This window comes from Amborella trichopoda, chromosome 8 (assembly GCF_054954075.1).
Source record: "Amborella trichopoda isolate Santa Cruz 75 chromosome 8, AtrichopodaSantaCruz75HAP2 v2.0, whole genome shotgun sequence".
Lineage (NCBI taxonomy): Eukaryota > Viridiplantae > Streptophyta > Magnoliopsida > Amborellales > Amborellaceae > Amborella > Amborella trichopoda.
This window is the reverse complement of record NC_142343.1, coordinates 39852996-39913978: the sequence shown is the minus strand read 5'-3', so window position 1 is coordinate 39913978 and position 60983 is coordinate 39852996. Positions and strand designations below refer to the sequence as shown.

Below are 60983 nucleotides of genomic sequence, written 5' to 3'. Positions count from 1 at the left end.
GATGTAAAACTTAAACGAATGGGTTTATTAATAAGATTATTGTCAAATTTTGATGGTGATCATTTAAAATCCTACTCACATAGATGTGGGAAAGTCTCATAGTATCATTACTCTTAATAATATATCGTATTTATGTTATTCATATATGAGCGAGCCTACCCCATCTCTCTAAAATAACCAGTTGACTGGCCTCCACCAATTTTTCTGCCTCCTCTGGTTTTCTCTCTTCAAAAGCGAGTGATTTTTTATCTGCTCTGCGCAAAAGAAGCAAGGCGCATGCGCGCAACCTCCTGCTTCCCTTGTATATTTTTAAGAGAGAGAAGACCTCTATTGAGAGAGAGAGAGAGAGAGAGAGAGAGCCGTTGAGATTCGGAGAGTCTCCCGTTGAGGGAGAGGAGGGAGGGAGAAAAATTTCGACAGAGAAAGGAGATGAGTGGACAAGAGAGTGGCACGCAAAAGGAAATTTTGGTAGAGAAACTAAAACCCACAAAATTCAATTAGGAGTTGAATTTTTAAGGATTCAGATATTTCGCGGTTATTCGGATACCATAAGATATGGTTTGAACCCTTTATATAAATTTACATAATATACCCCTTTCACACGCCCCTTCAAAAAATTTGTACTCAAACCCTTCCATGCCCCTCATAAATAATGCAATGGACCAAACATGCAAGAAAAATCGAATGCTTCAGCTTGTTGATCCTCTTACATGAAATGATACATCATACAATACACTTCATTTTGTAAGATATACATCACCATCATAACCTTTTTCCAATTAATTGGGATCGGTTTAATTTTCTAAGATATACATGTTTCACTATATTGGTCTGCGACGAGGATAAAAATTACCCTCCAAAATTTACTTGCAACACAGGTTAACAGAGATTTGAAGTAAAAAATATGCTCAAGCAGGACGAGGATGTTACATCAGAAGGTATGTCCACATACATGCACCCACGTACATATGCACACATGCGCACACACAACAACCATAATATATAGTTGTGCATGAAGAAAGTTCCCATAAACTAATTTTTCAAATTCCAACCTTCAAAATGGTGAGTTTTTGTGCATCCATTTCTTCAAGTAAAAAAATCCATTGCAAATTGAAATAAAGAATTGCACATAAAATAACAATGCACATAAGGAGTAAAATTTGAATTTCGAGTCCAACAAATACCTTTTTACCAAATTGCCATTGAATACAACCTCACCTCTCGAAAGAACACCACTCCTTGCACAAATGACCAGTTTGCCAGTAGACACATCAGAGCCCGATAAGCTGTAAATCCCTATCTGTGAATTCCCACGCCGAAGCAAGCACACACGAAGCCAATCACCCAATTCAGCTGCGAATGCTTATATTTGTATGGAAATTACAAGCTTAAGCAGCCAGCTTGTATGGTACCTGAAAATTATAACTAATATCAGAAGCCTAGAATGGGTTTCAACTCGCATCTCAGATCATACGCTAGGACTTGGATTCAACACTTGCTGAAGCGTAACAGACAATACTACTAGAATTAGATAAACTGCACATATCCCAGAAGCGAGGTTTTTACCTTGTATCAACGCTGATTACCAATCTTTTCCCTTCCCCAGAAAAACAAATACAGGGAGAAAAAATAGGGTGGGTGGCAAGAAAAACCCAACAACTACAAAGAAATCTATTTTTATCCAATCTTTAATGCTTGTCGCAACTGTGCAAGTACTGTAGGATGGAGCCTGCCAACGGCTTCATTGAATGAAGCATCACCATGAAGAGCAGCACACGCTTGAAGGTTCTCTCTGAGTATGTTCTCTAGAGATAGCTGCTTGATTGGGTCTGAACACTTGATCTGGCTCCAAAAGAAAAGTTACCAATCAACTAAAACTCTAGAGTAGTTAGACAATCAATGGGATGGACCCTATTTGAACTCATATTAAGCAGAACATATCCAGATATTACTAAACAAATGAACACAGTTTGTTGACTCACTTTATATATGCTTGGACATCATATACGGTCCAAGCATGAGTTAGGGGAGCATTAGCACGAAGGTAACAGGGAAAAACACACTAGCTCAGCCAGATACTGATTTAATTGTCAAAATAAACCATATATCCATCTGATAGAAAGTCAAAGTTGATGACAGTAATAGCTCAATAAAACAGCATGCAAAGGATATGAAATCATCGCAAATCTAATGCATGAAAAGAGACTAAACATCAACATACTTGTCTTCTTCTTAACTCTTTTGTTGTAGCACCCATGAATGAGTTGCCTTCCATGTGAAACCCAGAAGAATTTGTCTCATCAGAACTGGCATTCATTCATAAAAAAAGACAGATAAGTTCAAGTCATGAATATAAGGAGGTTCTAATCTTAGCAATTTGATTTTGGTTACCAGTCAAGTACTTGAGAACTTTCTGGACATCAGCTGAATTAATCAACATGGTAAAACAAAGTAAAATAAGGGAAAAGACACTATGGCCCAAAGGACTTGTCATTAGAGAGAAGCTTTCAAGAAATACATCATTAACAGGAACGATCGACAGCAATCAGCCAAAGTGGGGACCCACCAAAAGCACCCTAATGGATGGTCCCAGCCTCTCCATTACCATGTATCGTTTCTATGACAAGACTCTGATTTTCCCATAGTCCATATGCTCATCATAGTACACATTTTTCATAAATAAGAGTGAAAGCTTGCTTAGAAATGTCACCTGGAGTCATCTTTGCCATTTTCTTCAGTCCCACCGGCAATAACGCTTGCACATAAACTGCAAGAAAATACAAGAGGTTCCTCAAAACAGAGCAATTGAAGGCAATAATGTTGATATGAAACTTCATGAACTGAATTCCACGCCATACCTAAGTATCAAATCAACTTTGTCAAGAAGTTGAGGTTCTCTCAAAGTTAAAAGAATAGAAAGGGCCAATGCATATGTCTTCTTTTGAAGAATTGCCACATTATCAACCTGCAGGAGCCATACAAAATTGCATATTAAAATGAGACTGAATGCTCATGAAAGAGAAGCCCTGAATAAATCCAGCAAATTGATGACCAGGTGCCCAAGAAAATGCATGTTCTGTACACCTCCTCAGAAGACATCAAAGCTGCCATTAAATGTCTTGGGCAGCAACATTTTTACAAGTAGCATCATATAGAATTTTCCATTCTCAATCAGGCAAAAAGCATCATTTGATCTTGGTTCAATTCTCATCTCCTAGTTATTTTACACTTACTAACATCCGTAAAAACTATAAATTCCAACTTATAACATCTGATCTGATATGATGATTTTTGCAAAAGTTATAATGTCGCAATCTTGGTGCATTAGTTTCAAAATTTTCCGTTTTTCTTTAAATTTAGTACCAAATAATAATCCACCTATAACATCACATTAAAAAAGTGAGCAACAATGTTCATGATTCCTGAATTTACCTCAACTATAGACATAGCAGATCTTAGTTACCAGCATAAAAATTAAGATCTATAAAGAAATCACACAGCATGATTGGACCTTCTCCGGTAACCAATTTCTTTATGAAGTCCCAATCACATAATATGATCTAAAATAACTGGCTCCACCAAATCCATAAGATAGGTCTATAAATCATCAAATACAATAAAGCATTGACAACTGATCACTCGGAGAAAGATCGATTAAATAATCAACAACCGATCTTTCTCCAAGGAGTAGAATTCACAAGGAGATATCTGTAGGGTTCTTGGCAACACTCAAACTGTGGAATCAGGTTACCAGGATCCCAACCAAGATCATTTGCTCAATTGGTTAGATGCGAAGTAGGCAAATACAACAAACAACTCGACTGCGGAAAAACAAAATCACACTAACACAAGATTTATGTGGTTCGCCCTAAAGGAGCTACTTCCACAGCCTCGGAAAGTTGAAATCCCCCGTCTTGATGAATTGAAATTTGGGTTATAAGTATATAACTTCTCTTCATCCATCGGCAAAACATTGTCTCCTCTTCTTGACCCGCTCTCCCACCCAGACAACACGGCCATTCAATCTCCTCATTTCCCATCACCAGACTGCTACCAGAAAAAGATCCTTGCAAGCAACCAAGAGACTCCCTCAAAATCCCTTTTTTGACATGATTTGCTCGAGGACACATGGCTCATTTCGGTTAATCCCATAATGACCTAAAATTCATCAGAATCCATTTTTCCGCATGAATCCAGAACTTTCAAAGAGAAACCCGTGCAATCCCATTTCCATAAATTTCAACTAGCAATAATAATCCAAAAACAAACCCAGAAACAAGAAACATGCCTATGACGGCTATATTTTCCCTTGGAGACCACCTGCCCTTCATGATTGCCTTTCTATGGGTTGGGAACTTCACATCACTTCTGTTGATGCATTCATCCAAATAACAGGCATTTGATGGGCTGCATTCACATGACCAGATGGTTAAGGGAAAAATAGGGCCTCCATGTTCGTACATTTGATGGCAGAACATACTTAGGGATTAAAACTTAATTCCCCTTTCTTCCTGGCCATTGGTTCCTCAAATAGGGGAGTTCCATATATTCATATTCTCTCACATAGCATACCTGTTACCAGTACAAGGATAGTACAGCTGGAAACCAACAGTTAAGTTCATTTAGTTACAGAAGTTAGGACAAAAAAACTAAAGGAATTTCTCTCTTACTCAGTTATTTGCCATATCATATGCCACGAGCAATATATAACTCAAAGCAAACTATCATGATCAATTACATTAGAATCACTACTCTAAAATACATACTTGTCTCTGCAGCAATAGTACCAAAGGTGAAGTATCAAATGTGTGTTTAGTGTAGACCCGTCTGTCCCAATTTGTCATAAATAAAGACCACATTTTCCTTATACTAGATACAGAATTTTCCTACATTGATGTAAACGAGAATATCTGAACACTGTGACTGGAAAGATGAAAACCAAACTATGCACTGGTAACTTAAAACAGAAATAAGAACAGAACAGTAGCCACAACAATGACTGCTTCTACAGCAGAAGCATGCTGGTACCCAGAACTGCAGAGGAGCATCCATATCATTATTAATATTATTATTCGAATCTCTTACAACTTTAGACGCATTACCTGAACAGCGAGTAGAAGATCACCCTTAGAATCATCATATTATGTAATTTTGACATCATGAGCACACTAAAGAAATGTGGTAATCACATCGTGAAAATAAAGGGAATAAGCTATGTTTGCTGCATGCATGCTTACTCTCAGGCAATCGCATATATTAAGAAGTTATGTTTAGTGATGAAATTTCTTTTCCTCCTATTAAGGTACCTCTAAGAACAAGAGCAGTTAGTCTTTTTATCATAATCTAATATGCGTAAAAACAAGCAGCCTCAGAAGCTGAACCAATAACAATACCCTACTTTATTGTCTTCCTTACAATTTCATTCTTCAGAATAATTTTAGGTGCATAGAAGAAGATTAAGCTCAAAGAATCAATAATTCACAAAGTAAATACAATAGTAAAGAATAAAACAACAATAAGTAGGGAAGCTGACACAGAAGCAGTAATGCTCACATAAGACCCTGGAGCATTTAAAATCAAGGGCGAGAAAATGAATAGAATAAATTCAAAACCAGTTAAAAATCCCTATTGCTACATCTAATGTTGTGCATACCTTATCAAGCCACACATCGACTAAGTAAAGAAGTATACTTCGCTCAACTTTAACCCCTCCTTGCTGAAGCATCACCAAAAGAGACGCTTCTGAAATCAAGTGTGCAAAGTAGCTGGTGTTCAATACAACAAGCCTCGCTAGAATGGCTCCTGAATGTGCTCGTATTGCTGTTTTAGAAGGATCCTGATCCTCCCCTCCACTCAAACATATTACAACCATTTTCTGGCAAAAAAACGTAAGAAATAGAGTGAGCTGATAGGTATATTGGGGTCAAGGAATTTAAATAATCATTAACTCAATATGAAAAGATGTAATAATGCAAGAGATGATCACTGAAGAATATGTACCTGGAGAACTCTATCAATTAGAGGTGATGCATCCCTTGGAAAGCACTGCAAATGCATCGTAAGTGATTAAATACAAACTTCCTTGTTGATCCCCATAGAATATCTGAGTCATTAAATCATACTTGAATATGTAAATAAGTACATTAGAAGCAGCTATTAAAAATCTGGCACTTCACAAAAATACAACAACAAAAACTACCAACTGTTAGAAGATATCAGAACAATTTGAAGTTCAATGGCCTGTTTAAACCAAACACAGAACTTTATGAGAAGGGACTGGATACGTAAAAATGAAGCATTCATGGGAAAAATAGAAACTACTTATTATTCTTTCAGTCCACTCTGAAACCCAAACCGACTTTTTCAAAAGACCCGGGCTTTCTAGACAACATATATAATTTGTACGCTTTCTAGACACATTTTATTTGTATGCCTGTGGTCATTTACAATAGCGAGTTTTGAGTCTCCAGTTCTTCCCTTGAGAGAGAGAAAGAAGGCCCAGGTTTTGTAGAGCGAGAAAGGGCTTTTGGGTGTGCTCTATGGTTATTCTATGTAGAGTTTAAACAGGGAAAACTTTGGTTCTGCCCTGTAGAGAAGGACAGGCTTTTGTAACTCGTTTTTTAAAAGCCTTTTTTCTCTCTTCTCCCTCCTCTCTCTTGGGTTCTTTGAGCCTCTTCTACTCATTTCATTAGAGTATACCTTGAGCTTTTCTCCACTGTCTCTCAGGATCTGTTGCCACACGAGAAATGGAGAACTTGGAGAGAGACAGAGGTCTGCCAATGTAGTGAGAGATGAAGGTAGGCAGCACGTGTCCCGAGTAAACAAAAGATTGGCATATCTGTCATACGCCAATTCCAACTTGTTTTGTGGAATAGGCATGTGACGGATATGAGGGGTTTTCTGGATCATAAGCTAGTTATGGACTACCAAAAATCAACCGAACACCCATCAAAAGCTGATGTGCAAAACCTGTTGATAAGCCAAACATAGGATGCATATTCCAGGCAATAGCAGGACATGTCACTCTCTAAGCTAGGGCAGTTCAAAATGATTGTAGATGTCTTAGAAATAAAAGATAAGCAAGACGGCAGCGGGAGCTCCTAAAATAGCTGCAGGCCACTAGATAAGCATATTATAAATATCAATGCACCCTACACCTTTATAAACTCCATGAATTCCATACGGGCTCTATGAAAGGGGGTCTCAAGAACAAAGAATTTGCATCCCCCTACAAAATCTCCATCTAGAATATTCATCACCATCAAATAATATTATGCAGAAAAACTCTCATACAAGAATATGAACAAAATCAAATAGTCAATAAATATTCCTGCTGAAATAACCCTAAGAGTCAGTGTACAAACTTTGATGCCATTGGATATCCTGAGCAAATAGGTACAAAGGAATCTTAGTACTAACTTCATGTTAGCATTATATAAGCATGAACACGAACTGCCAACTGTAAAATATGGGAAGCTTGAATTGCAAATAATTAACCCATTCATACTTCAGAGAGGAACAAACATGACTAAGTGAAGATTGCACAATCACCTTAGAAAACGGCCAAGATATGCTAGTAGTTAAGGAGAAATAAAACATATGTTTTTTCACATTCAAAATTATTAACTGATAAGAGCCTGTAGGTTGCATCAGAAGAAGCTACACAACAGAACAAGGTAATGGCGATCACTAGAAGACACAAGAGCTAAAAATGGTGAATGAAAGGAACTTGATTACTTCAAAAAGAAAAAAGACATCTTGTTACTGAGATGGTTCCAAATAAATGCATTCATGAAGTAAAGAACCAATTCAAGGGCATGCCATGGGCCCTTGCCAACAGAGATGGTTCACAATTCCAAGATGCACGAGTTCGAAAACAAAAAACTCATTTATCAAAAGACATGCATGTCAATGCAGGAGCATATGTAGTCTCCTACATAATGAATATATTAGTATATAGGAGTTTGTGCATGGTTATTTTAGTCATTTTCATCCCCATATGTTGTTTATAAGGTAGAAGTCCCTTCATTTCATTAATCAATCAGTCAATGAGAATCAGTCATTTTTCAGCCCCCTAGTAGGGTGTCTCATATCGTAACATGTTATTGGCTAGGCTTATCATAGCATGTCTCGACCATCTATTATCAATAAATTTTTATTGAAATTAGTCAATCTTTGGACTCAGTGTTCTGTGGGAAATCAATCCAAGATACCTAATCAACAACTTGTCTCAGTTACCAGTTTGAGACTTAGGTTTGGGAACCTTAATTTGGCAATTCCAGTAAATCTACGCATCAGAATTCAATCAAATTTAATAGGGACATCCATAACATCAACCTCCATTAATGTATCGAATTGTCCCCCTTAGCACAGAAGAAAGGCACATGAAATGTCTGGTCTAGTGATAGTGAGATAAATAAGCCCACCAACCGTCAAGATGGTATGAGATTTCAAAATTCTCCAATAGAGGTTGACAATTTGATATTCAGCTTAGCAGCAGCCTCTAGAACTTTGTTATGAATCAATTGTGCTCTTTCAACAAGATTCTATAATTATGCCAAGTCACAGTATTCCTGGGCAAAGACCTCTACATCTCAAGTCCCAAGAAGTAAGACAATTAACACAAATCCCTCATTTGAACTGAAACTAAGGAATTTGTTTAAAAAACATAGACATCTGAGAACAATCAATTATTAATATTAACAAAAACGAAAATAAAGTGCTATTACATAATGTATAAACCCCCTTTGAAGCACATCTGAAAAACTCTCACGGAACTTGTTTAAGGCCATATATAGCTTTTTCCACATGACAGACAAGATAGAAACCAGAGGTTCTGAAATAAATATCCTCATTTAGATTACAGTTCAAATAGGCATTCTTAACGTCCAACTGAAATAAGATACCACCAACTACACAATGCAACCAAAAATAGGACTTGCAACATGGGCAAATGTCTCCTCGTACTACATACCACATTCTTATACATATCCCTCATCACAAGTCTGGCATTACCATCAGACAAGGTTTTGACATATTTAATCCATTTGCGCCCAATGGGAGCCACTCCAATAGGGATTAAAAACCATATCTTCCACTCTGTTCACAGGATTCTATTTTTCTAGCATTGCATCTCTGCAACAGATATTGAGTGCTTGTATGTGAACAGCTTGAAAATGCAAGTGAGAGTTCTAATAATAGCAAGACGATAAGAAACAGAGTTGCGAAACCATATCAAACCGGAGGTTGAGAAATTTAACTAGAATTCAGAACAACCGACTTGGAGTAGCAATAGAAACCTGATGTTGTTTCTCAGTATTCTTGACAGGATCATATGTAGAGAGTCTGTCTCTGAAACTTTCATCACTTAAAGCATTCTGGTGGACAAATAAAACTTTTTTTTGGGTGAAGTGGACAAACAAAACTCTATTGCATCCAGCATAGGATATAAGGGGTTTCAACCAGACTCAGAAGGTGTGTGAGGCTCTGATATAGAGGTAGATAAGTTGACAACTAAGGTTTGGCAACCCTTCACTCGCTAAAGTTAAAACCACCTTCAAAGACAAAAACCATGCCTGGAAATGTATGATTTATCAAATTTTAGATTATAGCAATGATGACCCTTTTGAGTAGTGCCATACCCTAGAAAAACACTGAATAGATCAAGCATTCATGGAGATCTTCCAGGTCCCACTCCATACAGACAAAATTGAAAGCCAGAACAGCTTCGGCCCACAAGCCTCCTGAAATATTAAGTAATACATGAGTGGGCTCTATAACACATTCTGCAACCCCATTCTGTTCTAGGGTATGTTTAACATGTGCATTCATGGAGATCTTCCAGGTCCCACTCCATACAGACAAAATTGAGAGCAGTTTGTTCAATAGCATGGATCTTCTCAAATGTCAGTAAATAATCAAATTGCTGAATATGTTTGTGCCGCACTGGGTAGAGGGTTGTTTTTGTCGTCCACTTCTAAACTTCATTTGGAAGCCCCATTAGACTCTGGCATATCTAGATACTTGGTTTTTAATATCCACATATTGTAGACTCTGACATATCTAGATACTTGGTTTCTGATATCCAGATAATGTATTTTCTCGGGAGACTCACTTGTCACTTGGCGGAGCAAGAGATATATGTCGTCTATAAGTGTACATTTGATGTGGAATAATAGAGTTCTCCCTTTACGAAGGGAACCGTAGGGATGTATCATTATGATCTGGATTGCATCCTTAAGTCCAATCGGCTATAATTGATCCCAGCATTTTCCTGAATCTATCTAGTATAATATAGATAGATATCTATGTGAGCCCAGCCCGCTTAGCTCAGACGTTAGAGCATCACATTTGTAATGCGATGGTCATCGGTTCGATTTCAATAGCCGGCTTTTCCCTATTTGTTCAATTTCCTTCCATAATTTACCTTTTCTTTAGATAAAGAAAGACTGATGCTATGATCTTTGCCTCTAATGAGGTTTTATGGCTACATATTGTTGTTGGCTGACCTGGGGGTGTATTTCTCTTTTCCTACTCTTTATAGCAATAATGCTAATGTTATGAAGATTGCTAACAACCTAGTATTCCATGATGAGATGGAGCATATGAGGCTTGATTGTATCTCTCCATTTGAGGAGACTTGTTCTTGGTGTTTTTTCTTTGCCATATATACCTTCATAGGATTGGATTGTAGCTTTATTTATGTTTATCAGATGACAAGATGACTAATTAGTGGTCAAATTGTCACTAACTACTGTGGATATGTACCAATACATTACATGGATAGAAAATACATACCACATACATCCCCCCAATGAAAGCCCGTCCCATCCCTCTCTTTCAAACTTAGCGAGAAAAATGGTATATTTGAACATAGGTGTTTGGGCATGAGTATTCCAGCCTTCTGATCCCAACTATAGCGTTCATAAAGGATGAGCCACTTTATTGTACTATTCAACCAGTCAATGAAAATCAATCAAATTCTACCTTTCAGATAGGATTTCTCATATTCTAATAATGCATTGGGAATATATTTATGTAAATCAAGTACAACTAAATGTTAAGTAACAATAAGATCATCTATCATGTAAATTAGAATGGTCTCTCTTTGTAATTCAATCATAACAGCAGCTAGTAAGTCAAGTTCACGTTATTTTCAAAGAAAAAGAAAAAGTCAACTCACGTGGTAGGATGTCAAATTGAAATATATCACAGGAAACAAAACCCTTATTCCAATAAATAAATTAACAGGGAATAAAAAGCAATAATGAGAAAAGAGAGATGTGCATGATGCTCAACAGGAAACCCTCCAGAAGACGGATAAAACCCTAATGAAAAATACATGAATACATTAGAAAAGAAGCGCAAATGATGGAAAAACATGTAAAGAAAATCATCGTATATTTGATTGACTAAATAACCTTATATTGCATCCATTTCAACTACATTTAAAAATCATAACAGAAAAGAATGACGCAAAAACAAAAAGAGGATTTACCTGGACAAGAAGTTCAATGATAGGTAGTGTTGAAAGCAGTCCTTTGTCATTCACATTTCCAACAATACCATCAAGGAGTTTAGCCAAGATTGAAGCATGTTGGTTTAGGAAATCAGACCCACCTAAAATGATGTAGCACTCAATAATATTAAGGCCAACCTGAAATGAGATATTTATATAAGACAAGCTCAATTTTGCAAAAGGAACATGAGATTTTATATGCAGTTTAGTAATTTCATAAAAAGGTCATCAAGTGCTCAATTTTCTTAAGAAAATCTATCTCTACTAGCCATGAAAAGTATCCCAACAGCATGAACTTCCCAAGCATCATTCACCAAAAAAAAGACTAAAGCATTGAAAAAAAAGGAGCATGAAGACAGTGTGAGAAAAAAATGAAATGCAATTTCCTTCGCAAAGATAAAGTCATGCATGAAAAATGCAAAGAGAAGCCTCCCGCACTCATTTTACGAGCCTCAACATAATGAGAGATGATCCCACTATTTGTCTCTGTCTGGGTCAAGTATCAAACAATATACGTAAGATCTCTAAGTCGCCTAGGCCCTTCTAACCATCCCAATGGTATATAGGTCCCACACTTAAGATGGGAAGAAACCATACAATCACGCATTTGTTTTGTAGACTGCCATCAGGGAAATAGTAATTATGATCAACCCAACATTTGACAATGGAATTCATCTGACATGTTTTTGCCACTCACTACTGTTTCCCCGTGTAAAACAAGTAACCAAACATGAGAGCACTATACATGAGCTGGAACGACAAGGTTTGTTCTCTCTCTAGTCCCTTACATTGAGAATAGCATGATGATCAGCCTCTCCCAGATTCTAAAATGAAAAGTTCCAATTTCCTCTTTGTAAACATGGTTAGCCTCTAAAGAAGCTGCATTTTTTAGAAAAGAAGAGTATAAATTCTCATTGGAAATCAATGAAACAGAAGTCAATGTGCTCAAAGGAAGTGTGTATAGTCCTAGACTATAAAACTGTTCAAGGTTAGGAGCAAGATCCCCAAAAGGGTGTGATCTAGATTCCAAAAGCTCAGGAGCAATATCCCTAACATTTAGGGACCTTGATCCCTAACATATGCATTGTATGAACAATGCTCCCAACCATATGGATTTTTTAGCCTTTCACGATCCCCCTCCTCCCTATTCGCTCCAAAACCCAACATGGACATGACCATTTCAGCACTTGTTTAAACAGAGCCAAAATATGCTATATTGTTACTTTCTAACAATGAACGCCATAAGCTAGGACCACATGCTAACAAACTGAAAGGTGTGGCTGTGTAGAATTCGAGAGTATAAATTGAAAAATTTTATTTGTTTACTTTATTAGTAGTTGGAATTTCTATTTCTACTTACAATTGCCACAATATAATGAAGAAATAGAAGTTAAAACATGCTACAATCTAGGATCTTTGAAATAGAAAATTTTTCAGAAAAACTTTATTGAAAAACGAACTCGAACCTACTACTTTAGAAACATATAGTAATCAGGACTCTAACAATATCTAAAGAATATTTAGGTAATCTACGAGGTGAGAGAGAAATAATTTGAGCCATCCATCCTTGAGATGAGCCACCATGATTTAGGAAGAATTTTAGGAACCTAATCCCATGAATATTTTGACCCATATTCACTTCTAGACTTCTAATTTGCTTAGGACTCTACAAATAATATTTTATTAAGCGTTTTGGTCAAACTAAGAGTCCTGGTCCAAGTATGTCTCCTTATTCAATTAGAATTCTATAAATAATAAAAATGTATTTTAAATTCAATTAGGGGTATCTTGCTATGTGCGTGTGTAGGACGTGTGGCCCTTGCAGGCCCTACTTGCCACCCTATGTGCCCTACCGATGTGTGGGAGCTGGGCCCATAGCCCCCCTACATGGATTCCGCATAAAACTCAAGCCCCTACTAAATTGTAAAATATCAATTTTGTCCTTCTAGGTTTTTCACATTAGAAAAAAATTATATAATCATAATTGAAGCTAAAAATATTTGAGGTGGTAAAAATATAAGTGACTGTCAAGGCACTCCACCATGCAAGGATCCATAATGGTAGTGCCAAAAACTGCACACAAGAGACCACGAGCTCTTCTAGACCACAAACCATCCTTGGGCATCTCTCTGATCTCAACAAGAGATAACCTACTACAAACTCTCAATGGTAGTGCCCATGCCCAAGGCCAAGGGTTTTTGGATATGACCCAGGCCATAGACCACCTAACCTTGGGTTAGTCACCCAATTATACACACCCATTGAAGTATACCATTCACTGTATTTATTATTATTCACATGCTCTCACAGGCTATAAAGGCCAATAACTCCAAAGAGACTACGGCTAGGCGTCCCTTTCTCTCTCCTTTTTTGAGTGGTGCATGCGAGCCCAATGACCTTATGGGGGTGGTGTGCCACATAGAGAGGAGAGAGAGAGCTAGAGAGAAAGAGAAGGAGAAAGGGAGGGCTGAAGTGTGTAGAGAACAGTTTTAATTTTAGGGTTTTTAATGTTTTAGGAATTCTAGGATTTTGATATTTTTTTAATTTATTTCACGAGTACTATGTGAATAGTACTATTCACGTGTACTAGTCATGGGTACTGTTCACAAGGGCAAAATTGTAATTACGAATTTTAAGTTTAAGTTAGGATATATGGGTCAATGTTTTATCTGTTGGAACACTTTTTGTACTTGAAACATTAATTATAACATATAAAAGGTATGTGGGACCTTGAGGGGGTAATTCCACATGATTTTAAAAAATTGAAAGAGAGAAAAGCTTAGGCTTTTAAAAACCTAGCTATGGGTATGCAGAAGAAACCCTAGGTTTCTTCAAATTGTGCTTGTGTTTGGTTTTTTTCTTGCTGATTTTACTGTTCCCTCGAATTCCCCGGCATCAAAACCCCAACACAAACTGTCAAACACATATTTATGGGACACTGTGACACTTAGATGGAGTACAGATGTTATGAACCTATGAGGAATAGACAATACAGCTCTTGCAAGGGAGAAAATTATCTTTCTTGAACATGTGTTATTTACAATCTTAGCACATCTCTCCATCATCAGATAGGGCTCACATGTTTCTTGACTTTTTCTATTTCTTATCTACATCTTCTGATACTAACCATATGCAGCCACTCACACCTACTCCAGAAAGTAAAGAGGTATCCCATCTATGGAACCTTTTAATCCTTCATCAGTGTCAAATCCTACCGTTGTCCCATTTGTGGTACCTCTAACCTTCATTAGTTTCAAATCCTCCCCAAGTATCTACTATATGAACATGGCTTCCGATATAGTTGTATGGCATTCATCTCATAGTTCTCATCCCCCAGATTGTCTCAGCTACTCACGTAATTCATGTGTAGCTTTCTTGGATATTGCTCCCATTCCTATGTCTTATCAACAGGCAGCTGAGCACTCATGCTAGAGGTGGGCTATGCACGAGGAACTAATACAACATAGACACCTAGGATCTTGTATTGCCAAAGGAAGCATCCAAAGTTGCATGCAAATGTGATGTAAACGGTTGGAGCGCAACACCTTCCAATGGCCCTAACGTTTTGCTTGTGCATCATACTCTATTAGTATTACTGCTTTTGAAACATGGATTTCAGAGTTCTATGGTGCTAAGACCTACTTCCCAGGTTTTTTCCCAGCAAGTTTAGCCAGAAAACAGCTCTAAAGATCTGAATACTAAGCCTAAGTTTTTGGTGCAAGTTTATTGGTAGTTTTGTCTTTTTGCTAATGGCAGAATAACTTTCTTTGTCACGGGTAAAACTGTCATTGCGAGATAGAGTTTCTTAGGGTTTTGGACTATAAATAGGTAACAATAAGAAAAACGTAAACAGTTATTGAGATTTCCTTAACACTGCTATTTCTAGTACAACCGCAGGCAGGCAACAAAGCTTGACAGCAGGTTGCTTAAATTGTGTGACCTTTTGGATACTTCTCTCACCTCTATAAGTAGTCATGTCAAGCAAAATCAAGTAAATTTTATTTGCGTTTTCACAATCTTTGCACTACTGCTCAGAGATGGCATGCATCAATAATGAAAAAAAGAAAACCCACATACCAAACATTTAGAGTCCTTGGCCTCCTAGCATGTATACATACTGCTAATGTATTTCCCATAGTATATGCGTGCTATGGTCAGTGGGGAAGGCTCTCTACTTTCATCATTGATTAAGAATGGCACTTGAGGGACTCTAGGATTACAAGTAGAAATTCATAGGCTTAAGAAGGCATCCATAGAACCCTATCTATCATAGATGAACAATCCCAAAAGAGTAGTGTGCAGTGAAGGGGTTGAAGAGATCAGCCTGACTCCCTCTCAAGATCGATACTTCTCCCTCAGTGTCCACAAAGTAACTCGAGAGCATGGAATTAGAAACAATATCCTACAGGTCATATGGAAAAACTTGATTCCTCCCAGGGCATTATGGTTCTTTTGGTTGGCATACCAAAATAGGCTTATCACAAACGATAGAGTCCAAAAGCTGGGTCTTCAAGTAGACAACATATGCTACATGTGCAAATCTGAAAGTGAGTCATGAAAACCTATTCACTACTTGTAATTTTTTCCATCACATTCACCAAGTAGTGTTGTGGAGATTCAATACTACACATGCTACATGTACAAATCTGAAAGTGAGAATCATGACCACCTATTCACTGCTTCCAATTTTTTTTTGAGAGAAGGTTAACTGTTCACTGCTTGCAATTTTGCCCATCACATTCACCAAATAGGTTTGTGGAGATTCAATACTCGCTCGATGGTTGCTTCATGCACCCAAGACCTCAAAGCCAATTGGCTCAAAAAGTAATTTTCTATCAAGTTCCTTGATAAAATGTGGAGGGTAGCTCTCCTTATCATCATGTGGGTAACTTCACAAGAAAGGAACCAGAGGGCGAAAGAAAATCGAAATCAATTCATTCAAGTGGTGATGAGATAAATAACTTGGAAAATAAAAAATAGCATTACGAATATACCACTCCAAAGGACTGAGAGCAAGATATTTATCTATGAGAGATATGAACTTTCTTCCACACATCGAGAGCTCAGAGTGAGTGTTGTAGTGCTGATACCTGTACATAGAAAGCTCTTAAGAGCTATTGACTTTTATTGTGTGTGTATACAAGCATAGTCATTTATCATATTAATGCAAAGGGTAAAGTACCCACTCAAACCCCCACCAACTTAGCAAAAAAAAAAAAATGCTTGTGTTTGCTACGATTTTATAAATTTTACTAGATTGTTTTTTCTTTTTTTTCTGAAGAAGATTTTACTAGGTTGATGTTCCAGAGAATTTACTAATTCAGAAAAGATAGTTTCACCACAAATCTTCTCATCAACTTTCCATCTATTTCACCCAATTCAAAATCCCAAGTAGCACTATCTGTTGAGTATTGCTTAGACACAGCATTTAAGGCTCTGCTACAAGCTAGTACAACTAGATTTTACCTGTATTCAAGAATGTGGAATGTCGATGACAAATGATAATAACCAAACACCAACAACCTGTGCAGGTCAAAAGTACGTTTCCATGCATCACCTCTAATGCAAATTGAAATTTTAGTGACAAAAGCATACAAAACTAAAAACTTATATACGACATCACTGTATAAGTAGGCATAGCAACAAATTCATGTATGTAAGGCGACATTCAGTATATAGATACAATATTAATCCAATGAAAGTGGCAGCCAAAAAAAATTATCAATTTTGGGACAATGTAAAGAACTCCAAAGGAAATGGCAATACTCACTGTTAAAAAACTCAGGCAACAAACTGGGACACACCCGAGTTACTCTTATTTGACAGGCTGCTGAGTCAGGAACACTCCCAACTTCAGGTATTTATAATACAATTATTGTTAATGTAATTAATTTATAAAAGATTCAGTCTTTGACTAAATCAACTTGATTGATTTTGTGTAGATATTTTTATGATTTTAAATCTTTTTTATTTTTTTATCATTTTTCCTGAGAATTTTTCTGAGAATACAATATTTAACCAGCTGTCTATTTTTATGATTTTGAATCTTTTTTATTTTTTTATCATTTTTCCTGAGAATTTTCTGAGAATACGATATTTAACCAGCTGTCTATTTTTTCTATCTTTTCAAAACCTCTTTCTCATCTTTTATATACTTTTTATGTGTTGGTCGTTTTTAATTTATTCCTCCTTTTTTTGCCGAATTTTCCCATTCTTTTTTAATCTTTTTGGCTGTTTGGGCGGCTCGGTGTGGATTCAGGCAAATCGACTTGACTTCGCCTGAGTCACTCAGACTACCAGGGGCCCGAGCTTGGCATCCAAGCCGTGGTCTGTTTCATTGAACCCATTAGTCATTTTTAAAAACATTTTTGGACGGAGGTATATTTTTAGCATGGCCAACAATGTCAAAAAGATCGCATAACTGACAAATCACAATGCCGCAGAGGAAAAGTTAAATCACAGTCCACTCAGAATTACAATTTTACAATTTCAGGGTATGCAAAGTAAGAGGTCAGCAATTCTATTAAGGTATTTTAAAAAAAATACAAAACTATGCTAGATGGGTCAAATAATTATGGCACAGGAAGAGCTAACCTGTAAATGATCAAAATTTCTCTCCATAATTGAAAATAGATGGGGGAAAAATTTTAATAGTTCTGGCACCATCGAAGGGGCATGCGAGAGTGTGGCTTCCCAAAGCTGCACAATTGCCAACACTTTCATGTCACATGAAATATATATTAACAAAGAGTATACAGCTTAATAGGATAAATAACTTACGACAATACTATCTTCCAAGAGATTTAGCTCGTCTGGGTTGTTTATATCGATGCCCCGTTGCAAGATAGGAAATAGTATAGAATAGCACATAGGTGACTGCGGACCAAGCGCGACTACAAAATTTCTTAGGGCAAGAAGAACTTGGATCTGTAGCAGACTTTCACCAGAAGATTCCTCCCATACCTAATCAAAACCATGAAAATTAGTGCACTAAAGAGAGGCATTTTGTGGTGGTATTTTTTAAGTAATTGGTTAATCTGCATGTCACCAAATTGTCAAGCATTGAAATCATTGAGACAAGTAAAGGGTCTAAGAAACACGATCAAAGAAACTATCCAATTTATTTACATTCTAGCATTTATCAAGTGCTCTGTGACCACTGAGAATAATGTGCGATTGCAAAAGCATCACATTTGATAAAGTGCCTACTGGACTGCTAACACATTCATCTAATGCAGGTTATTATTTTTCTGGTGACTTCTAAGAAAGAAAATGATCCAATAGCTAGAATGCATATGAAAAACCGATCTAAGGAAATTGATAAGAATACAAGTATTTTTCATATAAACTGCACAATGAACATAAGCTCAGTTTCTGTATAGCATACATATAAAACTATCACAGGATAAATATGTCCTAGATGGTAAAGCAACAAATGGCATGACCAGAGCATGCATCCTATAACTCGGGTTTTCTATAAAAGAAAGGATTTAAAGCAATGCATCCATGGTGTTGGACACCTCCTGCTATATAAGAGAACACAATAGACTCACTTCTGTCATGTAATTTGATGTGCTCCTTCCATTAGATTAATTCTAAGTTAAATTCTAGGGAATTATATATCAGGAACTATGAAGTTGGGCCCCCAACGTATCCATCTGACAATTAGTACTGAGAGAGGAGCTGCTATCCTGATCCCAGTCCTATGTTCAGCATATGTCACCTTCATTTCTGACGAACCAAAGCCAGGGAACCCATAAACGACAACACAACTACCTGCATTGATATTTGATGACACGACAAGAGATGGAACATACCATGAGATGCAACATGCTCTCTGGATCTGCTGTACCACTAAACTACAAACAACTTCAAGCACTACGAAGCCCTTCCCCTGCCCCTCCTCCCCCCCCCCCTTCCCCAAAAAAAAAGAAAAAAAGAAGAGAAAAAAAGAAACACTCTAGCACTACAAAATAAGGTCCAGTTTTCTATAGATTTGCTGCAAGCCTAACGCCCTCAAACACAAAATTCTAGGAAAAAGGTAAGATTGTTCCTTTCATCCAAAGCTACCTCAACTGCCGCCAAAAGGTATTTGTACAGACCAAAGCAAATACCCATGTAGATCACTGAATTTCCAACAGTCCAAAGCCTCCAGTAAGAACTCAGGGAATATTGAACTTACCACCCGAAAGCTACATTAAAGCACCCCACAGAAGGTTGCAGATGCTGGGCTTTATTAAGTGCAAGGTTTGAATGAAAGCAGCCCTTGACGATACCATCCATCAGCAGTAGGGGAATGAATCCCATTGTTCCTAATGTACAATGAACTGGAAATCCCTCAAGGTAAATGTGTAACTAAAAGAGACAACAACAGAAAGTCCCTTATTATGCACACCAAAAATTCATAGAAATAGGCTTCCCCTAAAACTGAAGCATCAACAGAAATTAGAACATATTATTCATTTAATTCTCTCCCTGCAAAATTACTTGATAGACAAATAAGCCATCTGTCCTGAATAGGATAATAAAATGGAAACCGGTAACCAGTACTATAACTGAAAAATCTTTCTTATGGCAATCAACATCTATATTATTAGCCATGAGACATACTCAATCTCTCATATTGCGGAAAGAAATAAGAGAATCACCAAGAAATATGTAGAATCCAATTTGGAGTGTTTAGAATGTAGGGACATTTGTAATTTTTGTATCGCTTTTGTAATATACACATGGACAATGGCAATCTCTCCAATTGCGATACTCTTTAGAATATAAAGAGATTGGCATGAGAAATGCAACAACTTCCTCTTGTTTCTCCTTTAACAAGATAATCACAAATAAGATTTGAGTATTGCAGGAGCATTGAAGTCCACAAAGCTTCCAATCAGAAGTAGAAGATTCGCGCAGACATGGTTGCACTGCAGAACTTTCTGCAGACCTATAGGATAGCACCCCCACCAATTCAAGAAAACTAATAAGGAAAAAGCCTATCTGACTGAAACTTTATAGCAGCAACATACTCATACATCTAAGAGGTTCTAGATTCTACAACAATTCGTAAAGACCACTGGTGGAGATTCAAATTTGCACTAAGGTGTTGAAATCAGGGGCCCAAAATCTGGTACTTGAGCTCACATTCAAATTCAGTTGTTTCCAACTTGGGATTATACATTGGAGAGGTCCCTTTAAACCCATCTTGTCAATTACCCATGCAGTTCTTTCCCATTTTGTCATTCTCCCGAGATGAAAAAAATACCGTGCGATTGTTCCAAGAACTCAGAACTGTCCTGTAATTCAAGAACCAGGGCTTGGGTCTTATTGCAACCATTCACAGAGCTGGACAAATGAAACCGAAAGAAATCTTAGTTTACTCAGGAAGAATAGGACAAACAAGTTCATAAAATGTCTTCACCTTAATAAGATGGTCCTCCCACATATTCCAAGGAAAACAGTCATGTCCTCAGAACCAAAAATAGGTAGAACATCACACAGGAATACCAATCACAACCATTTATGATAATAATTGCTAGAGAACCAACCAAAATTCATCAGTAGATATCAATGCACACAAATGCAAACCAAGATGAGAATAAACTGAAAGAATCACACAAACAAGAAGAGGTAGCAAAATTACCCTCTCAAAAAATCCAACCAGTTTGTTAGCAAATTGTATGATTTGTCCTCCCAGACGTTCAATCATTATGGAGATGAGATTTAGAACTTGGACCTGAAAATACGACAAGAAAAAGCAAACCAAAGGGATTCAGAATGATGTGAATGTTAAAGCTATGGTTTTTTTTTTCTACCCTTGTTAACACTTTGTAGTTCATTCATTCTATGAAACTATATCAGAATTGAATACGTGTACCCACAATTGGCTATCCCTTCACAAAGTTCTTTTTGCCTAAAAATATTACAGCTATGTTATACCTTATAGTGGCTCAAAATCAGACCCTCTATGTGTGTGTGTGTGCGCGCGTGTGCATGCCCCTAAATTTGTACTGAGAAGGCTACATTCTAATTTCTGGACAGTATTGGGTTTTGTAGCCTTTAAAGGCCTAGAAAACTTGTAAAAAGGATGCTTCATAGTCGAATATGCACTTCAGTGGAAGTGTGTGCGTTGACTAACTATGGGTTGGGCAGTTTTGACCTTGGTTATGTCCAAAACCCTTACCCCTAGGCATGTGGCACTACTGAGAAAGGTTTGCAATGGGTCATCCCTTGTTGAGGTTGGAGAGATGCCCAGGGATGATGTTTGTAGGTCAGGAATGTTTTGCAATCTCTTATGTGCCGTTTTAAGCCTATGAGAGCAATGGCAAAAGCTTCAACAAACTTCTACACGGCATGTATACATGATAGCCGCATTACTGGGAAACAACTCTACAAAGGAATACGTGTATACATGTATAAAGAGCCCCCTCTGCGTTGTGGTGACAAGTGCTAGACTTGCTCTTAAAGGAGGGAACTGAAATCTACATTCCAACATCATGGTTCCACTATTTATTCACCAACTTTGACAAGCCAATCATGAGCCCCTACATTGAGACTGTAGGTCATAGGCCTTTGTTGTGTTGGATAAGAAAACGGTAGTGGATCGTGATTCTTAGGTCAAGTGAAGTGCCCTTATTGTCGTTCATTTTGACTCATTGGTTCCAGTCCAATTCCAAAATATTCTAGTTTGATATTACAAATGTTTTTATGATTTTTATTAATTTTTTAGAATTTTAAAATTTTATTTCTGTTGTAAATTCAATTAAAAATGTATTTTTTATATTTTCAGAACTAGGAAGGGCACATGGGGGGACCAAGGATCCAATCCCACATGTGTGTGACACCCATTAGTGGGACGTGTGCCTTGTGGGGCCCACATATAGTCCATACAGTGGCACGCCCACATTTTTGTTTTTATGAGCCACTTTCAGTTAAAAGTTTATAAGTTGGGGAATCTTTTAAAATTGAATAGATTTGTTCCCTATTCAAGTCGAAGTTTTGTTTTTGGACCAAAATAAAATGATTATCTTTGATTTTCTATAGATTTTGGGAGATCTAGATAATATTAAAAGTGATTATAATTCAAATTTAAATAGATATTGGACTTGGATGAAAGTATAAGTGGATAAGATACTAAATTTTCACCCAAAATCATGATGGCCGATTTGTGTGATGAATGGCTTTGTGGGATGAATGGCTCAGATTTAATCTCTCTCGCTCCACAGATTTCCTAATAACCTAATGGTCAAGCTAAGTAAATAAGATGAGGCGTACCTAGAAGAAATTATATTCCAAGTGGGAGAAAGATTTCTTTCTATTTAAATACTATTTGAATCTCTCACACATCATGAGAGACCTCTAAATCTCTCACACCAAGAAACAAATGTCTCTGTCATTCCTCCACGCCCCAATATTTCTCTATCTCTCAAATTTTAAATCACATCTCTTTCTCCCCTTTGCTCCATAGGGTCACACAAAACAAGGTGACACTTTTGAAACCCTGGGTAAGAACTTTGCCATTTTTTTAAAGGAAAGGAGAGGTACAACCAACCAAGAGAGAAATAAGCCATCAAGCCTAGCCCTAATTTGATCCTATAGGGTTCCTACAAACCCCAAATAGGTTCCTATGCTCTCTAAAGTCCTCGATTGAAAGATATTGCATGAAAGGCTTCCCTATCTCAGAAATTTAAGCAATACCTAAAGGATCAAAAGCGTGTTATCAGTCAGGGATTCAGGTATGCGGCATATCGAGCCCTGTGAGGATACCTCCATGCATCATCTAGTAAGTCTTCCCAATTGATTTAATTATTTTTCAATTATATTTATATTTTTTGTCAATTTCCATAAACATATTTTGTATATAAAATTATAGTAGAAGATTGGTTATTACTCCCGGATGGTGTTTATTTGTTTTGGCAGTAAAAGAAAAGATCTTAACAAAGACTTAATACAACACTGAATCAAATGACACAAAGCATTCATTTAACTAAAGTTACTGGATTGGGGCTTCAGCCTCTGAACTGGCCAAACCTCACCAGAGTCTCCCTTCTAGAACGGCATTATCACATTTCTTGACATCTGAATGCTTGGAACATGAACATCAATAAGAAGACTCTAGTTGACTGAACAAGCTAGTTGCACTAAAACATTATGTAGCTCGCAGGTCATGGAGAACAAGCTAGTTAGACTCAAACTATCTTGTAACTCATTTCACTTGAATTAAACATATCTATCCATGACATCACCTATGTAAAGTCTAAAAAGAAACTGACGCATGTTTCCACTATTTCCAGAGAAAGTGATTTGAGAAACTGACCTTTGAATCAAACTCCTGGACTTCTTCAATTAATTTAAAACATAGCTCCAAACAAGTAGGGAGGAAGTCAGCAAAGTCCTGTTCTGAAAAATTGGCATCCTCAATAAGATAGAACAAAGATCGAGCTGCTGAAAGCTGCAACAAAGAAGATGATTTCCATCAGTCAATACCAGAACAGATATTTATCAATCTTTAAAATAGAAGAAACATACAGGATGAAATGCTAAGCATTGAAGGAAACTGAAATACCCAGCATACTCGTAGATAAAAAAGCTACCGTACCCTAACTGCCAGATCACTGTCCTGGAGCAATCTGACCACAGCGCCATACACTGATCTTCTAATATCACCTTTGATCTATCAAACAATCATTTCCGGAGAGCACAGCATCAGATAACAGTGAAACAAACTCAGAACAAACATGAGAAATAAATCATGAAAGAAATTAAAATGCATAAATGTACAGACATCTTATATGGTCCCTAGAGACACACAAGCTCACAGGCAACATTTTTGTGTCCACAAGTAGTTTGAGAAAGAGAAGGAACTGATCTCCCAGGCAAACGATTGCATTTCCTCCTATAAACTACATAACAGCAAATAATGGTTTCTTTTATGAAAAGTAATGTTAAAACACGAAAGCAAAAACACAAAATGCCGAGAATGGCACCTACATTAGCACAAAGAATCAAAATCTCATGTGATATTCCAAATTATATGTAAGCCAGCATATCAGCCATTCAGCCACAATCAATAGTGACTGTCCTGAAGTCTGTTGGGAATGTGTGGTGTGGCATCCTTCATCTAGGAGACTTAGAAATTTCAAATCAACATTTGGCTTGTTCCTTTAGATTTTCCAATCTCTTTCTATCTCTCAGCGTTAGGGTCATTAGAAGGATTTGGAGGTGGAATAATATTGGTTCCTTCTTTGGAAAGTCTCTTGCAAGAGCTCCCCAAGGTGACTCAAGGTCAAGATGGCTAGATGCTTTGGTATGGGTTCCTCCCCTTGCACTCAAATTGGAGGTATTTGGTTTGTTCACATCTCTCCATAAAGTTATAAATGGTAATCACCTCCAGCATCAAGGTGTTCAATTTCCCAACTTTAGCTCTATATTGAGGCAGATGATGCAGTGGACCATCTGCATCAAAGTTCCTGTTCCAGTTTTGTTAGGAGCTTCTTGTTCAAGTTGTCCAGGACCCATTGGGTGGAGCAACGTTGAGTGGCAGCTTTAATGAGTGGTACCTTCCAGATTGTACACCTTGAGATCATATGATAAGGAGGATGTGCCCTCTAGTGAGTTTTGGGATTTTTCTTGAACACGCATCATGATTTTCGGAGGTTCATCCACTAATAGGGCTTCAGCCATTGAATATATCCAAGAATCCATGATTTTTTGGGGTTTCAACAACCAGGATTTTTTGAAGCATCCGTGTTACAGATCCATGTAACCAATAGACTCCAAGTGAGTCTTTTGGAATCTTAAAGATATTCCAGACCCATGCCCAAAGAGAGCCATCTCCCATGTTTTCCCAAAGGAATTCAGCACCTTGGGAGTTGGGTGATATTTGGAGGGACTACACCACGCTTCTTTGCTGTGCAACCAGATGGATGCAGAAGCCTGCTATTCTCACTGGGCTATGGACTTTTCATCAGTGGATTCCAAACCACTTTTGGCGGAAGGGAATTCCCTCAAGTCATCAGGTAATCTATGGGGAACTGCACAATCGTGGAGGTTGGCAAATATTCTTGACAAGGCCACAGCCATTGTCAAGGGGGTCATTTCCTTTCCAAGGGGGCAATTTCCTTTCAATACACACTTCAAAAGAACAACTTGTGGTTATGGAAAGATGTTCAAAGATATTTCTTGATAATTGGAAGGTCTCTTTGGCTCCCATGAGATTCCAAGATCTTATCCATTACTCAGAGTAGACTTTTATGTCTTGATTCTCTCCTAATACACCCTTTCCCCCTCTCTCCTTTATCAATCTCTCTTAATCACCCCTCAAAACCCCCCGCGGCCCCTTGGCGGGGAGGACATCCTTTCATATTATCCCATTTTGCCTAGCTGTCTAGCATTTTTGTAGCTCTTGTTTTTATGTGGTACAAATATCTACTTGCCTGCACTACATTGTGTTTAATGAAATGCTAATTACCAAAAAACAAAAATACAAAAAAAAATCTAAAGAGAACATCGCAGAGATCAGATCGCTGTGGAGGCAGTCAAGGGCAAGTATTATTGAAGATCGGTACAAAAGGAAACCCAAAATTGCAGAAAAAAAACAAATGCCTCAGGTGCCTGGAGATCATCAAGGACATGGTTGAGAAAATTAAGTCTACGGACCACATAACGTAATGGCAAGATATGTTGATTTTGGGAGACAGGTGGCACAGAGAAGGGAACCAACATACGATTTAGAAGATTGTACCCAAGTTACTAACTGGATCATTGATCTTATTTATTCGACAATTGTTCACATTAGAAGGAAAACAACATACCCAGTCTTTGTCCTTTTGCAGGACGGCAGTTGAAAGATATGTCGGATTTCATTAAATACAAATATAATTGGGAAGAATGGGCAGGCATGTTAATGCATTATGCATCATAGAGCAAGAGTAAGAAAGGCAAAACATTGTGGTGATTGGCAATCAAAGTCACTATGTAACTCTCATCGCAAGGGAAGAACAATCAGAGTTTTGGAGAATGAGGATAGCGGTATAGAGACATTGATCCATATTTTATAAAATCTCCCAAGCTAGGTGGTGATCCCACTCTGGAATATTGCTCCAGCACTTGTGAAAGGGATCTTCAAGGGATCTCAATCCCCATCCCCACTTTAAAGACCAAGATAACGACTAAACTAGTGATTTTCCTTATTTATAGCCAACTAGGAATGCAACTATACATTTAATATAATTCCATTGCTCCCCGGCCATAAATAAAGAGATCCTTACGTTAAAGATTATATATAGTCCCAGACTATATATACTCTTTAAGGTTGGAAGAAAGATCCCAAAAAAGTATAGCATTGTAATGCTTCCCAACCATAGGGATCTTCTAGTCTTTTGACAATTCAAAGCTCCTGATCTAGCTCTCGCTCCCGATCCCAACAACCATGCATTGATCAATGCCCTGAGTTGGGATCGAACACCATACACTTGAAATAAGGATGTGAATATTGAAGCCCTCAAGACATCTTAACAACTATCGTACCTGAACAAAGGAAAGAGCCCCAGATGTTTGTGGAATTGTTGCCACCATTGTTGATGTCACTAAGTTAAACTTTTACAGGGTAACCAAAGGAAACCAGGAACCCATTGGTTACAATAGGATCATCAAAATACAAATGGAACTCTACTAAAGAACATCACAAGACCTTTAGACATTGCTAATGTATTACAGCCAAGAGCATGCCGCACTCAATGGACTGAGCACATAAACCACAAAGTTTCATGGGCCAGTCAATACAATGTACATGCCATAGTTACCGGGACCTCCTAAGAAGGGGGTCGCTCCAACTCTGGAAGCTCGATCCTGCGCTCTAGGAGGGATCTCGATTCCTTTTTTTTTAATTTAGGGTTCTCGATCTTCAACATTGGAGATTTAGATCCCTGATTAATGGGATCCAAATCCCTCTCATCCACATCATGGGTCCATAGGTAGGTAGGATCGAGCCTCCACCAATATGGAATCGAGTTTCTTTTACCTTGGTACCGAAGAATAAGATCACTAGTGCATTTCGAGTCTCATGCATTGATCAACCCCGTCTTCCACCACCCATCCTCTCTTTAACTCCCTAGCCTATAATCTCTCTCTCTCTCTCTCTCTCTCTCTCTCTCTCTCTATATATATATATATATATATATATATATATATATATATAGATAACACATGTATATATACCCACACATGTTTATATATATAAACAAGAGTATACTTCTTTAAAATAATGCCCACAAAGGTGAGAAGCTTGAAGTTTGAAGTTTGAACTTGTTGGTCACAAAATAAACACCATAACATACAAGTTGCTGCAATATTACGTTATGGAACTCGTAGATGAACGAAAGCAGCTAAAGTTACACCATGTCCTACCCTAGATCCTTTTTATTTCACTTATTGGAAGATCTATAAGCTTTATACAATTGATATTTGTCTCGAATGCCCTCTCATTGACCATATCCACCATTACAGAGACCTTTGCAAGTCGACCCTTTCTTTTCCATGGAAAGCGTTTGAACACTTGCATGCCCAATCGCATGTAAGTGAAAGGATCCACACGTGAGAACACAAGGACAAAACATGTCCATCAAACACCAGAGCTTCTTTCATGCCTGAGGACTGAAATTCAAATCCTAATTTTGGGTTTTCAGTTTCACTTTTCACTTATGGAACACACTCCCTTGAAAACAAAAAAAAAATTTGAAAATATTTTAAAAACATGATTCTTTCTATTTAATGATACTTTGGTTTTGAATTCAGAAAAAAAATTGATTATATCAATCACTGGACTTCGTTCCGGAGCTAGAGTTGGGGGGCCTCAATTCTAAGCTGGATGGACCTTGATCCCATATCTTTATCACTCAATCATGGACAAATTTGGTTTGCTACCTTCATATTCGGATCAATGGTCCATTTAATCCAGAGTGTAATGATCTCGATCCCTACCCCACGAATCTTCTTGCATCTCCTGATCCCATGGTGCCAATCCAGATTTGGGATCTAGCCTCGCACCCCCTCCTAGTAACTATGGTCTATAGCATTAAATTCTATAAAGATGGCCCAACAAATATCTTTCTATGAGATGGAGTGTGGGAAGAATAGTATCAGAAATGGATGAGCTTTTCTGTAACTTTATAGATATCATTTTCTAGCTTCCCAAGATTTTAATCATATTTCAATGGAAGTTAACATGGTGACAAATAAACTAGTTCCCATAGAAGCTTACAAAATAAAAATAATCAATATTGCCACCCAAAAAGAGAACCAAAAAACAAAAAAGACTAGTTCACATGGTCATACTAGGGATAGCCCTGGCTCTTGGGACTCAGTGCCACCTTGGGTCTTAGCTATCATCCTTCACATTTTGTTTTCCGTCATTAATAATTAGTGCTTATAAAATAAACTTCACAGAAAACTACAATAAAGAATGAACTGCTGACGAATGACTGATAGATCATGAAAGAAGTAATTAGTTTTTTAATACACTGCAGACGAATGAATAATAGACCATGAAAGAAGTAATTAGTTTTTTAATACCGATGTTTTTTATTCTAAGTGAGATGTTAACAGTGATGTTGTAGGATGTCCATAATCAAAATATGAACACAAGTCCAATCATAATTAACAAATGCATATGGTTTTCAATTGTCTTTTTTCTCAGTTGTATTATTCTGACTTCATTCTTTTCCATATATTTCCCCTATCAGCCCATATCTTAATGTTTTCCTTATTTTTCATACAATAGAATTGAAACATTGATGTATGAAAACCATGAAACTGCTCAATACTTCAAAAGTAATCCAAAAGCAATTTATGTCACAAAAAGTTCCCTTAAAAAAAAAAAAGAAAGGAAAAACATGGCCTGATTGTTTGTTTCCGATAGGCCTCTTTAACTACAAAAAACTGATCAAATTGGTACCTGATTACCATCTACCCCTCAAAATCATGTGAAAAGTAAAGTGGGCATTACAAATACTCCCCAATTTTACATTTGACAAGCACTCACACATAAGTTAAACTAACACGATATGAATCACACATATCCTTCATTTAGAGCCCATGCTATCGGCCCCAAAATGAGTTCTCCCAGATTCTGCATGATGGACGTTTAATGTTTAAACAGAGCAGAAGGCAGCAACAACTGCTATGAAATAAATCTCGCTAAGCACAATGACTTCATCTGATGGCCTAAAAGATAGATTGATACAATACTGACAAACCAAATATCCAATTAATTTTTTCTTCTCTGATGCAAATCGCATTAAGGGGCTGGTCCATATTTTTGAATTAGAAGTAAGGATGTTTTTGGATTTCATCACTGGTTAAGTTGGACAGGTGGGATTCTCTTAATTGTTAGGTAACCTTCTTATAATTCTTCATTAAGGGATTATTTTCGGTTTTGATTTAAAGTCAAGGGTAGGATAGTGCTGTAGGGTTCCCATGTAGTCAACAAGTTAATCAAAAAATCAATGATGTAGAGTTCCTATGCATGGGAATTTGGTTGCACGAATGGGAGGTACAACACAGGAACTTGGTTGCATGCAAGCTGATTATAATGTATGTGGGAATATAGGGGTAGTTTAGTCGTTTTTGCATTTTGTTAGGGATACCTTGGTCATTGTGGGCCAGCAAGCGGGTTCATATACATTGTACAATGCTGTAACAGATGTAGTTATCGTTGATGATATTTTGATTAATGAAATGAAGTAGAATTCTTATCTTCCTTCTTGGTGCAGAGAGAGGAAGAGAGAGATTAACAATTTGCGAGTTGGAAGGCCTCTATTAGGTGTAGTATCCAGATATAGGGCTGGAAAGACCCTTATTCATTTTCCTTTCTTGACCGTAATCAAGGAAGTTTTCCTCTTGTTGATTAACCAATGTGATCGACTGATTGTTGTTGCTAAATCGGTCTCGGATCTCTCCTCTCCAGGTGCTAGTTTTGCACTGTTCTCTCTTTCAAACCAGCAAATTGTGATACAAAAGATACCAACAGGAAAACACTGGCTTTGCCTGACTATGGTTTCTTATTATCAATGCTTTAACGATTCTCTGCAAATGTTTATGTTTATCATGTACAGGTCATCAAACAGCCCACACTAAGACAAACTATACAACATGGAAAAAAAGATAACAATCATGATTCATGTTGCAGAAATCAATTGGGAAATCGAAAAGAACTTAAAATATATACACAACCTCAGAAACCCATTGCCCCAATATCAGTGCAACTCGCCGATGGATAATCCGTCGATTAGGATGGTCATTAGAAAGCTCAAGAGATAGAGCTCCATCAAACCTATATAACAATACATTGGAGCAAGAAATATATGGTTCAATTATGTTGTCATTTTATCGGTTAAAGAGATCAGACGTATCATAAATCAGACGTATCATAAATTTTGTATATGTTGCAAAATAAAAAACAGTTAATCATAAAAAGAAAAGGTTCAGTTATATCGATTCGGGAAATAAGGAAATGTCCAAGGGAAACAAATACTGTTACAGATGCTGGAAACCACCAAACACTTTCATTAATGCCATAAGCAAAAAAAAAATATTCCATCTCTTACCTAGCAGTATAAAAGTAAATAAAACATCAAGGATCAAGGTAACTGAGCATGATTTGGAAGGGTAACATCATTGCAAAAAAATTTATAACAATGATCTGCAAAAGCATTGTTTACTTGGTTCTAGTTCATCATCATCATCAGAGCCTTTTACCAATTATTTGGGGTTGGCTACTACTTGGTTTTAGTTACATCATCAAAATAGCGACAACAGGGAGCAGCTGAGGCATCAAAAAGATACATATCAAGTATCAGGCATTAACGTTTGATCTCGAGTATCACGTATGAATGTTGAGTCAAGGAATTGGCCCCTTTGACTTCTCACAAAGTTCATCGATGATGACACTTGCCTGCAGATCTTCTTTTTCCAATGCTTTTTTACAATGAATCCCCACTCACCCACAGGAAAGCAAAATTTAACAGTTTTGAGGACAAATGGATCCTTTAATGAAAACTAGAAAAAGATAAATATACTAGGTTTATCTACAACTGCAAGAAAGGATTTCAGGAGAAATATATATTTCAAATGTCTGAAACATGGTGGAGTGGGATTCGTGTAGCTGACCCCAAATAGTTGGGAACAGGCTCCGATGATGATGAAATGTCTGAGATATGAACACTGACCCTCGATATGTTCTACCTATCACGATACAAGATCTTCATTAATGTAAATGGAAGTGTTTCTAACTGTTACTAAATTTTGGGATATGATTCCTCAATCATGAGAGACATTTGTTCCCTAGCCGTTGATAATCACTATGCACAAAGATTAATGGAACCACCTACTCAGAAAGCACAAACAAGAGACATCAGCAAATTAGTCAGGAAGTTTTGGCGTACAAATAAACAGGATTCTCTGCATTAGGGAGCATCCACCTAAAGCTCTCAACTGAATCTCCTTTCATATACCAATATAAAAAAGAAAAGAAAAATCTCCTCGCATAAAATGTTGATTCGTAAGAAATTTAAGTGCAACATACAAAACACAGATTTTTGAGGTCCAAGAGGATTTTCTAGCACACAGGAACAGAAGAATAATATCTAGCACCCTAAGATTAACATTCGCACTTTTACTGCAGAAATAATAGTCCAACTAAAACAAGACCACTGTGCACATTTCAGGTCCGTTTTGGTTTAGATATACCTTTCATTAAAATAGGTTTACCTTTCACAGAAATAAACTTATTGCTCTCCATATCCCAGTGAATGCCGTTTCTCCACAAAAGACATGCAGGCCCCTCCCTCCCACCCCCCAACTCCACCACCACCCTAAATAATATTAATGCTCTTCATAAACGATCCCTGTAATCTGTTTCTCCACAAAAGACATTCGGGCCCCTCCCACCCTCCTCCATTCACGGCCACCATGCCATCACCACCCCTCCAACCTCCTCACGCATAAACGTGCACATACATTAACAGATTAACACTCATGGATGTACCAACACAAATTCAAAGCAAAGGGTATGCCACCCTGTCATGTTTTTGGGAAGAGACCTCAAGGATCAAACCCTTAACCTCCCACTTAGAATCTGGGGTTGTCTACCACAAGTCCAAAGCATAAGGAACAAATTACCTTCACATATTCATAAAAACAACGTTGTATCTATAACGTTGTATCTCATCCATACAAGCTCAATAAAGATAAATAGAAGCAGATGAGGGCATAAGGAATGACAGCATGATGGAGGAGTGATTGCCAACTGGAATCCACAGCTGCACTTGCAGATGCACGGATAAGGCTTGAACCAAGAACCATGGATGAATGACATTCTTTTGCACAAATATCACATATAACTCAAATCAAAATTCCTCAACAAAACAATATTTTGCACTCTTTCCACCACATAGGAATGTTCATGGACAATATAGTCACAAGATGAAGACTCTAGCAGAGGAAAAGACAAGCAAACCTGGGGTTAAGTGTGAAAGTCTTAAGGACCTCAATGGCTAAAAGCACAAGCGCAAATCTACGCTTAAGACCAGCCAAGAAAAAGAAAGCGAATTCGACAACACTTTAACAGAATCATGTGGTAAAAGGGGATAGATAAAATAAAGGGGAACTGACAAACTACCCTCCAACCTGCCCCCCTTCTCCCCAACTGCCTCTTTCTTTTCCCAAGGAATCCCTTCCATACATTCAAAAGGAGGATTCCAATCTTTTTTTCCATTTTGCCCCTCCCAATTTATCATCATCATCCAAGCCTTATTCCAATTATTGGAGGTCGGCTACAGGAATCATGTCCCTCCATTCTTCTCTTCAAGGGCCTTACCCTCAATAAGACCAAAAGTCACCATATATTTTCTTACAACTTCTATCCATGTCCTTTTGGGCCTTCCCCTTGTCCTTTAAAAGCCTTCCACTTGAACCAAATCACACATCCTAACCGTTGTGGAATTAGGTCTACATTGCACCTACCCTACGCACCTAAGTCAACTTTCCCTCATCTTATTGCCTATTGAAGCCACACCTAAGTTCCCTTCCAAATTCCATCCTTTCTTGTCTTGTCACTCATATATCTCAAACATTGTATTTTTTGATACACTCATCCTATGGATATGTTGTTTCTTGACTACCCAACGCTCAATCCCATAAAGCAGATTGGTCTTACAGCCGTCCTGCAGAACTTCCCCTTCAGTCTCAATGGTATGTGGCAATCACATAAAATTCCGGATGCACATCTCCAATTTGCTCATCCAGCTTTAATTCTATGCGCGACATCTTCCTCAATCTCTCCATTCTCCTGGATTTTGACTGCCCCTACTAATTTATACTTGAAAAAAAAAAAAAATATCTGGTCTCTTTCCCCATTCTCTTTAACCATTGAGCCTATCGCTTCCTCCCCCAATTCCCTTGTCCAAAATACGCGGAAACTCAAACAGCTAAAATAAGCGAGAAATCAACCTGCTACATTGATTAGTTGTCTACAATCTTCAAAAAAAAGCAAAGTTGGTTTGATGACATATCAAGGAAAATCAGATTGGTCCCAATTTGAATCAATTCTTGTTGGTGAAATATGGCCCTGAAATTGGTTCTTGCTAACATCTAACATCTTCAATGACTCCTGAAAACGACCTAACACTAGAATTTGAGAAAAATTACAAAATAGGTTTAAAAGCACCACTGACTTCAGGCCTCAGAAATCATACTGCTTCTCTATAGGAGAGAAACCCATAGGCCCAATGGTTAGGATTTCTGATTCATGCCTAAGAATTCAGAAATCCTGAGATGAATTCCATTACCTGCAAGATTTACTGCTTTAAGCTTTGTAAAAGAAGATTAGAAATTTGGCGGGATTTCCCCAACCAGGCTATTAGACAAAAGATCAAGAGAGACCAGAGATTCAAAATTTGAATGCTTCTTTAACATGGCTCAGTCTAAGAATTTCCAGGAATGACCGAGAGCTCTACCTTGCAGGAATATTGTCTCAGAAATTTTTCAAAAAAAAAAAAAGCATTCCAAAAAATCGCTTCGATAATATATTGAGATTCAAGAGAGTACCAACCAAACCCATAAATCGAAGGAAAACCCATCTCTAGAATTATTACTCAGATCCAAGGATTCAAGCTTTTTTATTTACCAATGGTGTTCTCGAGCAAAATACTAGAGACAATAGGGCCAAAGACCTCTAATTTGAGAACATTCTCCTTTCGAGCACCACCTAAAACTCATTTCATAAACAAAAAGGTGCAGCAAAGTTGTATTGCCGTCGAGGACCTCGTTTTTCGTAGGAGATCCAAGATGATGGCCCCACCTTAGTTGGTGTCCAGAGAGATAGAGAGCCCCAAAGCCATGGTGACCATAATTTCTCAACCCAGGTGACGATTCGGCTTCAAATTCCCAATTCCGCGATACCATCAAGAAGCCTGCATGGAACTCGTTTCCTTGAAGTCAGGAATCTCGATTCCACAGTTTAGAAACCTCGTTTCCACATTTTGTTAATATCAATTCCAACATTTATTGAATCTCAATTCCATATTTGTTGAATCTTGATTTAACATTTTTTGAATCTCGAATCCATTTTTGTGGAATCCAAATTCCATGGTAATAAGTTTTATTACATGTAATTCCGTACTCTCTTCCAATGTTAAAATCTCTATTCTGCTTGTGATGTTTAGACTTATAGCATTGTTCCACTAAAGCTACAACACAAAAAAAAAATATTTTATTCTCTCTCATTAAAGGTACGCACTTCATTTTTTTTCATCACATCAAGTAAATGGTTTATTTTGAAAATAAGGTCAAGGATTCTTTCGCAATTGCTTTTCTAATAATGCTAGAACTCGGTAGCTATGTTTTAAGATAATTGGGAAAGAGATATGGGCTTGATTTGGATTAAATTTCTAATAGTGCTAGAACTGGCAGCTATGTTTTAAAGATAATTGGAAAAGAGATTTGGGTTCGATTCTGATTGCAACACAGAGCAGCACAATGGCATAAACAAATTCCCATTTTGAACTATAAATATGAAATCAAAATCTCAGTTTCAAGCATACATCAGAAAATATTTGTATATTTTGTAAACACCATCACAAATTCCCTAGTAGGCTATAGTGCCTGCGAATTGCACTGAACCCATATCTAGTATTACAGCCACTCGACCTAACTCTAATACCATGATTCAGGTTCAATACATCGATTACAATACCAGGGGAACCCTTGTTCAGGTCTTTATGACCTTGAGGATCTCGATTCCAATACAGGGGAACCAAGGTGAAGCATAATAAGTTGATCCCAATACCAAGGGATTACTGTAGAACCTTGAACCTTTTCCCCTATGAAACAAGTCTCCTGATGCAGTTCTAAGTTGTTAGGTACACAATCCCAAAGATGTAGGAATCTGGATTCCAATTGGACTGAAACTTGATCCCATAGAGGTAGGAATCTTGATTCCACGTGGGTTTGAAACTCAACTCCAAACTGGTATGAAATCTTGACTCCAATTGGTCTGAAACTCAAGTCCAAAGAGGTAGGAAACAATTCCATTTGGGTGGAAACTCGATTCCATAGAAGTAGGAATCTCGAAACCATTTAGTCAAAACTCAATTCTGTTAGAGTAGGAATCTCATTTCCTGCAATTCCCCATGTATGGACAGCTATTCCCATAACAGGAATCTTCCAGCCACCCACCATTCCGTGATTTTGATTCCTAAATTGATTAGGAATCTCAAGAATTTCCAACAATTATGCCCAAAACCATAGAAAACTTCCCTAAAAGGCAAAACATGGAAACCCGCTTCAGAGAGATGTTCAAAGAGTCAGTAAAAGATTCAAAATAGACAAACTCAATTAGACAGAGGTTCAAAGCAGGTAATAAGTACAGAGAAATATAAATCTTTTCCAGCATCCGAGAACCACACATTTCTACATGTTTATACATCAAACTGTCTCAAACAAAAGAGTCATTGTCGGTGAAACAGATACAGAGTATGGTGCACAGACCCATGTCTCTGTAAGCTAAGAGAGAGTAAAAGAGGTGTATCTTTTCTGAAAGACAAAATTTAGAAAGGAAAATTTTAGAACCCCCTTTGATTGTAGTGACAGGGGTCTGTGGGAGGCAAGACGCAGTAGGGGTGAGGTGTCCTTACTATGTGAGTAGTGGTGTTAAAAAAATAAAGGAAAGTTTAGATAACCCAAATAACAAGTGCAGACACTCAGCCCAACTCAATATCAGCTCTTTGCATCCCAAGCTAGCAAATCTCCCTAGGATGTTGTGGTTGCCAAGTGTCCCATAAAGCAATATATTTTCCAATATAATGGACTTTATAAACAATTTATGCATGATATTCTTAGGATCTCTGTTCACTTCACAGTGTATGGATCCATAAGTTCATTTTCAGCAAAATTCATGAAAGCTAATTATGGCAACCTGTTTCAACTAGAGGGAACAGAGAGAGAGAATGAAGAAATCTAAAAAGCACAATTTCACCTTGAGATTAGTACAAAAGTATTCTTAATTGTTATAAAAATCTAAAGCAACAAAAGATGTATATCTAACAAGGCCAATATACAACTGGATAACTACAACTGCAGAGGAAAGGAATAAAAAGAACATGTGGGCAGTAGGAAGTCTGAGAAGAAAATTTACCAGTCTTTGAAACTCAAGTGACCAGACAAATCATAGTGTACATATCCAACCGAATTATAAGCGGCTTCCTTAAGGAGCATAGCAGATGTTATTTGTGTTTCCACTGCCGGACAACTGTTCATTGCTTCTTGAAGAATTGAAAGCACAACAGGACATAGAAGCTGGAAATGCAAATAGATTTTTCATTAAAAGAAAATCTACAATCAGAACTTTGAGAACAAGGATAAAACAGAAAAGACAAAAGCATCTCCTCCGTATGCATGACCAATTCAATGCTCTCAATAGGAACCGGGGTTGGGCTCAGGTGCTTAACAGTTGACGTTAACAGCGCTATATACTGAGAAACAATGATAAGAGCATGGTGAAATTACATGTTTATAATTCTCAAACAGCGTAATGTATAAAGCCTCAGCACATGGTCGCAATTTTTCTGTCCACGTGACCATATCCTGTTCATGATGGAATTCTTCAGGCTCCCGGTACCACTCATCTAAATCACTTGCCGTGAAAACAAAATACCTGTTAAGAAGGAGAACATGAAACATTACTTTCCCTAGAGAAAACAAATCGATAATTTGGAATAAGAGTAAACAAAAATGATCAAATACTTAAAAAAGTAATTTTACGATGACAGGCACAATTGGGTCTTAAATGTTTAAGAATTTAGCCTCCTGACAAACACTTAAAAAGTAATATGTACAGACATGTCAGTTCTCAATAAGGCATATAGCAAATGCCAATCAACTAGTAACCAGTTTATTTTTATCCATCAATTGGTATACTACACAGGAAAACCCACGAATGAAAGAAAAAAACTGCTAAATCATTGTCTCAAGCTTTGAATTGATAGCAAACACAAGTAAGATAACATAGTGCATGTATCAATATGATGTGATACTGATACAAGCACCAAATACCTTTTAAAAAAAATACAAATATAAAATAATACCAACACAAATAAAAAAAATTGCGCCCCATATGGAGAAGCCATGCAACTCAGAGTAACACTTCTTATTGTTATGGACAGTTCTCTATGCCAAGTACTAATTATGATTGTATTGCATTTACATAAGTAAGCATTTATATGATTGTGTATGTATATACAAATGGATAGTTGGATGGTTGAAATAGTTGTGTATGGATGAAAAAGATTAAACTATATAGTTTTATGATATTTTGATGGAGGAAAAATTATACTTATTTTTAATTTCTATTCAATTTTAAAGGATGTATATTTTTATTTTAGTTTTAGGATTTTCAGTATTTCAGGAATTCCAGCTGAAGTTATACGACTCCACGCCAAAACCATCTAGACCAGAAGCACTTTCAGATTTCTACTCCCACATGCAATCTTTGATTTCCTCCAGAGAAAAAACACATATTGATTCATTGCATTGATCCTAAGTTATGTCCTTCTTGTGAAAGGAAGTCATTGGCCATCGACCCCAATAGGGACTTTTCATAAACATCTGACGCCAAAGATCCTAAAAATAAGAAACTATATGAGTTTGAATTGCTGTTGAATCTCAAATTTGGTTCGCAGCTGAATCCTTTAAATACAATATCCTATCATTTTGCGTCCTAGTGATAGTCAACCTGTGAAAAAATCTTGTGTTCGAGTCACCATCCTTCAGCAAGATTGCCCTTGATTATTGTCTCCATAAATTCACCTCCTGGGCTAATAAATGCTGCAATTGTTTAGAGAGCTCAGCTTCTTCTAAGGCCAAAGAGGAATCACTGCAGTTACTCTAAATCAAATCATGCAAAAACTGAAAGCCTAAACCCCAGGTGTAATATTTTTATAGCCATTTCTGGCTAAAAACCCATGGTTTTCAGCAAATTACTTCGAATAAAACATTCTTTTAAATGCAGCAACATAATGCGCCATGCACCCCGAAGTGCATCATATGCGCTTTGGTGGGATGCGCCGCATCCCACCGCATATGTATCACATAGCTCGTAGGCAAAAATAATGCCCAAGAGCATAGGTATTCTGGTCAATCCCCCACGCCCCCCCACCCCCAAAAGAAAAACAACAACAAAAAACAGCACCATTTGTGGCTGTTTTTGGATCAAACAAAGGGAAAAAAATTCAGCAGACATTATTTTTTTTGCAAAAAAATTGTTGATTTGCTCTTGGTGTTAATTGGGTTGTCAATTGGAATTAGCTTGGGAGTTGTTTTGAAGAAGTTGGATTATAGATTCGTCAACATATCGAGGGTTTCAAGGGCAGAGTTTGCAATTTCGTTGGTTTTTTGGATGTTTATGAATTATGATAATATGATGTCTTCTATCATCTTCTATGAAGTTAATTTCAAGTTTCTAGTTTCTACTTTCTAATGTCTTCTAACAGGGGGTTCAAAGTCTCCGATCATCTCATAATATTAGAGTTAATGAATAAATTAAATACCTACTATCACATAAATTACCTCCAGATTTTTGTCATGCATTTACCTATTTTTTGAGTTTTTTTGAATTTTTCCTTTTATTGACCATATCGGGGTGATGTGCCCTCATCAAGCCGCATCGGCCCCTAGACGGCATACCGCACCTTAAAACATTGGAATAAAATAAAAACAGCTTTTCAAAAAAAGATAAACTTATATCTAAAAGGCAAACTGCCTATAAGTTTATCTCAAATAGTTTTATAATACACACTGCCAAACAACCAATTATTCATTATAAGGTTAACTATATTAAAACAGTGAATGATCAATAATAATGAGTACATCCAAACATGCCCATAGGACATAACTTTATACCAACCAAAAAAGTCCATTCCAACTCGAATGGAGTCACAAAACTCAAGCCAAGTTCGGAGGTGACCAAATTGAAAAACTGTTCCAGTTGCACTAGAGCCCAAAATGAGAAAAAGTTACGACTCAAACTCTAGCAGCCCAATTTTCATTTCGAAAAGTTGCTCAACCTTTTCCAAATCAAAAAAGGCCCGTCCACAGTTGCTCTCTTTTATTTTTCCAAGAATGAAACCAGTCATCTTCATATGCCAAAGTCGAACCAATGATGTAGCTGGATTTATCCCTAACCTCTCCACCATTGTCTTTGGAGGTGTTGGGCATCCTCTCTGACTCTTACTCTAGCATTACCATTTATGCTACCAATAGAAACTACAAAGGACCAGTTCTATGCTCCTTAGAGCTGATTACCATGCTTCATCCGGTAGAAGGATAAGGCACTGCTTTAAGGTTTCTATGGTGATGCTCTATGCTTTTCATGACCATGGAACTCTTAAATTAGTCGTCGTCTATGACTTCCCCCACAAAATATGAACAGAAGAAACATCTGGAAGGTGCATACAGTTAAGAGCAAAACAATGGCTATTGCAAGGGATGGATAACCATAACAACTCCACAAATCCAAAAGCTTTTTCATGGGATGGATGACCACTCCCAAGTCCACCAACCACTGCATCGGTTTTCTACTCCCAGAGGAAGTACAAAGAACCACCATAGAAGGGGATTGCCATTGCATAAATCCACAAGGTGCATGAACAATGCATTCAACCCAAGGGACACCAGGGACCATCTATTAAGTACCAAATTGGCATCTGACATTCTCATAGCTCTCCTAACAAGACAACTTGAGGCTTAATACCTGAGAAGATCTTAAAAAAGAGCCCTCCATTTGTCACCTCTTTGATCCTGACTGCAGTAGCATTCCCAAACCTGCCAGACTCAAAATCTCTTCCAAGTTCGCTGTTCTAGGGAAGAAACAATCCAGCAACACGTCCTCAAGAACTCCATTCCTTTGAGATTCCAAATCTATTATTACTACCTTCCTCTTCATCGTGAGCCCGACATCTGTTAAGATCCACTATGAATTCGAGCTGCATCCCTATGGGTATGAGCAGGACACAAGGTGCGCAGCAAGAACTCCATAGTTCCTTAAGCATCTACCAAAGGTCACTACTCCGCTTCGAGGCAGAAAAGGAGATGGAATGTCAATGGTCAACCTATGAAACCATGAACTTGAGAGGGCCTCCTCCAACCATTGTCATAAAATGAGAAACAGACCACCAAGGCCAATATGGACACAGCTAGGCCGAACAACAAAAATTATGTTGATGCATTCAGACTATAATCCTTAGTTCTTTCTCCCTCAGAATTAATCCACAATCATATTAATTTGAAATGAGTGTCAGTTAAACACCATGTGTTCTTAATGCAGATAGAAGAATGTAGCTGATGAAGTGATGAAAACATCATGGTAGACAAAATGTAACACTGGAAGTTTATTGAAAAAGAATAAACTACTCCAATTTCGCAGAAACTTCAACATGCATTACGATTTGTCCCATTTACATGCCCCCTTTACAGAGAAAAAATAAGCACATAAATATGTAAGCAAAAAGGCATGTGATAGTATGCCTGGGGGGTCAAGCTATACACCCAGGAAAGTGTATCGCAAGTGGTGCCAAATTGTTCACTGATGGTTTGAAGGTGATTCTATGATAAATACATATTAAGAAAATATTTAGAGATACTATGGACATGTAATCTGCAGACTATACATGAATAAGAGAACGAAGCAAGACACCGGATCTTTTGGCAAATAAAGGAGTAACAGTGTACTAGGATTTTGACCAAGGAACCCCAATTTCCTTGTGCATGTTTAATGCAAATTAATCTCCTCGATACAAATTATGGAAATGACGCATCCATTACATAATGTAAAAAATAGTGTTTTTTTTCTTTCTTTTTTCCAAACTAGCACTTGTAACACTTCTTCTTGTATTGGGTAGGCATATTTATTGCATTTCAGTGGGCATGTCTCGTAATAGTTTCTACCCTAGTGTCTTTGTAAACTCCCATAGCTATACAATGTTAACAGTTATCAAAAAAAAATAGTTTCTACCCCAGTGTCTTTTCATGTATAAGAAACAATCAAAATCTTATCTAACAAGGATATGAAGAATGTGGGCCATGATGCATGAGAAATTCATAGGAACAAAACTAAGACAAATATGATTGCAATTAAAATAAGAGTAATGATCCTATAGGACCCTCCCCCACCTATGTGTGTAGGACCCCAAAGGATCACCATTAAATTTAGCACGGATCCCTAAAAAAGTTATCACATGGGTGTAGGATTTGACTTTTTTAGAGATCCGTGACAAATTTAATAGTGATCCTTTGGAGTCCTACACACATGGGTGGGAGAGGGTCCTATAGGATCATTTCTCTTAAAGTAAACACACAATTAGAACCTCACTTATAGAAACCTCATAAATAAATAAAGCACACACCCCTCCAGGTCAAGGTGAAGTGGTGAACAAACTCATTTCTGAATCTTGTCTTGGCATATAAATGATGGTTTTGAAGTGGTAAGAATGCAATTTGTAGTTGATGACAACTGGGTTAGATCCCCATACAAACAATTCGCTTTTTTTTTTTCCTTTTGTTTTTTTTCAACCCTAACAAAAATCAGAAAAATTGGTCAAGATTTTTTGAGTTGACTTCATAACTTCATGAGTTGACTCAGTTTAAGGAGGAGCCAAGCCAGACACCAAGTACAATTGTTTGAAGACTCCTGCAAAGAGATAATCCAAAACTCATGGGATTGTCTATACTCTACAAGGAGACCATTTATCTTTTGTACAAGGAGGTCACAACTATTCCCACTCATTAGATGTCAAATTGGATGGCTTGGGGTAAGTCACGAAGACCGAGAATATATTTTTTTGTGTCTAATCAATGACACTCTTACAACCACCCATTTTGAAATCCAAGGGCCAAGAATGATTGTGACCTCCTTGTACAAAAGGTAAATGGTCTCTTTGTAGACAATCCCAAAACTCATTCCTTGGAGAATAAGTACCGTAGCGGCCATCAAGTAAGACAGCCATAAAATAACCATAAACTGAACAAGTAACTCAAAGAAAGAAATAGCTTGGGCATTTTTGTAGCTCCTTTGCATACAAAAGGAGGCAGCAAACAAAGAAAAAATCACGTGCTTTCTCAAAAACCAGGAGCAAAGATATATAACAAGCATATGACATGTAAGAAAATAACTGTTTTATTGTTTCTCAAATTTTTATGGCATTTATAAAACCTAACAAATAAAATACGATACATTGTAGCTCATGGAACAAGATTAACAATTGCAAACCAATGGTTTTACGAAACAAGATTAACAATCCAAATCCAGGATTTTAAAGGTTGAAGCACAACACTTTGTGGTCATCATACCTTCTTATCAAGATATTACATAACAATATGATGCGCTCAGCAGGCATCACAGAACTAATAACCTCCTCCACAGCTTTGACAATACTCTTCCTGGCATGCTCCAAGGTAATTACATTTTCATTGATCACATGGCCAACAAGCTTTTGTCTGTAGTCTTTACATTCCAATATGGACTTCACCAAAACCATACATTGAATCAAGAAAACAGTAAAGGAGAGTATATGGGGCTCAGGATTTGTGATTTTATTCAAGCAGAAATCCAATACAGGTGCCAAAACACTTCTATCACCAAATGAGTAAGGATGAGTGCCCTGTATTGAAACTAAAACCTTGATTAACTTTGAACATGCCCTCTTTGTGAAGTCAAAGAATTCTTGACTGCTTTCCTGGAAGGATGAAACTGCAATACCGACAAAGATATTAATTTGCGTCACAAATTAATAAGTTAAGCAGACAATAAAAATTATGCCTACAATGCAATTGTTTACGCATGAGAAGAAACAGAACATTTCCAATTACAGTACATATCATACATGCCTACAAAGCTTTGCAGTTATCAAACTACTCTACAATCCGTTATGGAACTAAAAACAAAAAAAACAAAAGATAGAACAGAGCAAGATAATAACATTTCTATTCAATCAATCACAGGGAAAACCTAACTTACATATGTCCAATGAAAAACCAAAGTGAATCAGCTAAGTACAAAACCTATTATATCTCAACCAAATCAAACTTCATTGAACTTTCTTTCACCCTTGGTATTATAAAATATCTATAAGATACAATGAAATAAATGCCCAAATAAATAATAATCAAAGCTCCTTGTCTTAACATATCTCACTTCCTCAAATGTACGATGATGGCTCCAAAAATATAGAATGACAAAGCAAACTTAAAAAAATTGTATTACTTTACCAGCCTAATTTTGGGGGAAGCGAAGTTCTGCATTTCCAAGAAAGAGAGACAGGAGTCTGAATATGCCAAGATGCATTGGATATGGAATATGAATATAAATATGGGAGCATAGAGAAAAAATAAATAAATAAGGATATGACTTGACATTCCCAAATCCAGAACAAAACCAAATATGAGCATACCGACTTAGTGAAGCATGCATATTACAGCTTATATAGCACACAACTTTAAGCATTTTACATGTTGATAATTATATTTAATAGTATTGTAGGAGTATCCTGTATTGGTATTTAATAGTATTGTAGGAGTATCCTCTCATTTTGTATTTATATTTAATAGTATTGTAGGAGTATCCTGTATTGGTATCAGTGTCGGTGTCCTATCATCTCAACACTGCGCTAAGGATATACAGCTGTCCTGGTATAACAGGTCATAAGACAGATCAAAAAGGATTGTCAATAGCATTGCAAAATAACTAGTATCATTGGAATTTCCAGAATTTGATCAGTGACATGAGGATCGAACAGCTAAACCATATATTCAGGGAAGCCAAGCACATGGACTGGAACCATTTGTCACTTATATTCCTCCATTTTCGAGCCAGTTCTCAAAAATTGAGGTTTCATTTGATTTTTCCAACCTCCATCTCTCAAGCAATAGACAAATTCATGGCCCCTTCTCTATTATCATTGTTGTGACATCTCACACTACCATAATTTCCTCATACAACAACAACGGGCATTCCAAGCATAAGTTTAAGGGATTCATTCACTCATACAGTGCTTATACATATATATTATCAAGCACCAACTATCGAATTTATCATAAATGACAAATTTTAAAAGAATTTCAAGATCACAGGAACATTTACTCCTATTGCATGCTCTAGTTTTGATGATCCATCCTCAGATTCCACTCCCCAGGTTTCCTTGAATATCTTTACATTAGTTCTGGCAAGAAGAACCTTGTAAAATGTGTGCTAGTATTTCATTAGAAGAAGCACAGAGAGAAATAATTCATGAACAAAACAGAAACTAAGACTCATTCACCAATAGAACGTAATTTAATCTTCATTTTGATCCTATCAATGAAACTCTAGGTTAGAAGTAATCAAAAGAGGAATGCACGTAGTAAATGTAGAATCTGAAAGCATGAACCCTATTTCACATAAAAGACGAAAGAAAAACAGTTGAGGGAAACAATAATGAAGATTAGCTACATTGAAACTATCAAAGGCATCATCGGATAGCATTTAGAGATGTACTAGCAAAAATAATGAATTCATGAGGCAACGAAATAGGTTACTGTCTTACAATATGGAAGAAAGGATTGAATGGCCTTCAACAGGGCAGGGCAAACTTCCTTCACAGGCTGAACCTCCTTCAAAAGTGTAATAAGCAATTAAACAAAATAACCAACATAGATTGAAAGCAAACCACAAGTACAACACAACTATTGAACCACAATGATTAAAAGAAATTTTACTGGAAATCCAGAATAATGTACAAATCTGAGTTCTTCATACAGAAAACAATAGAAAATACCTGCATGGATTTAGAATCTCTTGGAAATCCAGAAACAACCATGTGACTAATTATTTTCAAACAAAGTAACCATCTCTCACAAATTAGATGCAGACCATCCTGAAGTTCAGCCGATTTATCTCCAACAGGATATTGGATCAACAAAGAAAATTGCTGCAATATTGTGTGAATATCACCTTGCCAAAGGTTCCAGGTATATCCGAAAAAATGTGAGGATATCTGCAAACAATTTAAAAAGAAAAAAGGGGGGAAAAAAAAAGTTCAGTCAGCACTAATTTACAGTAATTTTAAGTCGACAAAAAACCAAAAATCAAGGGACACAAATATGAAATTGGTTCTCAAACTCAGCCATTCACTGAATAAAAAAATTAAGAAAGAAAAGGCCTGTGAAATTTATAGGATAGACCTATTACTCAATTCAAGTTTTAACAAGTTAAACAGACCACACTTTGCAAAGCAGCCCAAAGACATCAACAGGAAAAAGATGGATTTGAGAATTGAATCAGTAGGGAACTAGGGATTGCGCAGCCTAGGGGTTATAGGGCTTCAAAGAACATTAACATGAAGGTATCCGAAAGCAGGACAGATGGGCAGTAAAAAAAAGTGGGAAAAGGACCAGAAAACATGGTAAAAAGAGACGTGCAAGATTGATTTCAAGGAGTTGATATCACAAGAAAGGAAGGGGTGATTTTTACAATAAGCTAGATGGGTTACTAATGAACAACCATCAAGGTTTCTTGGGAGTTTTTTCCTCATAGAAAAAATTGGCACCTCATGACCCAATTTTCTATTCATAAGGGGTTATACTAGGACCATGAAAACACGAGAAGTGGGAAACCTTTATCACTAACAATTATCACATTTCATCTGGGATATAAACAACCCTGACGGTAAGGGAGGGCAGACATATAGAGGGACAGAAACAAAAAGATAGGAAGCAAGGATAGAGAACGGCATTTGAAAGTCAGATCCCGAATGGCTAAGTAATTCATCACGGAGAATCTGGCTGTGAGTCATGAGTCATAAATAATCAAAGAGCAATGTGACTCATAAAGGACTCCACCACTATGATATCAAACCAAAGAATTCACACAAACAATTCTCAAATAGGGCAAGGCTTAAGAATCCCTTGAACATAAAATCGCTAAAATTACATTGATTATACAAGACAAGTACAGAAATGCCCCACAGCATGTGTACAATGCTGCGCACACGCACACATGCACACACATATATCCTAGCTAAAGGAAAATGCATTGCACAAAGGCCTTGGCTTAAATCTAAAAAACAGCAAGGGAAAGGTTGCAATATAGAGAAAATGTTGTGAAGGGAATAAGCAAAGACAAGAATGCATGGGATTTAAATTGTTTTCTGAGAGAGAGAGAGAGAGAGATTGATTTTGAAGATTGGGGAACTTTGGAAGGAAAAGAGTATTGCATGAGATCTTAGGAAACGAGAAAGAGAGAGCAAGAGGGACTTTAGGCTTTAGATGGGTACTTTCATGAGCTTGATTTCCAGAAGTTGTCATCTTAGGAAATTGAGTGCTTTGAGATATTCCAATTTCGAACAACTTAAGAAACTGACACACAATAGAGATATTACTGGAGTATTTTGTATAAGTTCAATTTTTCATGTAGAGAGAGAGAGACTTTAGAAGATGGGAAGGAAATTAAAGGGGGAAACAACAGGTGCGTAAGAGTTGAGCAAGAGATTTTTATGAGAAAACAAATCATTTATTGTTAACTTTTACTCTCATTGATCAAAATTGATGTATTATTCTTTACAGAAAAGAGGGTATATTCTTAGACAAAATTTGTACTAAAGAACACATTTTGAAGGATTTCACAGATATATCTTCACATTCTGAAGGATTAGGAGGGAAAGAAAAAGAGCCCTCTAAGAAGCCTATATCTAATTATAAATTAAATGGACAGTCTAGAGTTGCTTATAGAACAGGGATTAATTTGGAACATCTTTTCAGCTCCAAATATCAATTTTCTTTTTCAGTTTGACGTTAGAAGGAATGATGATGATTTGAGAGTTCCCCTCTAAGTAGGTGCTTTGGCACCTACTTAGAGGGAAACCTGGGGTTCTCTTTCAAAGTTAAAGTGATGTTATTGGAAGCTTATAGCAAATAACAAATATTTTCAACAGACCTACGGCATAACAACAGAAAATGACAAACGAGAGAGAAAACCTGTTATGAGTTATAAAATGAAATTAAGACCTAAAACCTCAAGGATAATTAGCAAACTATAACATAACTACCAATGAATTTGTAATAAACAAGTGAAGGCTGAGTACAAATCCAAGTATGCAATGATGTATAAAGCGATTAGCATATCAAAACAGATCTCAAAATAACTCTGGATAATATTTCAGGAGATCATAAGACAAGTTCTATTTTTTGAGAGTTGATAAATGACTAGAATATACCTCTGCAAAATTCCTTTGGTCAACACCAAGACGTTTTGTTGATAGTTCTTTCAAGGTTCGGAAGAGAACCATGTAAACCCTATGCGAAGTGAGAGTATCTGCAGATGGAAGTTGTTGCGCTAGAAGAGAAAAGAGATCTGGCCTGAAAAAGAAAGCTAAAAATCAGAACTGTATAATCAATTTATGTAATGGGTTTAAAAAACATGGCTCAATTGAAAGGAGACTGATGTTGCAACCGTGAGGTTGTGATATGAAGACTAGTCTAATGCTTAGATATGATAACACTGTAATCAATGTCTACAAACTCGTTTCGAATTTTTTCTGACCTGTCAGATTCAACTCAGCTCCCAAGGTTCTGAGCTCTATTATGAAAACCTTGGATTCAACTGACTTTCAGAGTTCAAATTAGAAGTGCTAGACTAGTATTAGACGCTGTTGTGGGTTTTGTGTCAGTATGTAAGCCCCCGTGTACATATGACCACAAGTTCGCACTATAATTTTTCCCCATAATGGAAATACTCGAGGTTTTGGCTGTGACAAGTCAATATCCGAATTCGAATTTTCTGAACACTGTATTAAAAACCAAACCACAGATGCCAAATGATATGAATGCATACATACGAATTGGGGACACATCAGTTGACAAAATGACAATAATATATGTCAATGTTTAAAAACCTGCATCAGTTGGGTGAACCGGCCATCCAAATCACCGATCCGGATCGCTGAAACCGAGAGAATCGGCCAAAAAAAAAAATTTGAAAACAAAAACATAAAAAGAAAAATAACAAAAAAATAAAAAAGTGGGAACCATGTGATCTAGCTAGGACGGATCGCCCTGTTCCCTGACGAAACCGGCCAATTCTCTGACAGACCAGCCGATTCTTTCTAGAATTGCCCGGTTCTTGATATACCCAGGGAACCAGTTTGCTTTAGAACGATTCCCAATCCAAATCGACTGATTACGATCCGGATTAGGCATTTTTTTAAAACATCTGTACATTTAAAAGAGCATTTTGAACATTGTGAAAATAAAAGGGGGAAAATGGAGAACAGCAACGCAAACCAAAACAATGGATTTCAGTGGAAGACAACATGATTGTTTGCGTGATAGACTATAACAATATTAAAAGAAGTCAGACACTCGTGCCATTTTGTACAAGAGTGGGGATTTTACGTCAATTTGAAAGAGTAAGAGGATAGAAATTATAAGCAATAGAGCTGGAAGAATTTAAATGGCATGAAAGGATATGTTAGATATATACATATATATATATATATATATATATATATATATATATATATATATATATATATATATATATATAGAGAGAGAGAGAGAGAGAGAGAGAGAGAGAAATGATCCTATAGGACCCTCCCCCACCCATGTGTGTAGAACCCCAAAGGATCACCATTAAATTTGGCACGGATCTATAGAAAAGTCAAGTCCCACACCCATGTGATAACTTTTCTAGAGATCCGTGCCAACTTTAATGGTGATCGTTTGGGGTCCTACACACATAAGTGGGGGAGGGTCCTATAGGATCATTATATATATATATATATATATATATATATCAAGGACACAGCCGTCAAATGTAGAGAAGAGACAAAAGGAATCAGTAATGGATGTGATCATATGATTAACATTGATAAAGCCAAGGAATTCGGCAATGGCATGTTCATTATTAGAAACAATGATCAGAAATTATTCACATGGTCAATGAATCAGACAATCAGAGTATCACATATATTTTTGTGAAGAGATCAGTTAATCCAATCGGTTTTTGTACCAAGCAATATCCATAGGTACCATGCTACAGCAGCACAATCATGTGTATCAGGTTTCTGCCACTGAGGAATGTCAGATATGCATTTCCAAAACGGCCATGTTGAACACATGTCCAACCAATACGAGCAGCAATATTTAGCAAATGTTATCAACTAAGGATAACATCTAAGTCTCCATATTGATATGGACATGTTTAATATGTCATGCACTCCAAACAACAAATATGTCCTTGCATCATAGCATGGATGCCACCAAGCCTGCAAAAATCTCCTACCAAAGGGAGAGCTAGATTCACTGCATGTCGATAAACATTTTCAGGTTCATGAACATAGTCTTTAAACATTTCAATTGTCATTTATATGAGACTATGACAAAGTGATAGTTTATAGGAACATTTACAAGCTTGATGGGAAGGCTCAGAACACTTCCAAACAGACATGGCTCAGCCATGTAGCTAAAAGAAAAGTTTACAGTTGGAAACCATTAGTTGATTTTTAAGTTTTCTACAAATTTTCTCTAAAATAGTTTAGCCATTGACTCAAATAATTGCTGTTTCTTTTTCTTTTTTTTCTTTTTTTTGTCTTTTTTTTCTTTTTTTCTTTTTTTTTTTGAGAAAGCTCAAATAGTTGCTGTTTCAAGTCAGTGTTTCAGAGATTTGCATCAGGCCAGAGCCAGCTTGAGTCCTAAGCTCTCTGCAAATTTATGCACTCAAGTTGTGATGCTAAACATGGTTGTTTCTTAATCATTCATCAAAATAATAATAACAAGACTAATAATCCATTGCCAATATATTTACATAAAAAATACAAGTTCATATGTGAAAGATGACTAAAGGGTCCGTTTTGTCAGGTCAATTCTTAGCAGAATTCATATTTATGCAGCACTAGAATTTGATTTATTGAGGGCACATATAAAATTGTTAGCAGTCTAACTAGCATGTCAAGTAAAGAAATAGTCAGCAGGACATTCATTAAACAGAGAATGAAAAATGGTAGGCTTTCAGTGGAAAGAACAACAATGACACAGTCTAGAATGCATGGTTACAGCCTGAGGGATGGCTAAACCATCGACTTTTGAGATTGTACGCATGTTATAAAGTATCCTATATGGACATGGCACCCGTTTTGAAGCAACCATGCTTCATAGGAAACAATTCTAAAATCACAGCTCTTTGTTTCCAGCTATAAGATCACTAAAGAAGTGATCCCAAAATAATGTCACATGGACAGCATGTACACAAAACAGATTATAGCAATATCCTGGAATTGGACGCATAATTCCTGCTACTAAAGTAGTTTCCGAATACCATACCAACGAAACATAGAGAAACTCAATGAAGCACACCAAATCAGGGTTGCTTGGTCCCGTTTGACAAGATGCAAACAAATTCACACCACATTAATGCTTGGCAAGTAAAGCACACAGTCCAATCAGGAAAGACCAATTCAACTCAAACTCACAAGTCAGTCAACCATGAACTTTATGTAAATTTCAAGTGACGAAGAATGGGTAGAAAGAAGTTTACCATTCTTTCGGGTAGTCTATTCGAGCAATTTTTGATATGTGAACAGCTATCTGAACTGCAATCTGAATCGAGCATTGTAAATGAAAACGAGGATTAGCAATAAGACTGCTAGAGCTATATCACAAGGAGCTGCAGCTCAGTGTGATATTCCCACTGAGACAATAAGAATTACAATGAGGCTCACATGATGACAACTCAGACAATTAGTCACTATGAATTAATCTGATAATCATAAATTTGCAACACTTCTAGTACAATGATCACTATTATGGAGCATATAGGTTCTGTGAATGTCAAACTTATGAAAGCAAGCATGGAATGTATTAGAACGACAGTCTCAAGTCACACCTGATAATTTTCCTCCCTTAAGTGTTCTAGCAATTTCCTCCGCAAATATACTTTCTCATCATTGCTGATGCCTCTGCATGACAAATTATTAATGACATTCAGCTCAACAAAAAGTCTTTGGTTGTGATTGATTGAAATAAAAGTAGCTAAAACAACATAAACAAAATTCTCATTAGAAAAATATGCCTCTACATCTATCTTGAAAGTATCCAGTATATGTATCAGTATCGTATTGTATCAATACTGGTTTTCTAATTCAACATGGGCATCCAGGCATTTCAGCATCATCATTATCATCATCAGAGCTTTTTTCCTACTAATTGGGATCGATTACCTGAATCCTGGTCTGCCAGTTTGCACTATGAAAGGCCATACGCTCAATGAGGCTATAAGTCCCCATATATTTTCTCACTACTTCCAACCATGTCCTTTTGGGCCTACCCCTTGCCCTTTTTGAGCCTTCCACTTGAACTAACTCACACCTTCTAACAAGCATTGTAATGGGTCTGGGCAACACATGGCCAGCCCACAAGCATCCACGTATTTAAGGTACATTTTTTTTTCATGATTATCAATTCTAAGTACATTTAAAAAAGTGACAATATAACTTTCCCCGTTTGACATGGTAATCTAAGATTCCAATATATTTTCTTTTGCTAAGCTCGCCAAAAAACTGATAAAAGATCTAAAGCTCTATACTGCAGGGCGGCGACACGTATATCTTGATTGGAATTGGCTCATACATATAGCAATCACAAAGAATTGGCTCATACGTAGAGTAACTACAATAAACAGGAGAAAAGAACTTACGAGGAGTCACTCCGGTGCCTCCAATAACGATTTATGCTGTTCTTAAAATACACAGTGGCCAAAAGACGAGTATATGTCTGAGATGCCAGATCCTTTGAACCAATAATTTCCTGCAGTTACAGAATTCAGAAGTTATCAGCACAACCAATACATCGTCCTATGTTGTCCCAGCATAAAATTTTTCGAAGTTGAGAGCACAGCTAAGAATCAACCTTAGAATTCATAATGCTGGTCTTCAAGAATCCTAGAAAGGAAGTAACATGCAGACAGAATCTAAGATCATCACAAGTCTCTAGTAAAATGAAAATTACAATCACTTATCTGGTTATCCCAAAGTTAATCAAATGGAAATCTCTACTCAAATCATCATAGGAGGAGGAGACATTAGCCAATGAATGCACAAGACAACAAAGCTAAAGAAGTGATTAATTATTTAAATACTTCCAAGTTCCCATAATTAAAAAAAGTAAAACAAATGGCGGAGTTCATTCCATGTCGATAATTAAGTCATATAAAAAACGATAACAACAGAAGCTTTAGAGAAAGATAAAATGAAGAAAGCTGGAAGAGCGTGTACAGAAAATGATAAGGAGAGCAGCTTTGAGAATGCTAAAACAGAAGAGGTTAAAAAAAAGCATCCATTTACTTCATCTATGGTAAGTTCTTTTTTTTTTTTTTTTTAACATGGTTACATGCAAATGGAACTTGAGATGTTGAGCTATGAAAACCGAGCCTCAACTATCTAGACCCAAGTCCTTTTCATGTCATCTATGGTAAGTTTTCAAAGCAAGGAACATTATTTTAACCTAATGTTATCACAGAAAAACTTGACAATCAATGGGAGACAATATATAGCTCTATAGGCATATCTATCAAAACATGTCAATAATCTAAAAGTAAACAAAATGGTCAGGCCACTCGACTAAAATGAAATAAATAATATATAGTACAAAGTATTTCAACAGTAGTAGTAGTAGCAGCAACAGCAGCAGCAGCAGCAGCAACAACAATAACAAATTAACAATAATAAAGTCAAGAATATAACGTGAGCGCACCAAGGTGGACACTGAGCACTTCCTAAAAGGCAATTCAACACTTTAAATAATGAAAGGAGAGCAGAAACTATAGATTTGCACATGGTGGAACAGGATTTAGCAACTTGAGTCAAGTGGCTAAAGAAACAGAATAAAACAACTAGATTCTCCCATAAGATAGCCAGTACAAAGAGGAGGGCAACACAATTTGGTATACTCAAGGTAGATGGATAACCTATGTAGAGAAAGTAAACACAAAGGAAATTTGCGAAATAGGTTTAGGAACTATATTAGGCTGGGGAGGCAAATACATCAGCTAGAACTGTTGCATTTCAGTGGTTACCTTGGGAAAGTAGGCTATAACTGGTATGAATACGAATTCAAGGAGGAAAATCCATTCGTGTTCAACCTAAGGAGAGACAAAAGCTTCAGGCACAAACAAATGCTCAATCACCTATGTTGATAAATCACCAACAAACATTTGAAGACTCTCCTCATGCAAGACCTCAAATATAAACATGGGAACATGGATAGGAATACAGTCAGATCAGTATATTAAACATGATTCACAAAAGGTAATAACTGATTAGCTAATCATGTGAGACGTAAAATATTCATAGAGGCGACCTGTATTACATGGATTCTTCTGTTTCAGTGCCATACTCGTGGGAGACACATATCAACATAAGTACCCACACAGATTCTTCTGGGTTCTTCTTCTTGTTTATTAACCATTCATTTCTTCATTTTAAAGACTTGATTTTCTTTTCTGTTTTTAGCATATGTGTGAAAACATTCAAAATGTCTATGGAACATTGAAAATATATTGTTCCAGCCAATTAAGGACAATTAATTATTACTTGCTACTCATGCTAAAATGGAAGTAAAACACTGTTGGATTTGGTTGTTAACAATATAGGTGTGTCACCTAATTCGTTCTTCATATAATGAGGAATCTGAGACCCCATACCTCTGTCAGACACTAATCAGAGACAAAAGTCCATGTAATACAGCAGGCAACCAAGTTTATTCTGATATGTATAATGCTTGCCACAGTCACTGCATGAAAACCAAGCATAACTGCACAAATGTAACTATTAAGGATAGTGGTTTAATTTCAACAAAGGCGGCAGTTGAGGACAATGTTGCTTCAAAGTTTACGATGACAGCTAAAATGGTCCCTTCATATTATAAGGGGCATAAGTAAACCATTCGGGCAAGAACAAGCAGAACAATTACTGATGAAAGGCAGGAAAGCTCAAATCAAAATTTGCGCCAAAAAGGTCATTCACTCGAATGAACCAGTACATTTACCACTAAGCTATTTAGAAGGCCTAAAAAATTCTTGCGTTTACTCAATGATTCTGGAGAAGACAAGAATAATGCCTGAATCATTGAACAAGTAATATCGCAAAACCAATTTCAATCAAGTTCAACACACAGATGCAATCAATCTTTCTACAGATAAACCAAAATGCACACTTATCCATGACTAAGAAAAAAAGTTGACGATGATCTGAGACATTTTGGATGCATAATACCATTAAAAATAAGTGAATAATGGATGCATAATACCATCAAACATAAGATCAAAAATACATAAAAAATAGATGCATATTTAGATGCATTAGAAAGTAAAATTCCAACAAACGCTAAGGAAAGAGAAAGAGATCGAAAATGCTTACTGGGAGAAATAAATTCCAATTTCCGGCATTAAACAAAGCAATCGAGATGAATTAAGAGAGTCAGCAAACCAAGGGAAGGGGGGGAGAGAGAGAGGAAAACACGAAAAATAAAAGGAACGGAGAGAGAAAACTTACAAGGAGACATGAACAAAAGCCAGGTTTGCCTTCGCACTGAGAGAGAGCGACCTCAGCAGGCATGCGAATGTTCTGGTCGGCACTGAGCGCATTTATGAGGAGCGTGTAAAGGGTTGAGAGGTCTGAAGCCGAGAGCGCCATCGCTATTAAGAGTTTCTCCCTCTCTCTGGTTTTTTAAGAGAGAGACTAACGAAAGAGAGAATGAAATATGGATATCGAAGAGATTGAGGAAAACCAGAGAGTACGTTGCGTGTCTTTTATGTAAGAAGCGCGGGCGGTCTCAGACAGCAGGCTCTTTTGGGTTCCATACCTCTCAGGACCACCTGCGAATTGTGAATAAAATAAAGGTATATAATTTTATCATGGTATATAATTTTGATGTAAAATGTTCTTTAAGGGTATATAATTTTATCATGGTATATAATTTTGATGTTAAATGTTTTTAGGATTATCTCAAAATCTATTTTTATATTAAATAATAAATTTTAAATTTTAAAAATGGTTAAAATCAAGTAGATCTATAAACATGTGAAAATCTTGAAAATGGACGATGCATATAATATATTGTAAAATGTATTATTTCTGAGTCTTAAAATCTTTTTATTTTTCATAGTCATATATCTCGATGTCGAGATGATCAATCCAAAGGTTTTTCAACATTAAAACTACCTTTTCCAATGGATCTTTGAGGGGCATCCGTAGTTCTACATTAAAAGGTAGAATTACTATATAAACTTTTTCCATAAAATAAAAGGTATGGTTTGCATAAGGTTGCAACTTCAAACGATCCAAATAAGGTGCACCTCTAAGTTTTATTATAAATATAATTTTGAGATCAAAAATTTTTAGTATGGCTTGAGAATCTACTTTCATATCTAATTATAAAATTGTAAACTCTAAACATGGTTCAAATCAAAGTAGATCTATGAAGACGCGAAAATATTGAAAATTGACCGTCCAAATAATGTGTTGCAAGATGCATTATTTTGTGGACTCGAAATCTTTTTTCTTCTCATATTCAAAAATCTCAATGTCAAGACGATCAATTAGAGGGTTTTTCAACGTCCAAACAACCTTTTATGATGGATTTTTGAGGCACATTTAAGGTTGCAACCTTATATAAAAAATTTCCTAATATAAAAAGTTCATACAAGGATACAGCCGCCCGCCCCGCCCCCCCCCCCCCCCCCCCCAACCCCCCCCATATAAAGTGTGCTACAACGTGGTGATTTTCAATCTGGATCAATAATTTGGTCTGGATCGAACTTATTATGGGATGGTATAGGTCTTGACTCAGTTCCCCTCACCCCCCCAAAAAAAAAACTATGTAAACCCCCCCCCCCCCCCCCCCATATAAAGTGTGCTACAACGTGGTGATTTTCAATCTGGATCAATAATTTGGTCTGGATCGAACTTATTATGGGATGGTATAGGTCTTGACTCAGTTCCCCTCACCACCCCCCCCCCCCCCCCCCCCCCCATATAAAGTGTGCTACAACGTGGTGATTTTCAATCTGGATCAATAATTTGGTCTGGATCGAACTTATTATGGGATGGTATAGGTCTTGACTCAGTTCCCCTCACCCCCCAAAAAAAAAACTATATTTACATATTTTTCTTTTATTTCTAGACTTATCTCATGTTTTTTAAGGTCCTCCCTAAATCCCTGCCCCATAAATCCTAAATTTAAATTTTATTTTATTTTGCTTAATATTTTCTAAATCGCCAATTCGGATCAATCCAAACCTGATCTGAATCAACGATCCAATAATCAAACACATATCTATGGTGAACAATCTGCCCCATCGATCCGAGTTTTAAAACACTAATCCTTGTCAATTTTATTTGAACAGTATAGATTTAACACTTGTCTCAAAAAAGTATTATTTTCTTAATAAACAAAGTTTATATAGAGTTGAGGCTCTAAACAATCAAATTAGAGCCTACCTCAAAAATTTCACAACAAGAGGTTGTTTTGATACCTAAATATTCTCAAATTAATCATCTCGACATCAAGATGGATGGACATGAGAAAAAAATAGATTTCAAGTTTTGAGAATAGTACATCTTGTAATGCAATTTTGGACCATCAATTTTCAAGATTTTCAAGTTTTCATAGATCGGCTCAATATACACTATTTTTTGAAGCATTAAATTTTATAATTAAAAGATGAAAAATATTTTATCACAAAGATTTTCAGTATTGAAACCACATTCTCAACACTATTTGAAGGTGTGCTTTACTTTGATTGTTTATAGCCTCGGCTCGATATAAACCACACCCTTTCTTAATATTTTCTTAAGGAAAAGTATTTGGTGAGTCGGCCGACTCACACTATTCTTGTGTGGTCTCCCTATAAATTATATTTCAAAAATGTATTTTCGATCCAAAATTTTAGATTTCAATAATCTCAACCATGACAATAATCTAAATTTGAAAATTTTATTTTTGAAAAATATAAATGCTATTTTTTGAATTCCTTTATTCACCCTTCATTTAAACTTTTAGTGGATGTAACATTTGTTGAAGGTTAGAGATGAAGGTTAGATAGATAAGGGACTGCAAGGTCATAGGTAAGTCGGTTGACTCACCAAACCAAGTCTTTATCTTAAAAGACGTACTAAAGTTATACCGTTTAACTAAAAGGTGCAATTGGCATACAGATGCATTCGTAGATGTAGATGTAAGGTGCACCTTTAAATTTTATCATGGTATATAATTTTGATGTAAAATGTTCTTAGGATTATCTCAAACATATGAAAATCTTGAAAATGGACAGTGTAGATAATATGCAGTAAAATGCACTATTAATGATATTTAAAATCCGTTTATTTTTCATGGTCATACATCTCGATGTCGAGATGATCAATCAAAGGGTTTTTCAACTTTAAAACTACCTTTTTCAATAGATTTTTGAGGTGCATCCATAGCTCTACACTATAAGGTTGCAACCTTTTATAAACTTTTTCCTTAACTAAAATAGGCGGTGTACCCTTATACAAACTGCTCCCATATAAAAATGACTGCTATATAAAATCAATGGAGAATGATTTATGATACATTGTGGACCACATTCCAATATTTTATAATGAGATATATAGAGCCTAGGCTCTAAACAATCAAATTAGAGCCTACATCAAAAAATTCACTAGAAAAAGTTCTTTTGATATCCAAATATCATCAAATTGATCATCTCGACATCAAGATGGATGGACATGAGAAAAAAATGGATTTAAAATTTTAGAAATAATGCATCTTGTAACTTATTTTTTAATCGTTAATTTTCAAGATTTCATAGATTTGCTTGATCTATACCATTTCTTAGTCTTTAAATTTTATAATTAAAAGTGAAAATATATTTTAAGGCTATTACAAAGATTTCCAGTATTGAAACCACATTTTCCAACACTATTTGATTGTTTAGAGCCTCAACTCTATATAATCCGCACACTTTTATAACACACAGCAGTATAGGGCACTTGGATTGACTCATGCCCTCATCTTTGTGCTTGGTTAGGAATGGGCTCAAGACCAGGTGGTCAGACTGTCGAACCTCGATAATGTGATTTCTTGAGTTTCATTCGTGCTGTTTATAGCCTGATAAGGAACCTTCCCGATTGAACTACAAAAAAAAAAAATTCCCATTCCTTGCCGAAATTGGATGGTCGATGCTGTTGTAGTGCATAAGAAATCATGCACATGTAACTCGTAAGGGGAAGGAGTACACTACCATACACTGCCTAATGCTTCGAGGGTTCAAACATTTGATTGCCATCGCTGAACTAGGAGCATGCCAAAAGGATGACCTTGTTGGTTCATGTACTACCGATTGGGAAAAATAGCAACTGGTGGAGTGTTGGCTGAAACTTAATTTTGATGAAAGTGCTTTAGGTAAACCATAGGGCAGTACCCATTGGCGACATTTTAAGGGATGAGAGGCGTCACACACTCCTCACATAATTCGGACCATGCCAAGATTGTCCTGCTTTTTGAGACCGAAATTAAATCTCTATAGCAGGGTATGAAATGCCTATTGAGCTTGCATCGAGAAGTGATTATGGAGGGTGATTCCATCAAGAAATGGTTGTGGAGGGTGACTCCTCTAATGTAATTATGTGCTGCAAGGGAGCGGCAAGTCCTCTGTGAAGATTTATTCGGTGAAATTAGGGAGTTGAAGGTGGGAGGGCAAGTAGGCGACCTCAAATAGTTGGAAAATGCTACAATGATGATAATGATGAGGATGATGGCAGGAAGGCAAGTGATAAATAACCATGGTATAAGGGGAAGAACCAAGAAGCATGTCAATTAGATAAGGAAGGTGCCCAAAGGGTCGAATTACTATTGGGATCAAAGCTCGAGTCTTAATTGTTCTCTTTCAAGTAAATAGAAGCTTAATTTGGGATTTTGATTGCACAGGTTTTTCTGATTTAAAAGGTTTTGAATAAGAGAAATAGGTGAAGAATCATCTTTTCGACTCAGACTCTCCCACTCTAGTCGTTGCTTTTCTTTCTGTTACTTCGAAAGTAGCTGCTTCAGTTTTAGCCATTCGAATTTTCGATATTCCTATTTCTCATCAAATGAATGACATCTTGCTGTGCAATTATTCAATTCAGTAATGAAACTTCTGTTTACAGCTCCCAAAAAAAAAATCAAATATGTACTGACCACAAGGGAGCTGAAGGCAGTTGGACTATCTACGGATCACTATCATAAGCAAATGGTTTCGTAATGAAAATTATCAATAAAAATGCAATCAAAGATTATGACTTCAAATTTCATACTTCAAATGTTATAATATTTCTGCAGTTATTCTTGCACATATAAAATTCAGAAATGAGCTTTTGAAGACTTGTCTTAAGGTTTGGTGTACCAGTAAACATTGCATCTTGCACTTCTAGAGAAGAGAATAGGAAGCCAATCGGTTTGGCCAAGCGGCATAAAACCTTGTAAAGTGGCAATTAAAACCAAAACTTGAGATGCCACTTTTACACTCATCCTATTGACAATTTTTATAATCGATCAAAACCATAAAAATATTATCAACTATGGTTTAGTTATTTTATGCTAAATGAGAAGTCAAAATGATACATTCTCAACAATAATCCTATTGAGATCATGAGCATAAAGCTTGCATTAAAACCAAAATTAGATGTATATGAAAATTTCTTTGGTAGTTAAAAAAAAAAGAAAAAAAGGGGTAGGTCAGGTCCTTTTATGGGAGAAAACTTCAAAGATTTTAACCCTCAACTCCCTCACCCGAACTGATATGTCTACCACCAAGCTATGACTGAAGGGACTCATTTGAGAACAAACTTCAAGGATTTAAACCCTTAATATGCCTCGCCGAAAC

General features: G+C 36.7%; 1 protein-coding gene across 15 annotated transcripts; it reads right to left on the bottom strand.

Moving 5' to 3' along the window:
* Positions 1-1006: 1006 nt before the first annotated feature.
* LOC18433499 (ARM repeat superfamily protein) lies at positions 1007-55970 on the bottom strand. Of its 15 annotated transcripts, XM_088874947.1 has the most exons (26): positions 55633-55970; positions 52779-52888; positions 51969-52041; positions 51621-51682; positions 48304-48445; positions 45868-46086; positions 45637-45703; positions 43735-43805; positions 43406-43578; positions 37571-37718; positions 37200-37360; positions 30740-30839; positions 24108-24182; positions 23826-23960; positions 21153-21245; positions 18299-18481; positions 18113-18217; positions 16985-17041; positions 11498-11656; positions 6001-6045; positions 5654-5875; positions 2859-2965; positions 2711-2767; positions 2222-2306; positions 1567-1842; positions 1007-1412 (listed from the first exon to the last, which is right to left on the bottom strand). In XM_088874947.1, the coding sequence occupies exons 1-18, from the start codon at positions 55771-55773 to the stop codon at positions 16991-16993; spliced, it is 2109 nt and encodes a 702-aa protein (XP_088731073.1). In that variant the 5' UTR covers positions 55774-55970; the 3' UTR covers positions 1007-1412; positions 1567-1842; positions 2222-2306; positions 2711-2767; positions 2859-2965; positions 5654-5875; positions 6001-6045; positions 11498-11656; positions 16985-16990. The 15 variants fall into 15 exon arrangements, with proteins under 15 accessions (XP_088731073.1, XP_088731066.1, XP_088731064.1 ...); XM_088874940.1 differs by having other exon boundaries at positions 6001-6103; positions 43406-43805; XM_088874938.1 differs by having other exon boundaries at positions 43406-43805.
* Between the last annotated feature and the right edge of the window lie 5013 nt (positions 55971-60983).

What these genes read in the sequence shown, in the direction of transcription:
- LOC18433499 (XM_006843587.4), bottom strand. Translation starts at nt 55,773, where the DNA reads ATGGCGCTCTCGGCTTCAGACCTCTCAACCCTTTACACGCTCCTCATA. An exon ending in ATAGACTACCCGAAAGAATG is followed by an intron (nt 48,446 to 51,620) that starts GTAAACTTCTTT and finishes TTTCTTTTTCAG; the next exon opens with GCCAGATCTCTTTTCTCTTC. An exon ending in GAGATTCTAAATCCATGCAG is followed by an intron (nt 45,704 to 45,867) that starts GTATTTTCTATT and finishes ACACTTTTGAAG; the next exon opens with GAGGTTCAGCCTGTGAAGGA.